This window comes from Adelges cooleyi, unplaced genomic scaffold (assembly GCF_023614345.1).
Source record: "Adelges cooleyi isolate 19-005CV unplaced genomic scaffold, UGA_ACOO_1.1 ACOO_flye_CR_arks_rails_tigmint_CR_PRNA_11, whole genome shotgun sequence".
NCBI classification, from domain to species: domain Eukaryota; kingdom Metazoa; phylum Arthropoda; class Insecta; order Hemiptera; family Adelgidae; genus Adelges; species Adelges cooleyi.
In genome coordinates, this window is record NW_026095763.1 from 558,914 (window position 1) to 629,515 (window position 70,602).

General features: G+C 31.5%; 3 protein-coding genes and 1 long non-coding RNA gene across 4 annotated transcripts; 3 read left to right on the forward strand and 1 right to left on the reverse strand.

Moving 5' to 3' along the window:
* Positions 1-16,385: 16,385 nt before the first annotated feature.
* LOC126847627 (uncharacterized) lies at positions 16,386-17,092 on the forward strand. The gene is made up of 2 exons (XM_050587934.1): positions 16,386-16,589; positions 16,667-17,092. The coding sequence occupies exons 1-2, from the start codon at positions 16,422-16,424 to the stop codon at positions 17,090-17,092; spliced, it is 594 nt and encodes a 197-aa protein (XP_050443891.1). The 5' UTR covers positions 16,386-16,421.
* A 3,033-nt stretch (positions 17,093-20,125) lies between these two features.
* Positions 20,126-21,137, reverse strand: LOC126847608 (RISC-loading complex subunit TARBP2-like). Its single transcript, XM_050587914.1, has one exon. The coding sequence runs from the start codon at positions 21,135-21,137 to the stop codon at positions 20,160-20,162; it is 978 nt and encodes a 325-aa protein (XP_050443871.1). The 3' UTR covers positions 20,126-20,159.
* Positions 21,138-22,520: 1,383 nt separating this feature from the next.
* LOC126847629 (uncharacterized) lies at positions 22,521-23,640 on the forward strand. Its single transcript, XR_007687112.1, has 3 exons — positions 22,521-22,676; positions 23,075-23,294; positions 23,360-23,640. It is a non-coding gene; the product is annotated as an uncharacterized LOC126847629 (long non-coding RNA).
* A 15,881-nt stretch (positions 23,641-39,521) lies between these two features.
* On the forward strand, positions 39,522-41,101 carry LOC126847609 (cytosol aminopeptidase-like). Its single transcript, XM_050587915.1, has 4 exons — positions 39,522-39,722; positions 39,808-40,071; positions 40,138-40,566; positions 40,625-41,101. The coding sequence occupies exons 1-4, from the start codon at positions 39,522-39,524 to the stop codon at positions 41,099-41,101; spliced, it is 1,371 nt and encodes a 456-aa protein (XP_050443872.1).
* The last annotated feature ends 29,501 nt before the right edge of the window (positions 41,102-70,602 follow it).

Here is a 70,602-nt window from a genome sequence, read left to right on the forward strand (position 1 = left end):
ATCATAACTAATATTCATATCTTTTTCATTCTTACCTAAAGCAAAGTGTTCAATATTATTCGCCGCTAGATGCGAACATGATACACTTTGACATAATCCATTATCATTATAATTATTTTTTTCAATTTTTCCTGCTAAGGGGAATTCAACTTTATCCTCACTTAATCTATTCCTACTGGCTATATTCCCATCAACTACATTTTCATTAATTATACTCCCATTGACTATACACTCATCAATTATTTGCTCCCCATTAACCATTAAAATACTCTTGGTATCTGTTTCACCTAACATATTTTCCCCAATTGCATTGCTATCCATTTTCAAGCTTTCTTCACATAATACTTTATTATTCCCAACTATACCTAATTCTTTTTCATTTTCTAAAATATCATTTTTCCCATTTTGCTTACCATTGCTACTTAAAACATCATCATCATCATCATTTATCAAAAGAACATTATTACCCATATCTATCACCGTGTGATTTTCAGTAAGGAATTTTTCCCCCAAAATACCATCTTCCTGCATTATACAATTGTTACCTACTAAATTAAACTCTGTATATATTTCCTTATTATTAATTATTATCGGAATAACTATAGTACCATACGTTGGTATAATTTTTTCATGAATTCCCTTAAGATAAACCCTTTTTAATTCGTTAACCATAATATCATCTTTTACCGTGCTAATTTTTAAAATATTAATCTGAGAGCCAGTATCGACTAGCAACTGAAAATTATCGTTTTTGCTAGCGTTACTATTACAAAAAATATGCTTATTTATCATTGTCGTTCGGGTGATTCTGAAACAGTCTGAGATTCCACGGCTATTTGCCTCACGATGCGCGTCCCGTGATTCGCGGTCGGTTCCTGAAAATTTTCTGCTTTAATCGCGGCGCTCCCCATATTTGCACGTTTCGCGTCATTTTCCCTTTTATAGCAAACAGACTCCCCGTGCCCGATTTTGCCACAATAATTACAGATAACGGGACCCGCATTATTCGAATTAAAATTTCCCGTTTGATAATTAGTATTTTGCCTATTTTGCTGAGGTGGAGGTCTATTATTATTACTGCCATTGTTAGTGTTTAATCTACAATTATAGGATAAATGACCTATTTGATTGCAAATCCTACAACGCCTATTATCTTCATTAGGATGATTACCATTAAAATTGTTACCCCGATTATTATTATTGTTGCCATTATTCCTTGGTGACTGAAAACCCCTATTCCCGTTGTTATTTTGACCCGTATTAAAATTATTCCCTGCGTTTTGCGATTTAAACATATCCTGTACCCCTCTATAAGTGATCAAGTCCTTTTCGGCTAGGACTGCGGTTTGCATAGCACTATCAAGTGTAAGAGGATTTTTAGTTTTAACTTCAAATTTAAGTTGTTCATTTAACCCATTAATATAACTAACCAGAGCCTGTGTTTTTACATTTTCATTTATAATTTTCGCGTCTTCCTTTGATTTTCCTGCAGCTAAAGCGTTACATAATTTTTGATAAACTTCATCTACCCGTTCATTATAACTATTAACTGTTTCATTTTTGTTCATTCTTATTATATTTAATTGAATTTGTAAATTAGCCGCTGCAAAAGGTGTTTCAAACGCGTCAAGCAATGATTTTTTCAACTCCTCCCATGATGCTAAAGTTTTATATTTAGTACAATTAAATACACGGCCCGTAAGCTTGGTGCTTATAACCATTTTTAACAAAAGCGGTATTTGATCGGCATTAACTGAATTAATTATTGCCTCACATGCATTTAAAAATTGATAAATATCCGTTTCACCGGAGTATTTAGGAGTTAAATGTAACGCGTCCGTTAAACTTAAAGTGGGAGTTAAAGACATCGTTGCTTGATTAGTTTTTACTTCTGGTGTATTAGCCGTAGCTGTTGTGTTAGTTTCTTTTGCCCTAGATTTTGTTTTCCTAACCGTTTGTAGTTCAACATGCACTACACCTAGTGTACTCCTAGTTAATCGCCTATCTGCTTCCCTAAGTGTTATGTTCAAAAGGTCTATCGGGTCGGTTTCAGATTCCTGATCAATAATAATAGAACTACTGTTACTGTCGTCTAAATTAATTAAATCAATTTCATTAGATTCTAACGTAACCTCAGATAAATCTAATTCTTTCTTAACGTGAGAAGTGTCTAACTGCTTATTATTACTCATACAATCAACTTAATTAACTTATTTATATCCTTATATTATAGATTACTCACAATAGAGCGTTCATTTTTGAGTCGTCTGGTCGTGTCAAAGAGCGTTGAAGAGCAAGAAGGCTGGAATTTCTTCAATTGGTCTTCGGTGTGATGTTGCAATCAGTCCCGCCTTTGACAATCGTACCGCATCTGCGCCAGTGTAAAGTTCTCGCAAGTTCGTGGCCTTTGAGTACTTGTACACAAAAGGTTGAAGATGGTTTTGAAGGTTTAAAAATGAAAAGAAACTCTCAAAGACAAAAATAAAGTAAGTATTTGTAATTTCAACATGTAAAAGTTCAGTGTACAAAACAGTAATCGTGGGTGTTATGTTGCAGGTATCAAATACACAGCCAAGAACACTTCTGAAGGTGCTGTGGTGAAACGGCTGGTATTTACGCAAAATGTCCATCCGGTTCGAGTGGAAGGAGTCCTTCGAATCCCCGCCTCGGTGACCTTTTCTCAGTTGTGCAAGCGTTAATCCGGGTTGTTGGTGAATGGCCAAGCTGTCTTCTGCTAAGTGCTGAACATTGTCGGATAGATACAATTTATGTGTTTGTTTGTGCGTTTTTACAATCTTTCAGTTGTACAAAGTATATGATTTGCATAAATAAATTGGCTTTTACAATTTATAATTTGGATTTTACAATTTATGACGTTGTTTACATTTTGGTTATATACAAAGTATAGAATAACTCCTTTAGGTCGTATACATATTAATATTCAAGGAGAAATCGGTCATGACGTAAACATGGCTGGACTTAGTAACTCATTACAGTAACATACATTAACCGATATTATAAATTGTAGGCCTAATTATTTTAATTTGTATCTCATACAAATTAAAATAACTTTCAGACCGGCGAGTTACTTGCAATCAATATATTTGTGTGTATTATAAGATTGACAGAATATTTCCGTCTGAATGTAAAAATAAAGTACTGTAACGTTGTATAGTGTATGTTTTTTTGACCTGAACTGAACCCCATACAAATCTGAAAAATGTGCTGAAAAAAATAAAATGTCATTCCTTTTTTTATTTGGATAAATATATGTTTATTTGTATACATACTTAACATCAGTTCGCTGTTTTAAACTTATCATTGAATACAAAAATTGATGACAAGTATAATTACAAATTAAGAATGTGTTTCGGGCTTTTTGTGGTGCAAACTCTTTTATTAACTTCATTCCAATTTATACACTGCAGTATCTTATTTTCAATGGTCATTAAAGCCAACGATGGACATTGTTTTCTGGTACCTTTTTTACTATCTACAAAATTGAAAATTTCAGCTAAAACAATTTCTGTAGTCTGTAGACCTATGACCTTCCCCGCCCCAAAATATTCCATTCCCACTATGCCCTGACCCCACTGTACTGTTTTTTTACCTTTTAGTTAGGTATTTTAGTCATCTTAAAAAAAAAAAACAAAAATGTCAATGGAAATCCATCATTGTTTTAATAGTTAGTATTATATAGTAATTAGTAAGTAATAATAAGTGAATCCAAATAGTGTAAATAAAAAGTAGCTGTTTATTTTTTAGTTTTATAAAATACTTTAAAAATGAATATTCTATTATTTAGATTTTAGAGTTTGTTCATAATGATTATTTCTCGTGATTATTAAATAACGAATTTTCTCCTTTTGGATACGGAATTAATATCATAAAAAAAAATGCTATAAAACGTGCCGCCCAGGGCAGCTACCCACTCAGTCTAATGGGAAATACGCCTCTGCTGTAAATGTGTTTTCTGTTTACCTAAACAAAAATTATATCGCACAGCCGTTATCCATCTCCGGCTATGTAAAATAATGTCAAGAATTATATTATTGTGTTTTCGAATTTCTTAAAACGGTCGACGTCGTCACGTTAGCCTTGAAATTTAACAGACACACACCACTGCCACGGTCAAGCACTATACATAATATACATTATAGTAGTAGATCGGGGGCATAAAATACCGTCTGTGTGGCTACGTGTGTCAAATACAAACGTTTTTTTTTAATATTTATTTTTTACAGGACGACCGGTGCAGAATATGGGATGATCCATTTGTCACTAAAATTCTTTTCAAATAAATTACACTATTATAGTTAGTGTTCATTTAAAACATTTTTGTTTTTAGTGTCATTTATGTTTTTCACAGCGCTATCAAAAGCGTATTGCAAAAGTATTAATTTTTACAATTTAAACAGATATAAAATTTGATAATATTTTTGACTGGTCGAGAACAAGTTTTGAATAATTACTTTTTAAGTTTAAGAGTTCATAATTTAGGACAGGAGGCGGGAAATAATACTACAGTCTTATCTTTTCAACTTATATTACTTTAAAAGTAATTATTTATAACTGGTCATCGTTACCAGTCAACATTTTTAGTAAATCGTTATTAATTTTAAATGGTATTTAAATATTTACTTTATCTACTATTATTAAGTTTTAAAAGTTAATGAAACTCTGGAATTTACCCAAAAAAAGATAAAATTTCGAATTTTTTAAAATAACAATTAAAATGTCTTCTAAAGGAAACCCACAAAATTGTAATGATTTTCAGCACCTTACATAAAATGTATGAATATCCCTAAAAGAAGAAATGAAAGATTCTTAGGTGAAAATTTCTTTACAAGCAAAATGTGGTTCTTACTTTTTGCTCAGCAACAGTAGGTATCGTTACAGATATATTTGATGATCCCATTCGAGGACCGAGGACCTTGTTATAATTTAAAATTAAGTCAAAACAGGTATAGGATCGATAGAACAGTAGATGCTCTTTTTGTTTAAATAAAAAACTGAAAATAACAGCATTTATAAAACATAATTATTATTATCAATTATAATTAAATATATATTATTCAATATAATTCTGTGTATACAATTTGTTATGTTAATTATTACTATATTTGTTTTGCATTTTTATTCATACTTACCATATGTATAGGTTTTTAATATGTGTATTCACTTTAATAAAAGAAAATAGATATCTAAAAAGTTAATTTATATTTAATTTAAATAACATTATTAACATTTTTATGTTACAACTTATAATTATAAGTATTATGTTTTGTAAGAAACTATACATTACTAGGGTGGCCAGATTAAAAATTTTGGAATACGGGACAAAAAAAAACATTAGGAAGGATGCTTTTTTTATGATAATTAACAATAAATTACCCATCTATAGATTGTTTTATTTAAAAAATTGTTGTACAGTAAACGAAATAAAACAAGTAATCTGTAGTAACTAGTAACGATTAACTATTCTTGGTAACATTTGTTGTTAATATTTAAATGATTAAAATAAAATAATAATTCTTTTTTTAATATTATTAAAAATTAAGGACTATAACTTATAAATGACTAATGACATATTAAAAAAATAAAAAGGAACTTGTTACTGAACAAATTGGGTACTTTTAGAGCAGGAAGCTTCATGATCTTTTGGCAAATATTTTTGTAAAGAATGAATTTGTTTGATAGATGCTGGATTTTGTACCAAAAGATCATGAAACTCCGAGCAATTTGTTGTAAAAAAATGTTTGACGACTAGAATGGCTGTAACAGTCGATCGTCCATTCGACTCTTCTCATCCGTCCATAAATTATTCATGTTGGAAAATATGCGTTCGATCCAGGAATACATTTTAAAAGTTCAACAATAATTTTTAAATTAGGAAAATTGCCTTCTGTGGTTTTAAAAATATATGCCCATTTTTCATCTAGTATATTTATAGATTTAATTTTTTCATTTTTCTGTAAAATATTTTTAAGTATGGTAAACTCCTCAAATAATCCTGCTTCGTTTAAAGGTTGATTTGGAATTCTCTACATCGTAATTAAATCTTCTGTTTTAAGTGATAAACTAATGCATGAAGTTGCAAACGATATTATTTATACCACAGCCTAAGATAATATGGTTAGTGGTTTATATTTTTTTGTATATTATTTCGGATTGTTATCACTTATCAATCTACTATAGTCTATACGCGTTTACACTTTACACACTTTTTCGTCGCAGACACACACACACTGCACATGCAATAACGATTATTTGAATTTCGCTAATAAAACGGGATATAACGTATATCCTAATAATAATATATCATATACGGGATATATTTTTTAATTACGGGACATTTAAGCGTCCCGAAAGCATTTGTTGGGACAACGGGACAGCCTTTTGAAATACGGAACTTTTCCGTATAATACGGGACGTCTGGCCACCCTATACATTACCCAATAAAAACTGGGTTTAAACTTAAATAACTAAATCACAATACTTATTATTCGTTATATTTTCTTCCAGTCACAAAAAATAAGTTTTTAAACTAGACTAGTAGTTTTATGTAAAATTACAAAAGGTTTTGCAATAAAAATAACAAAATATTAAAAGTAGGTAAAAAAACCTAACATACTAAAAATAAATAACAAAAAAACATAAAATAAACATACTTCTTCAACATAATAAAATTAACTTCACTTTTATTTTTTTAAATATTCACAAGCCTTCATATAAGTAACAAAAAGTCATTAAAGTATAGTACAGTTATGTTGAACATCTATTGTATTTTATAAGGAAAAACTGCAATATTAACCACTCTTATATTGCATTCAACTAATGAAAAACCAAATGAAGCGTTGTTTTTTTTGCAAGTACATTGAGATTGTAAAATTGCATTCCTCATTAGCTCATTTCGTGTTGCTGTAATTTTTCATTTTCAATTTCCAATCTTCTTTATTGATAATCTTATCTATCTTGTCTAATTTTCTATTTTTTAATTCAAGAAAATGGTATACAGATGCTGTGTTTGGAAATGTCCAAATAAAAGAGTTACTGGAAGTGGTATTCACTTTTTTTCGTAAGTGTACCTTGTTGATTGTAAACTAAAATTATTGTGTATCGTTGAAATATATTATGCCTAGCTCAAATGGCTTAATTTGTTTTTTTATTTTAAACATTTCCAAAAGATGAAAAAAAAGTTGATTGTTGTTTAAAGGCTATTAAACTTAACATTATTCCAACAAAATATCCTCGTATATGTAGTGAACATTTTACAAATGATGACTATAAAACTGCAGTTGTTAATAGAAATAATAATTTGCTAAAGATGATTGCTATTCCAAGTGTTTTTAATTTAATATCATCTGACAATCCAAACACACCCAAGAACGCTGTTGTTACTGGTATTGTCAGGCCTACTGAAGTACCGGTTTTCTTAGAAGATCCAATTACATCCAAACATGGGTTATTTGACAATATGTCAATACCTAGTGATGTGTCAAGTACTGCATGTTACTACACCCAAGTGACTCCAGAGAAATGCAACCTTTAGTCCAGACCAGTATACTGACAATAATCCTTGACGGCCATCATATGTTATTCCAAAAAAGGAAAGACCTAATAATAAAAAACCAGTACAGTGGGGTCGGGGCATAGCGGGAACGGAGCATAGTTGGGTCGGGGAGGTCACAGGTTTACAGGAATTTTTAAATCTGAAAGTGATAAAATCACTTTCGAAAAAACGAATTATTATAAATAAAAGTGATAAAATTGAATAAAATCACTGTACTGTTTTTTTATTTTTACAGTGGATATTACCAAAACTTTCAACATTAAATACTTATTTTCAAACTGAAAAAGTGGTTTTACTGAATTTGGATGAAAAAATTAGATTAACTTTTAGAGAACTACTACTTAATTATATGAAAAGGGATTATGTACACCAAACAAGATTAGAAAATATTTCTCCTATTCCTACTCAAGAGGATCAATTTTTACCTCTGGACAAAATTTATTTAGGAGTTGCTGTGATGAAGTATCTGACTACTCAGTCTATAATTAAACGTCCTGATTAATTGTTACAATATAGAGAGAGATGTCTTGAATTTATAAAAGTGGCTTGTCTTGAAATACAAAAAAAAATGGTTTTGGGAATGAAATTCTACCTCTTATCAAATTAATTCTTCTTATCACAGCAATAACCTTCGAGAACCGTGAAGGAAAACCGAGCATTACTGCACTACCTTGGATATCAAAAGATTTTGATGATCAAAAATTAGATGACGAATGAAGGTCATTACTGTTAATCAATTTTCCAGAAGAGTATGTGAAAGACAATGATCCTGATATATTCTGTACTTATTTATATCGCCTAGAAAGTGGTCAGTTTCGTACACTTGCTCTTTACGTGATGTCATTACCTCATTCAAATGCACAATGTGAACGCATTTTTAGTAAAATAAATCGCATTAAAACAAAAGCAAGAAACAGACTGTTATGCGAAACTGTAAGTGCCACAGTAATGACAGGTGAATGTATTACAGATATTAGAGTTAATGAAACCTGTATAGATTTTTGTCCTTCCAAAAACATGAAGGATAGAATGGTCTCTCAAAACTTGTATTTAGATTCTGTAACGTACCTACTGTCTGGTTAAGTGCAGTGGTCGTCGATAAGGCTAAGGACGTGGATCCCTGGCACGGGAAACGGTTGGCTAAGCCGTGTGCTACACGTAATAACCTTAAAGTCCCTTTTAAAACTTAATATATCGCCCGAAGGCCTTAAACGGGCGGTCACGCTAATAAGGTAGTCGACTCTCAAGTGCAAGCTACAAGGTGTTTATTAAAATTACTAAGTACAATAAAGTTATAGTACGTGCATAAAATAAATATATAAATATTTACACTCTGACCTGAGTCCGGATGATTGTGGTATGTCGGGGCAGAGCGGAGTTGAGGTGCACACACAGATGATGGCGTACGGCAGTAGGCGGGTGCGCGAATTAGAACACAAGGACGTTGCGAAATGTGTTAGCACGGATGGTAGTTATCAACTGGTGTAACAATGGGATGACGCGCTAGCCGTCATCTCTGTGTGTCAACACTGCTCTCCCCCCTAAACGGGTTAATTAGTGTCTGTGTACGTGTGTATCCTATTTTCAATGGTCGTTAAAGCCAACGATGGACATTGTTTTCTGGTACCTTTTTTACTATCTACAAAATTGAAAATTTCAGTTAAAACAATTTCTGTAGTCTGTAGACCTATGACCTTCCCCGCCCCAAAATATTCCATTCCCACTATGCCCTGACCCCACTGTACTGTTTTTTTTTATCTTTTAGTTAGGTATTTAGTCATCTTAAAAAAAAACCAATAATGTCAATGGAAATCCATCATTGTTTTAATAGTTAGTATTATATAGTAATTAGTAAGTAATAATAAGTAAATCCAAATAGTGTGTAAAGTCTATGGCCTTTGAAGACTTTGAACACAAAGGTTGAAGATGGAATTTGGATATTTTAAAATAAAAGAATACTTTCAATAACAAAGATATGGTAAGCTATGTATTTTCACAAGCATAAATTCAATACACAAACAGTAAAACGAGTGTCTTGTTGCAGGTATGTTGAGCATAACACAGCCAGAACACTTCTGATCTTTGCACTGCAAATCGGCTAGTATTTACGCAAATTTGCCATCCTTAACGTAATATCTTAACGGTATTAGGTTATTGTTGTACAAATTAGTTGTTTTTATAGATATTAGAAATTACGAGCAAAAGTATAGGGACATCAATGGTATGCGCGAAAGTATAGAAAAGGCATGCGCGACAAAAGCGGCTAGATTAACAAAAACTTGTTTTCACTTTAATAGTATAATGACCCATTCAATATACGAAATGAATAGGTACTATGAGGACTTGCATCACTTACTTTTTGTTAGGGAAAAAAGGGCGCTACTGAATATCGTAGGTAAGATAAAAAGATTTATGTTCGGTAACCTTAACGAAGACGACTTAGTCGAGATAAACAATCATATTAACAATAACACGCAGCGGGTAAAGTCGGTGTTGAAATTACAAAAAAAACAAACAATAATTCTACAATCGAGTCTAAAAAACTTTAGGACTTTAGCAGAAAAATTAAACAATAATTCAATTCAATTAAGTAATGTAATCACGGAAGTACAGGGGGAACAGGACAAAATAAAAAATAAATTAGATGATTTTGTACTTTCGGAAAATGTATTAGAATATTTAGTTAACTTAAATAGTATCATTAATGAATTTAATTTAGAGTCAAGAGACTTAATTTCGGCAATTTCAACAGCGCGACTCGGGCAAATACACTTTAATGTAGTAAATACCAGCGTTCTGATAGAACAATTACGAGACATCGAGAAGGAGTTACCAGAAAACGAACAATTACCCATACCCCTTAGACCCCGATTCAGCATTTTAGATTTTATTAGTCTAACAGATTTGTCAGTTGCCTTCACTGACAACAATTTAATTTACAATATTGAAATACCCATTTGCCAAAAACAGCTATTCCAAATGTTTCATGTAATTCCATTCCCCTCTACCTTAGCAGAAAATCAGGTAACATTTATTCAGCCTACAGTTGAATAATTGGCAATAGGTTTAGATAGGGAAATCTTCATCCCGATGACGGAAAGCTCCTATCATCAATGCAATAACTTAGGAGAGGTATATGTCTGCTTGTACCCACAACAGTTTCCGCGTAGGCCTATTCAAACATGCGAGACGCAACTTTTCCTAGCCAAAACTCGAATCCCTTCAATATGCGATATCAAACATAATTTCAATGTGATGCCAATTTTCAATAAATTACGGAGTAGGAACACGCTTGGCTGTATCTAGCCCCTAACCCAATCGTCGTGACGATCACATGTAACCCGTATACATATACTACGGAATTAATAGGGTCCGGGTTACTGAAAATAAAGGAAAACTGTGAAGTACATACACCGCATAACATTTTAAGAGCCATTATGATTCACGGGGGGAGATATGTACACACAGATTTTATTCCTACCCTAAACGCGCTAAACAATACATTAGAAGTTTCAGAGAAGCTGAACCGTATAAAAAATAACACAGTAAAGAAACCTATATCTCTAATTCCTATCGCGGACAATCTCAATGATTTAACAAAGACCTCAAAATCACTAGACGACCGTATATCACAGATAGATGCAACAGAGAATTTTGATAACTTTCATACCACCATTACGGAGCATAAGTACGCGTTTTATGTTCTGGGGGCGATAATAGGTTATATTATAATACATTGTACAATACAATACATCCGCCGAAAATTTTTGGAATTTTGTCTCAATGGGGAGGGTGTTAGAGAGCAGCGTACATATTATGCGTATGGGTAGTTAATTATGCTGACAGCCCATTATAAAGCACCCTAAAAATATAGCCCCATTACAACACTAATAAATCATAAAGTAAAACTAATTTAAGTAACTTAGAGTTAAGGTAATCTTAAGTCTAAGTCTTAGGTCTACATCTTAGGTCTTAAAATTATTGCAGCGATGGGCATCGTAGATTTATACTTCAAGGGTACTTTGCTGCGAATTGAAGAGGCTTCCATCACGCAGTTTTTCCGCGAAATCGGAGCGATCTTTGCCCACTGCGCGAGCTCCGATTTTAGCGATGACCGGCGACAAACTCGTGGAGTAGGGAGACAGTTCGCGGTCATTCATGGACAGAATGCGGGTAATGAGTTTGGCCGGTTCCGTACATAGCTAGAGCCATAGCAGACCTAGAAGTCCCAGCCATAGGACCTCTGGCCAGAACCACAACCAGCCCAGCAGCCAACGACCCTACAGACATGACCACGACAGCCGCCACTTTCGTCGTCATCATCATCATCGACCCCGTCAGCCAGAGGGACACGCCGCACAGTGGTAAAAATAGCTAATCTAGGTGGACATTAAGAAAAAATTTCATGTCAACATATCGATGAATGGACTTTGTATTTTTATCAAAGCTGGTTGACGAGATAAAAACTGCATTGAAAATTCGATTTGATGTATTAACGCTTTTTCAAACACTTCACTCTTTCCAACGCTACAAGCGGTTATCTGTTCTTATAAAATTTAGACTGTGTAATTTATTGTTTTGCCGGCTTTCAAATTTAAAAATTTCAATTATTTCCTTTTGGGTGTACTTAATAAAGGTAAGTGCAACATATTTAGCCAATAACCAGATTTTGAAAGGTATTAAGTTATCCGGTAGATTAATGACGCTTTAACTTATCATAAAACTCAACTTTTGAAATGATGTAACTTTTTTTCTTTGTGTTTCATTGCCTCCCGTGTGACATGGCTTTAAAGTATAACATCTACAGAGTATGTTAAACTTATAATCATACCCATCCAGACCCATAGGCAGCGGCATATTCAGAAATTTGGGGTGGAAGAAGTTGAAAAAGTGTAACAAATTATAATTTAAATAAAAGCGTTCATTCAGTGTTTTCTATTTTTAGTGTTTATTACAAATCAAAATGTATTTAATTGTTATGAAAAAAGCTTTCGAAATTCCAAAATGCACTAAAATTATGTTTGGAGATAAGAGTTATATTTTGACCTGTAGTGGTGATCGCCGACCGATCATTAATTTATCTAAATAGCCTACGATACGAGGTATAATATTTGTATTACCTAAAAATGATTTCATTCGATAACAATAATAGTAGAACATCTGGGTCAGTTATTATTTGTAATTTTTTTAATTTTCGTATTTTTTGTACATATTTTATATTTATAATAATATTTGAAAATATAGAAACAATTTTCGGGGGGAGGGGGGATTAAAAACCCTAACCCCCTCTCCCAGATAAGCCACTATCCATAAGGTTAAGATATTGAATTTTGTTCAGAAAAATGTCCATCTTTAAAAGTGATCTTTTTGATGTGTGGGTGGCACACACTGACGAAAAAGATAGAATTTCTGAGGTCAAGCAATACATCAGCCAACAGTTAAATTTATATGACATTACTGATGAGGTCACTAAGGAATTTGTAATGAAAAAAGTAGACAGTTTTTTGATAAATGTGCGTTCACGGTGGGTTCAAAGTCGATGGAGCCGTCATAATTTTTTGAAAAAAAATTCTGAGTGGCTGAAGGGGAGTGTAGTGGATATTGGAACGCTTTCTGTTGGCCCTAGTAGCAGTAAAGCTCGTACCAGCAATCCTTTTGAAGATTTGGGGGAAAATCAAAAAAAGCGACGAATTCAGCATTTGTTGGACAATTATTCCCATGAAGAGCTTTCATATGCTGCACGCCTCAACTTGTACGCTTCTGGAAAGCGAGATGTTTCGGCTTTGGTAAAAGAAGTAACAGAAAATTCCCCAGGTATTGCTACTGCTCTAAAAAAAGCATACAAAACTCCAATTTCTTCGCCAAAACGTTATTCGCCTGAAGAAGCACTTGCACTTTTTATTCAGGGACGTTTCACCAAATTTTCATATACAACTATGCAAACTGGAGCCAACAATCGATCAGCCCCGATTTATCCCTCCTACCCCTTAGTTTTGGAGGCAAAGAAGTTATGTTATCCAGCCGATGAGTCAATAATCATAACAGAAACATCAGCACAAGTCACTTTACAGGGCCTTCTAGACCATACCAGTCAACGGTTGGCTTTGTATTTGGAAGAAGTTCTGAAGAGCAATGTTGTTTCTACTGACTTAACATTATACTGCGAATGGGGGTGCGATGGTAGTTCCGGTCATTCCAACTATAAGCAACGATATGTGGATGGTGGACAACTACAATCAAACTCTGATGATGGCGAAGACGAGAACTTAGAAGAGCAAGGCCCAAACAAAAGTTTCAACTTTACCGATTCAGCTCTCTATTAGATTTCCCTAATGCCTTTGCAGCTAAAAACAAATGGTGACAATAAGATAATTTGGCACAACAAAAAATCGTCGTCTCCTCGGTTTTGTAGGCCAATAAAAATTGTCTTTGAAAAAGAGACTACTCTACAGACAAAAAGGGAAATTACGAACATTGAATCGCAAATAGAAAGTTTACAGCCAACAATGATATATGTAGATGGGAAAAACTCAACTCATATAATTAAAATTCACTATGACCATGGTTGACGGCAAGACTATTAGTGCGTACACTGGAAAATCGGTTCAAACCTGCAGCATATGTGGCGCTACCCCGAAGTTAATGAATGATCTTCCATCAATATATAGTCGTCCAAAGGCAGTGGTGTTCCCATAGGGTATACTCCATATACGCCGTATACTCTCGAGATTTTTTTTATAAATCATGGGTATACTGCGTATACTCTCAAGTCTCAATTCATTTGTGAAAAAAAATAGTTATTGTTTTTTGTAGTGGGCTTATGTCTTTATAGAAAACCGAATAATATATATTTTTATTTTTGGTACGGAAATTGTTTTCGGCCGGTAAAAACTAAAAACTGTGCACTAGGACGACGTTCGTCAGTGTTATCTTTACGACGTTGTTATACTGAATACTCAGAATAGTAGTTGTACTAAAATAATCATGTCTATAAATGTATTATATTTATAAAGATAGTAAGTAAAATGTTGTGCACCAGGCCTATTTTTTCATAAAATTATTATTATTTTGGAAAATAACGTCAATCCTGTAAACCCAATTTTACTAAATTGTCATTATCACTATTATGATCGACCTATAATAGGCCGTCACAAGCGATAATAATATTACAATTTCATACTTTTTACAGTTTGACAGTTATATTATATAGAATGCATTCTCATTGAGATTATTTTTATAGTATTATATTCCCAGACGGGCTAGACTAGACCTCGTTAGTTACACTTCGGTTGGTGTTCGGGTATTTCTAATGAAAATTTGTTTCGTTAATCGTTCTTTTTTTTAGTAATACAAATTAAAATGAGTTCGAAACGTGGTAGTATCGATAGATTTTTTACGACCGGTCCAGGGAAAAAAAATAAAAGTGACGCTCATGTAATTGCTGATGCTGGTCTATCCTCGATAACATCCAATAAGGATAATATCGATTGTGCTAAAATGTGGCCTACATTATGGACGAACGAACAAGTGGCAGAATTTCAGGAAAAAAATCCATGGTTAGATTGCCAAAACGGGAAATTAGGATGTAGTACTTGTATTAAAGGAAAAAAAAGTATTCAATTTCAAAAATCGAATGCTGATGGTAAAATTCGAATCTCGTCCGAATGGGTAGATTTTGGTATAATAGCTGCTGGAAGTAATAGAAAAAATCAACTGGCGTCTTTGAGGAGTAAAATTAAACAACACTCAGAAAGTAAATCTCACGTGTTAGCAGAACAAATTACGGAGAAAAGCTCTAAAAAAATGTTGGATAATATGTTTGAACATATATCCGAAAAGGAAATGGATTCAAATATGCGAATTTTTGAAACGGTGTATTGTATGGCAAAGAACCATCGCCCCTTCTTGCAATTTGAAGAACTTGTACAACTTCAGCAAATCAATGGATTGGACATGGGGTCATCCTTGCATAGCCGGACAATTGCTACGCGAATGGTAAATGTTATAGCAAAGGAAATGTGGAAACGACTCATGCCTTATACAGTCAGACTCGAAATTCACCATTTTGGTGGACGAAGCGACTACGTTAAGCACCAAGTACACTTTAATTGTTTATATTTTGTCATATTTTAATACAGATGATCCCATAGTAGCATTCTTAGATCTGATTGAGCTGAATGGACAAGACGCTGAAACTATTGAAAAAACCTTATGGTTAGGTTTAAAACGTGTAGGAATATCAAGGTCGTTTGCGTTCAAGAATTGGATTGCGTTTGCAAGCGATGGTGCAAGTGTGATGATGGGTAGAAAAGCTGGAGTCGCTGCAAAATTGTGTGAAAAGATGCCGCAACTATTCGTATGGCATTGTTTATGCCATCGCCTTGAACTATCAGTACACGACGTCTTAAAAAACTGCACTGGTGTTTCCCGTTTCCAGAGTTTCATGGACAAACTCTACACGTATTACCACCAAAGTCCCAAAAACTCGAGGGGATTAGATCATGCTTGTGTGGAAGTGGGCATTGAAATGAAAAAAATAGGTCGTATCTTAAATGTCCGCTGGTCTGCTAGTAGCTTCCAAACAGTAAAGGCTATATGGAACAACTATCCTGGTATTCATACGCACGTCTCTGAAATTCGTGATTCTACAGCTAATGGGATAAAAAAAAAATTGGAATCTTCTTCCTTCCTTTATGAACTTTGACTCTTCTACGATGTCCTTTCTGAACTTGGAATGTTATCTCGCATACTTCAATCTAGGAAAACAACTTTAATGCAAGCTCAATCGGAGATGTGCAGAACAATTAGGATTCTAGAAAGCTTGAAGGCTAATCCTGGTGAAAAAGAAATGGAAGTAGCTAAAGCTATTCAAAAATCAGTTCATAAAGGTGTCAAAATTACAATAACAAATTCTGGAGGGATAAACAGGCTTCAGTTTTTGCAGAACTTAGTTGACAACATGCGTCAACGTTTGTTCAAAGACCATGAAAATAGTACAATGTTAGAAGACCTAAAGGTAAAGGAAATTTCTAAGTATAATTGCATTTACTATAATAGGCCATTGTTTAAATGAAATTTTCTTTTATTGTGTAGGTGATCGACGAAGTATTTAAAACGGAAACCGACGACGCCAGAGGAGAAGATGAAGTCAAAAGAGTGGCATGTAGATTTGGTTTATCTGAGTTTGAAAGTGTTATAGATTTTCGTACACGTAATGCTTATTCTAGTCTGATAAAAACGCTGAACATACTCCCCACAACAACAGCTGATTGCGAACGAGGGTTTTCCGATATGAACCTCACGATAACTGATTTAAGAACTCGTTTAACAATTGAAAATGTGTCAGATTTGATGTTCATCTTCATAAATGGCCCTCCTATTGCAGATTTCAATCCACGACCATATGTGAAGGTTTGGCTTCGAGAGCATCGATCGGCAGTCTCTGCATTACGTGGTAAAAGAAGTGAGGAAATAAATAGACCAGCAAGGCAGAGAGTTCCAAAAACAATTTTTTATTAATATATTTAAATAAATAATTATATTTAATGTATTCATTTTGTAAATAAATTTTAAAAATGAAAATAAATATTCGTTTTTTATCATTAACACTCCTCTCTTATATACCAAGGTTATAGTTTGGAACTTAATATAGTCAATAACATATGGAAGACTTTTTTTAGCATCTTAACTTTTTCAATGTAATTGTTAAAATGTATTGTGCCGAGTATACCCTCAACAAATTTGATGGGAATATCACTGTCCAAAGGATACAACACAGTACGACTTCGGAATTTCTTCACTTCACGCCTACATTCGCTGCCTCGAGATGTTTTTGAGTATTGCTTATCGGCTACAAGTACTCAAATGGCGAATTTACAAAAAACATTCAATCGATTTGGAAATGTTCGAGAAAACCAAAAGTGATGTACAAAGACAGTTGCGGGAAAAAACCGGATTGCTTGTCGATGTTGTGAAACAAGGCTTTGGAATAACTAACGATGGGAACACAGCAGCTCGTTTTTTTGAATATTATACTCTTGTCGCAGCGATAACAGGAATTAACGAAGAATTGCTGAAAAGGTTCAGTATTATTCTTCAGGCTATCTCTAGTGGATTCACTATCAATGTTGAGCGTTTTTCAGCTTACACAAAAAAGACGGCTGAACTATATGTGTCTGTTTATAAATGGTACGCAATGCCAGCAAGTGTGCATAAATTATTAATTCACGCACATGAAATAATAGATTCGTGTTCCATGGCAATTGGAATGATGTCCGAAGAAGCCCTCGAAGCCAGAAATAAGGATTTGAGAAGATTCAGATGAGAGCATACCAGAAAAATCATCCGAAAAAGTACGATGGAAGACTTATTCCACACCCTTCTATATTCATCGGACCCATACATATCAACATTGGCAAATGATAGTGCAAATTTCAATTACCAAGATAAATGTTTCCCGGATGAATTATTAGATCTACTATCAGAGCCATTTGGCTCTGATAGTAGATCTAATGACTATTCCGAGTCCCTAGAAATGGAACATTAAAGTAGGAAGTTGGTAACAAAAATTTTGATTTTATTCTTCTTCTATTTTTATTCATCGTCTTATTTTCTTCCTTTCATTTTGGATTTTAAATTAACAGATATATACATTTTCTTTTTAACAAAATATTTAATACATTTTGTAAATAAAAAAATATTTTTTGTTTATTTTATAATATTCTATATTATTCTACATTTATGTAGAACATATGTTAATTTTTTAAAATAAACAAAATATTCTTTTTGTATGATTTTTGTCGTTTAACCATTACCACATAATAATAAAGATTATACACAAGTAACGATAAGTATCTTAAGAAGATACTGACAAACTTTCAAGTGATTTCAACTATTGTGTAGAAGTTATGGGCAATGTCCACCTAGATTAGCTATTTTTACCACTGTGCGCCGCCGTCAGGCCACGTCCATCCCGACCAGAGGCCGCCACCCTCCACCGTCGTCCCCACCAGCCAGCACAGTACACGCTGATCCACCAGGAGCAGGAGCGGCCCAATCACCGGCACAGCGTACGTGACAGTATGGGACGGTTCCGGCCCCAACCCGAAGCCCACGGATCCGGACGGTCATTGTCCCGTCTACCACCGGCTCTGACGCCGTCCGCCCCAACCACGCCTGTCCAGCAACCCACGTTGGCCCAGATGTCACCTGCGCCGATGACTGCCGTCCAGCACCAACCATTGGCCCAGACGTCACCTACGGCACCCACTCGCCGCGGCACGGGATTGGTCACGCCAACCACGCCCGGCCAGCAGCCACCGTCAGCCCAGCCATCGTCTGCACCGAGGTCATGGAGGTCACGCCGGCCATCAACTTATTCCAGGAGGCTGCCCCGATAGTACTCCCTGTCAGACTGGGGGGGGGGAGTATGACGCGGTCGCATCGCGACTCCGGTGGTGGGCGAGTGCTATCACACTCGCCACCGCCGGATGGCGCCCGCGCCCGCTTCCCCTTCCAATCGTCCGACAGGCCGCGCTCGCCGGACGGTCACCGGCTGCAGCCGCCGCCGCCGCCGAACTACACTTCCATTGGGATCACCAAACGGAGCTTGTATTTTATATATCACTGTATTTATATTTCACGAATAATATAATCATCCGTGATACTTTACTCTCGTGTTACTCTTATATAATTCAACTACCCCAAATCGCTCATCACGAACAACAACACGGTTTTGCCAGGCGTACCGTTTAGGCTCAACATTTGTAGGACAAAGATGTATGGGTACAAATGAGTACATGAATAAACATTCATCATTAGTAGCGGAAACACTTCTTTTTTGCTTGTAACTACTTCGTCCTCCACTTCCATCGCATCCCCATTTGCTAAAAAGGATGAAGTGTTCTAATCCTTCGTCTATTAGATGCTTATGAACAGGCTGCTGAACTTGACACAGTCTTTGTGCTGTCAAGTTTAAAATAGCCTGCAAAGACAAATCAGCTCTTGACTCGGTAATGGTCATCTTGTCTTCTGGTACGCAACAGGCTTTCTTGGTACTAGTGATTAAGTAGTATGGTGGATACAACTTATGGCCTGCTTCTTTCGCTGTTTTTCTGACTTTCGTAAGATGCTCTAGACATCTTACAGTCAACAAATTTAGCTAGAGCTTCTTCGGGTGATAGTAATCGCATGTTACTTAAAGTGGAACTGCTTGTGGGATGTATATTTGATGTAGAGGGGGTCGGAAGATTTGAATTAAAATTTTTTAAAACCTGTGACGCAGTTCTATTTCCTGAAGCATATAGAGAGAGTTGCGAAGCAAAAATGAGTTTTTCTTGCCCTGCCTCCAACAAACTTTTGACCTTCCTTTTTTTAGTTTTGTCACTTAAATCGGCAAAATTTTTTTGGGGACGACCGTCATATTTAACACGAGGAGGTTGTATTACCTGATGTTCAACAGTAAATTTAAAGTTTGGTCCTTTGAGCCATTCAGAATATTTGGCTCTGAATATGTCACGTTTTCGTTGACTATTTTCTGCCATCTTTGGCTAATAGAGGAAAAATACCTATGCCGAGTATGCGATAACTAGCTATACAAAATACACATGTTGGTAAGCAAGTCTTTTGCAGCGTCTTTTTCTGCTAAAGAACAACTATAGTTTAGTTGTAAACCAGTGACCGATGGATAGACACTTATGATAGATAAAATACAACAATAACCAGATTCCGTATCTACTATTGTTTTACTTAACGACATTTCGCATTCTTCGACAACTTTATTTAAAACATCAAGGGGATTGTCTAAATTTAATTCGCCATCAGAGTTGTATTGCTGAACGAGTTGATCCAGAGTCTCAGTGTTAGGGAATTTGGTTTGCTTGAAGAGTAAATGATAGTTTGATACTATTTCATCCATACATGCGTTTTTTTTCACCTTCATAAATTCTGGATTAGCGTTATTGCCAAATATGTGAGTATTTTTAGGTATAGTGAAAAATTTTTCATCCATAGTTAATAGTCTTGCCATCATTTGCTGGGCAGCCAAATGTTTGGCTTGTTGTTTAGTTTTGTGGATTGCTTCCTCGCATAGACTACTGATTCGGCAATTGATAGTAAACATTTTTGCATGATCTTTCCCTTCTTCACGTATTTCTTCATATATAGGCAAATTTATTTGTAGTTTGCAACAGATACCATTTAGTTGTCCAACGAAATTTTCCTTAATGGTTTTTTCAAAAGGGGACACAACATTTTTAATATTTAACTCTTTAAATTCGTTTACTAATAAATCCGGTTGATCGGCAATTAGTTTTTCAAATAGTTTTCCAGCTGTTGCTTGTCTGGCTTCTTTTTTTGAACTACCTTCTCCTAATACTTCGTAGCCATCTAATTCCAATCTATAGACAAATTTATAGGGCAATTGTCTTAAGCCATTGTACACAAGATCGTATCGAGGCCATAGTTTTCGCTTAACTGCATATTCTTGAATAAAGGTCACTGGTGATTGATTTACAGAGTTGATATAATCAGTTTCTTCTTGTAGGTCAAACCTCACATCTTCCATTTTCTATAAGTATAACTTTATTATTTAACGTTTTCAAGCCCTGGAAAATAATAGTTCTTTATTATTAAAAATAAAAAATAAGGTTTTTATTTATTTATAACTAAAAGTTACCTGTTCCAAATATTGACACTATTGTCATTTAGGGTTATTTAAAATTGTATTGTTGATTATTTTTAACATTTTTTTAATGTTAGGCAAAATTAAAAAAACAAAAGCTAATTAAACATAATATTTATATTTTAAATAATGTGTATTCTATTATAAAGAGTTTTTAAGTTACAACAATGTCTTAGTTATAATTAAATTTATTAATTAAGATAACTGGCAAATTGTAAATTAAGTGTAAAAATGTTCTTAGAAAGCAAAAATATTAATAATTATAAATCCATGTTTAAAAAAAAAAAATGTTTAAATAAGTGAAGAAAATTCTAGACTGGGTTATTCTTTATTGTGTTGCATGTTAATACAACAATAATGACATAATATGCTTATTGATTGAATCAAATAAATAAGTGTTGACAATGGGTTAAAGGGAAATAAATGATATTTAACGTAGGTACCTACATGGAATTTACAGAATGTGAAATGAATGTAGTTTTTTTGAGGGTGTATCCTGTTTTTTTTGCTTTCCCATAACAACTAATATATGGTAAATACCTACAGGCTATAAATTATATTTAAATATCAAACTAGGATGACAATAAAATATGTACTCACTTAACAAAGTATCGGTCGTTCCTTTATGTAATTCAATAAGAACCTAACAGGTAATTTGAAGTCCGTTTTTAATGGTTATTTAACTAATTTGCAAGACCAACAAGGCGTTTGTGCGTCGCTACCGCAGGATACTACTCGCCCCAGAGTCCAGGTGTTGTCTGTTTGCACGCAAAAATCGATGCAGCTGCAATGGCTACATGACCGCGCATTGCTTTGGAGCTAAACACAAATGGCTGCTAGGGGTGAATTTCATGGAATAAATAAACAACGGCTGGGGGGGGACTGTTTTTTCCCCTGTGATAACAAAAGCGTCAGTGGCGCGTTACCCCGTTGAGAATTGAGTGAATCGTGGCATAATAAACAGGTATGTCAGCAATTTGTGATAGCCGAAAAATGGCCGACGGTATTTTTCGTCGACCTTGTATTCCTTACAGAGAGAATCCCGGCAGCCATTTCGTGGAGATCACAAGTTACCGACATACCTCTTGGTTTTGCCTGCCCTTACGGTAACAGACCAATACATTTTATTGTTATTGTTTAATGTCTATTATTAGTTATTACGAATAAACCCCGAGAATTAGTTACCTCGAATAATAGTAAATTGTTATTATTATTACTTATTAGTTTATTATTATTTTATTTATTTTTATTATATTTTCAGGCCAGAGAAAAAACGCATTATTGGATATTTACAACGTTAAAATAAGTATAACATGAGTACAAATTGTATTTGATTTTTTGGAGGCATAACAATTCGAGAAATGCTGTTTAAGGAGAAAAAGTTTTATGGACGAATAAACGCTTCTACATATTTAGTGACTGGTAAAGTACATAATTGCTAATTAGATTGACGTTATGACACAACCCAACAAATAATTCGATTTTGGGATTATTCAATTTTGTCTTAAAAACTTGTGTTTTGCGTAGTTTTTTATTCAAGTTAAACATTTTTTTTTTATTCTTATGACATTATTTGTGGTAAAATAGCTAAATATTTTTTGGACAAAAAATCAAATAGATAATGAGTTTTTACCTATTTGCTTTGCATAATATCAATTTTACTGAAATATAACATATTTATAACAAATCTAGTTTAGACAAAAGAGAATGCTTGAGAATACTAAATATACTTATTATGGCAGTCATTGGGTTTAAACTGGGCCAAACGATATCTTGAAATTTTACAATTTACATTTTACAATTATTTTATTTTTACTCAGGCGCTGAGGGAAAGGTAGAAGAAATTGACGGGTCAAAATTTGGAAGACGGAAGTATAATAGTGGACATCACGTTGATGGTCAATGGGTATTCTGCGGTGTTGAACGGGAAACCAATTGTTGTTTTTAGTGCCCGTCGATTGAGGAGATAAATCCACTTTTATTTTCATTATAAAAGAATGGATTATTCCGGGCACCACCATCATAAGCGATTGCTGGAAAGTAGGTAGTCTCAGTAAATTCGTCTTAAGTTATTTAAGTAAAATAATATAATAATTACATTTTAGAGTTACGACTGCTTAGAAGATGAAGGTTATCAACACCGAACAGTTAATCATTCTGTGACATTTAAAGACCCTGAAACTGGTGCTCACATCAATAAGCGAGGGATGCACAAAGTCAGCAGTAACTGTTGTAGGTAATATACGAGTAAAGCAAGCTTGGGGTATATGCGGCGTGGTGGTTTTCCATTGTCTTCCGTACCAGTCTAGTTATTATTATTTATAGTCCAATATCTTGTATACTTTTCAAGAGTTTTAATATGTTTTAAGAAATATAAAAAAATATATTGAAGTTTTCAGATAAACACATTTCACAACGGCTAACAGGCAAACATTATATTTTTTTATTAAATATTATTATCAATATTTAAACTTAAGTTACACTGATTAACTTTCTATGAATAGTTAAACAAAGTCCCATTTATGAACTTAAACTTAACATTTGTGTGGACACGTTTTACGTTAAAGATCAAACAGGGGTTTTTTCGTACGTATCCGCCAATTTAGCTTATATGTCCATTCTTATTGTTTGAAAATGGCTGGTTTGTTCATACGATGGCGCACAGGTCTGATTCTTTCATACTTGTTAATTACAATTTCAAAAAAGGCTGATACTGCGAAAAGAAAAATTGAAATTTCTCAATAATGGTTGTAGCTATAGGCACTAGAGTGGGCTCATTTAATGTATTTTGTTTTGCCTAATATATTGTTACGGCATATACAGCCGTTTGTCTGTTAGCCGTCAATATTATTTTACTGGTATTATACATTCTGTTATATGAGTAAATATAGTATGTGTTTAAATTATTAAATAGAAAAATACTATGTATTGATGGGCTTTTATATTAATCTTATGTATTTATTATCATACATTTTTAGTTTGAAGTTATATTGTTTCGACAGGGCAATTTTTATTTAAACAACACATAATAGTTTTCTATTCATGATTTATTTTTTAATTTCAAGAATCAAATAATTATTTATTTAAATTTTACATTATGTCGTACATGTATACACATTTTTTTCAATATAATTTTTATTACCCCAAATAAAAAGGTTAAACAATATTTATTTTTTTTGGTTTTACGTTAAATTTGAAATGGTTTGCAATTGTTATATTCTGGATGTCTGTTGATCATTTAGATAGAATAAAAAACATGTGTTTATTTTACTGAAATTGTTATAAATTGAAAAAAATATTTAATAATGTCTAAACTTAGTAACCTGTATAATATATGTATATTTTTTTTTTAAAAGACAAAATTTGAAAAATGTGTTGTAAAAAAAAAATAGTAAGCTATAGCTACAGCAAAATGTAGTACCTATTGTACAATGTTTAAATCGATCTATTAAGTATTAAAGATGCTCTGTAAATTGTATAGAGGACAAGTTTTCTAAAAAAATATTACTCTGATATCTAAAGTTGCTTTATTTACATAAAAAATTTAACTGAAATTGTATTTTATTTTTATATAAATTAATTCTATTCTATTATAATAATTTGTAAATTATAATATGATATTTTTTTTTTGTGTTTTTACTGCGTGCTGTTACAACTTAGACAAGACATTAGCTCTGGCACATCTCTGATAAGAGATTAGAGATAAGGGATATGTTGTATTCACCACGATAAAATTTTAAATAAAAAAAATTCAATGTAATTTAACAGATCATATTTCCTATGAATTGTTTAAAGTCAGATATTATGAAAACACTAAAATATTAGCCAGAAACTTGATATGTTTATTAGTCACCTTAGATACTAGCTTGTTCAATATCTATATTTCCACTACTACTCTAAATTTATTCGGTACTTCAACGAGACATGAAAATGCTCTTTCGTGGTTACATGGAATACTGGATCACCTTGTATACCTAATTTAGCATTTCATCGAGTACGAATTCATATTAGATGAAACACTGACTAAACCTAAGCTAATCGAAACTGAGAACATTAATATTATAATGAAAATTTGAATTTATTTTATTATGTTTTAGCCGAAGCATAACATTTATAATAACTATAACGAAATGTTCAAACAGTAAAGAAAAAACACAAAAACTAAACAGAAGACTTAAAAATACAACTTGTTTTCGACAAACAACTAAACATCATATTATGTTTTTCACTTGTATTGGTACTTGTTATGCGCCCTAATCAAACAAATTATAAAAAATGTTATAATTCTTCCAACGATAGGAATGATCAGAATTAAAAGGGTTTCTTAATGATTTTAATGGGTTACTAATGATTTTTTATTAACACGCTTATATTAGCTTCACTTGTATGTATGTTTGTATGTAACTATGTAACAAAAAGAGATAGGCAACCGAACGTACATGCGTGTATTCATTGTTGTTTACCTGAAGTTTTCAAGTAATAGAGACACGTATGTACTAGAATTAAAAAAACACGATTTTAAAGCACATTGAACTAAAAAGTGGAAAATAAAAAAAATATAGTTTAAAAAAACTAAAAAACACGCTTAAATAGTAAAATAAATTAAAAAGTAGAAAATAATTTTCAAAATAGAAATCAATTAATAAAAAATAAATAGTATTATTGTGAAAAAAGCGTGGGGCGCTTTTCAAGAACTGATGTATGTAGCACCCCACGCTTTTTTCACAATAATACTATTTATTTTTTATTAATTGATTTCTATATTGAAAATTATTTTCTACTTTTTAGTTTATTTTACTATTTAAGCGTGTTTTTTAGTTTTTTTAAACTATATTTTTTTATACAGTAGGTTATACATCTGCTAATTTTATTCACAATGTAAAGTTGCATAAAAATCTATAATCTAATAATAAATGAAAGGACTATAACATTTAAGAAATTCGTTATAGACGAATAATGACGGTATTTCTTTTTAATTTCATAATATTCTTATCGATTTTGGTTTTTTTTATACTTTATTTTATAGTAAGTAAAATTTTTGCTTCAATTATTATTATTATAAAACATTTATGGCGAGCTGCGACTTAATAAAGGCGGGCTGCATAAATGTTCAGTAAAGATTTAATGAACTAATATTTATTTAGTAGCATTTAAACATAATAGTTACTATAATTAAGATCTCTGTAGCTATAATATAAAGTGAAAATTTAGTATTTTGTTCTGATTCAGATTTTTTTAAAATTAATATTATTGTCTCTTTTATGCATTTTTTTTATACACGTTAATAAAGTAAACTGTTAGCAATTTACTCATGTTGGTTGTTCAAATTCTGTATAATAATATAAGTCATCGGTCCATCCTGAAAAATAGATTTTGCTAAATTTGTTGAAATTGATACTACTCTATTGAATAATGAAAAATAAAATTATTTTTAAATGTTTAATTAATATCATTTAATAGGATGAATTGTTGGTTAGCCATCTAAAAAAAAATCAATGTTTGGATGTATACCTTTCATGGTTTACTTATGATGTATAAATTATGAATGTATATCAATTTATCCATTATATATAAAATATGTCTGTGGATAAGTATCAAATAATATAGGTATTTGATGCACTGAATATTATTATTATTATGTGACTGTCCAGATCTAAAAACTTAAAAGTTATTTTATTTAACCGCTTATAATTCTATACTCTGACTCGAATAATCAAAAATATTTTTTCTTATTTAATACACTTCAATTCCTTTTATATTTAATATATACACAGATTGCCCTCTAGACATTTCATTCATGTTATGTACTCTTGATCTTCTAAATAACCGTCACAGGGTACACAAATATATCATTCTACCACACTTCTAGTAACTAATAGACGTCTTAAGTATCAAACAATTAACAAGTATCAGAGTACCTTTAATGCTCCATGGCACGTGTAATTTATTCTGATGGTTAAATTATAAACGTACAGTACGTCATTACCGGATACTGGCATAGCCGGTGATTTCTGAACTAATAAGGATTTTAATTCAACCAATATCTAGACATATGATGTATTACGTTTGAACTGTAACGGACCTACTTGGCTAGCTAGCTAGGCTAGACAAAGAAGCCGTCGATAAAGCTAAAATAGACGGATTCTTACAGGGAAACGGTTGACTAAGCCGCTTCTACGTCTAAGTGGCCTTAAAGTCTCCCTTATTAATTTAATACATCGCCCGAGGAGCTATAACGGGCGGTCACACTGTTAAATAATCTAACTCTAATAATTATACAATATATATACAGGTGTCATGTAAAGTTCTACCGAGCTTCAAATGAGACATTCGGGATGCTCTAAGGGTACAATAAATGGTATTAATTTTTTTTTTATTTAAAAATTATTTAAAATAGAACTTGTATCTCATTAAAAAATGGTCTTATGAAAAAAATTATTTCAGATTTGAAATCAGGAGAAAAAATCTTATTGAATTTATATGTAACACGATTTTTTTGGTATCTGGCCACATTTGCGTCCACCGAGAGTGACCACTGTGAGAATCAAAAATGTAATATATCCAAATTTGTTTTTGTATCACTTAGTTGATAAACTATAAAAACTACAAACCTTGTAATTTATCGTTTTATTATGATTATTAAAAAATATATAAGCTTATAGATATAATAACTTGATTATAACAGTTTTCTTTTTTCGTACAATATTTTTCAAAATCTATATAGTAAATTTTTTTATTTCTATTAACGGACGTTAATAGAACGTTAACATGGCGTTCTTGAACATCCCGGTCCCCGCGCCCGGGGTTCTAATATGTTCAAATCCCATTTTTCTTTAAATTATGAACCATTTTCAAATGAATGATTTATACGAATCGTGTGACTATAATTGTAACAACATGTTAACGTTTTTTTTAATAATTCTAAAATACCTCACTACTTAGTATCAAAGTAAATCATTATTAAAAAACATTTTTAATGTAACTGTAAACAATTGTTATTTATATACAATAGGTTCAGATTATTAAAACACAACTAACCCAGTAACCCATAGTCCATAATTTTGGATTACTATGGAATAAATTTAATAAAAATTTAGTAATCCCTTTGTAATCGGTTACGGATTGTAATCCATTTTTTGCCCATTTCTTGTCAAAACCATTGATCTGTTGACTCATGTTGCTCCTCGTCTATGTCATATCAATCTAACATATAGTTTGATGGAAGAATTGCCTATAATAGGGGGGATATCATGAAAGAAACGACCCTATGCAATTTATATAGTTAAAGTTCCATGGAAATCTTCACTTTCGCTCTATATCTCTTACTCGTGTTAAGCTCCCGATTCTTTTCTTTTAGCGAAATCATAACATCGTGGCTCTCATTCAGTTTATTGCCCATTTTCCTAGGTTCTCACAGCGCGCAAAAAATGTCACCGAAAAATTAACTAAAATAACGCTACATAAAAATCGGTAAAAAAACTAGCTAGCGTGTTGCTTTAACATGCTGGCTGCTACAACGACGTTAAGCGTACCATGCTAGTCTTGGTGATTCCTGATGAAGTCCTATTTAGCTACGACATTTGTCGCGAAATATTCTCAATAGCATTCTCAAAAAATTAAAATTTTTAAAAAAATCATACTTAATTAGCTTAATTTTATTCAGACTTGTTATTAATTATTACATTTTAATTTTTCAAAAGAGCGCGTACCTAGATTAAATGTAAAATAGGTACTTGGTTATAGAATACAATTATCAGTTGGGCGTACTTTCATATACAACTATCATTTGAGTAAGCCTAGTTAATAAAAAGGAAAATCAAATTCTCAGAACTTCGATACCTAATATTATTTTTTGTAATAAGAAAAAAGTTAGCCAAGTTTATACTACTTATTAAATATAGATGCAAATTGTATGCGCCTTGCTAGAATTTCTGTTTTTTTTTTTAAATATTTTAAAAATATGCTTAAGCGAGTCAGTATGAATAATAATGTCCTTCACTTTTCGTTTTTTTTTATTTCTAACACCCTCCCCTCCTCCTTCCCAAACCCTAAAAAATCAGACTTAGTGCCTTTCTCAAGTCCGTAGGCGCTTATTGGTGCAGCCCTACGTTCCGGCTAGTCACCCCATCATATCTCCGATACATCTGTACATCTTATAAATTATAATAAAGATCCCCATTTGCGAGGTCAAGTACGTGCCCATTTCGCCAGCGTGAGTGGCTGTACTTACTTGAGTCCAGCCCTCACCTATACCTAGTGAAATTGTTATCGTTTACGTGGAATAAAGACAACCGTGATACCGAACATTGTGTTATTACATTCACGATACGGCGAAGCATCCGCCACCCGTATCATAAGTAATGAAATAAGATTTCCGAAAACCACTTGTACATTAATCAATAACAACTTTTGTAGGTACATAAAAAAAGAAAATCGCAATCCATGTAGGTATAGATAATGCAATATTTGCAATATAAAACTACAATTTATGACTGTGTCTACAATGTCAAATGTCTGGTACTCCAACAAGTATTCGTGTTGAATTTACCGTGCAGCAGTTGTTGTCGTATAAAAACTCTATCAAATTCAGACAACTTTGGCCCTTGTACTGAGTTTAACGTTTTTCGTGCTAATAATTCCGTAGCAATAACTTAAATTGTAATCTAAAATTTAAGCGCTGTCTAATTGTCTTAGACAATATGCATTTTATAAAAATATTTTCTTTCATAACTTGGTTATTCTTCATTCTGGCAATAATTACTGGTAATATATTTATACAATAATTACTTATAAAATAAATTTGGTTTTTTTTACATTTAATTTGATTACAATATTATGCTGTGTCAATACAGGCATTGGCATTGTATCCGGTTTAAAAAATATTGATTTTTTTTGCCGCCCAAGACGGTGTAGTGTAGCATATTTCATAATAGTTTGAAATGCTCTATGTAGCATTATATTGGTATTAATATTAATATGCGATTGCAAGTGTCATCGTGGTTATGTCGAAACCTTTGGTGTCGGGTATCCTGGGCCCGTCGGTTGACACGAGCAAATCGACTAGTTAGTCAGTCGGAATTCAGTAGTACATTATAGCAGAACCTCTTATAGTTACAGAAACTCTTTAAAGTTAAGTTTTATTTTAAAACTGTAATCCGTATTCAATAGTATAAGTTTTATAATACAAATCTACAGTTTATTTTAGTCCAATAAACATATTGGTTATTCTTTTTTTTTCAAAAACACCTTCTTTTTGTCCGGCCTTTCCATTTACACCAACGGTATTCTATGCCTATGATTTAGTTTGTACATTTACTTAGTCTTAAGATGATCTCAACTCCATTTTCTCATTAGACAGTGAGAAGTAATACCTGAGAGATTATAACTGTAGTGGACTATGACTGTGGTTACAAAAATTATTACCGATTTATTACTAATGTTTTAATAACTATTAAAATATGAATGTAAATATGGAAACTACTCGTAGATTTTTACAGTAAAATAAAACTATGCATTGTAATACTATTATTGTGACAATTTTAAAAAAAGGGTATCGATTAAAAAATATGTTAAACAGCAGGAGCATATTTCGAGAACGTAAGAATTTCGTCGAGGAAATTCGTGAAAATTAAGTAGATAATGAAATACAATTAAAGAACCTAATATGGTCGACATCACAACATGGTTTAATATATATTTTAACCATACACGCTGTCTCACGCTTTTACATGTATATGATAATTTGTTTAATAATAATTTTAACTTTTTTGTAGCTGTAAAATGTGAACAGGACTCTGCCACGTTAGCTGATAATTTAATTGTATACCAAGTACCTACCTACCTAAAATATTTCATGTAGAATATTGATCAGAGATATTATAATATAATTAATTTAAATGTATTTTCCGGGCATATTTTTCAAAAATTGCATACGCGAGTTTTATTAATGTCAATTATGTGTTGATTTTTTAGTACATAGATTCATAAAAAATAAATTTCATTTACTTTATAGTAAGTAAGGGGAACCAGTAACTTACTACCTTTTAAAATATGGTTAACACATTTGTTTAAACATGATTTATTTATACTTAAATTTAAACGCAAGCAAGCGACTGACTTGAAAATTAAGTTACATGATGGCGACAATACAAAGCAAACCGTATTTTGCCAATAGTCAGCAATCTCATTAGGTCACACCAATGCTCTCTGTGTGGTCAGAGATCAATAGAAATTAAATAGCAAATACTGATAACGTAAGTGTAGAAATGTGGTACCTAATCTTAAAAATAAGTAAGAAAGACGCGCTAAATTGATGGATTGCAAAAAAAATCATGTAAATGAGACGCATAAATAATTTATTATGGTGGCAAAAAGAATATAACTTTAGACATTCTAAAATGGCGTTACAGTTGGCATAAGAGTATTTAGATTATGATAAATATATATTATGTGGAGATTCGGGATTCAAAAGACACATTCTTTGGATAATGGATAGACTGATCTATGAGTGAAAATAACTGTAATGTGAGGAATGTTTTTTATAATCATTCAAAAATAACCTGTTAATATAATTCAGTAGAGTAGATTTTAGAAAATCAATCGTGTAATCCTTTACCCGCTTCTAAAAAAAAATTGTAATATTTTGAGTTTTTTTAAAATAAAAGAATGTATTTACAATTATTGTAAATTTTGTTTTTGAAATGGTATGACGAGTGGAGAAAAATAGTAAAAGCTAATGATAAAATAATGAATAGTGTTTTCTAAACATACATTTTAATTATTTCTGCTATTTTGTGACTTTATGTGTATGTTATTATACTTAATAACAATATTATTTACTCTTGCGCAGCTTCAAGTACTGAAAGAGAGACTGTTCTAGCTGCTAACCAAAGTGTAGCCGCTGATACTCCAAGTATGTACCTACCTAAAATATATATATTATGCATATTATATAATAGAGTTACTTTTAAAATTAAGCGGAATTTATATCAAATTTAAATAGAATAATTGTAGATAGGCATATTCTAAACATAACAAGCCTAGGCTTAAAGGAGTGAAATATTTATACTTTTTGTATATAATATTTGTTTATGTGTACGTATGTAGATGTATTAAATATTAATTTCAAAGTAATCAAAAAAGTAATAAAAATACCTACATATGAACTATATACATAACTCGTGCCTTTCCATGTTTAATATTATGCTTAATAAATTAGTAATGGCATATGTTTAATATATTACTTTTTCGTAGCTACAAATATTGAAACGGAGACTAGTCAGACGGTTGCTACTCCATGTATGTACTAACCCAAAATATATACTTTATAAATATACCTACTAACAAAATTATGTAGATTATTAATCAAATATTATTACATATAATTTTATTACTTTTATTTGTTGAGCAAGTTTATCCGAAACTGCTTACTCATATTTAATAAAATGTGTCGTTTTGATTTTTTAACCGTATCATATAAACTAATAATAGTTGAGAATAAAGATGATAGCAACGAGGATTTTGCCATGAGTTAGAGATCTCATTACCACAGATCTTTGTGTGGTCAGGGATCAATTGGAGTTTATACCAAATTTAGATAGAATAATTGTAGATAGGTAGGCATTTTCAAACATACCTACATAATATTAACTATATACATGTCTCGTGCCTTTTCATGTACAATATTATGCTTAATATTAATATAATAAATGACATATGCTTCATATATTACTTTTGCGTAGCTACAAATACTGAAACGGATACTAGTCAAGCCGCTGCTACTCCATGTATGTACCTACCTAAAGTATATATATATTATGCATATTATATAATATACTTACTTTTAAAATTAAGCAGATTTTTAATCGATATTATTACATATAATTTAAATACTTTTATTTGTTGCGCAAATTAATCCAAAACTGCTTACGCATATTTAATAAATGTCGTTTTAACTTTTTAAAGGCATTATATAAACTAATAATAGTTGAGAATAAAGAGGATAGTAACGAGGATTTTTCCACGAGTCAGAGATCTCATTACCACAGATTTTTGTGTGGTCAGGGATCAATTGGATTTATATCAAATTTAGATAAAATAACTGTAGATAGGTGGTAGGGATTTGCATAGGTATGCTACCGCATGACTAATTTTCATTTATGTTATCAATAGTTTCTTGTTGTATTTCCCGTTCTCTCCGTTCTATTTGGATTTCTTTTGGTCCTCTTTTTAACAAATGTATCACTGGTTTGCAGGGTTTGCTTAATTTCCATCCACCTTCCCGGTTGAAATATGATGTGCATTTTTCTATTTTTATGGCTTCTCTCACCATGCGTTTTGCATACTGGGATTCTCCGGACAAAATCTTAATTTCATCAATGTTGATGTTGTGGCCTTTTTGACCTATTTATTCTGCTACGGCTGACTTCTTGGTTCTATTATGATCCACATCTTTTTCATGTTCCTTAGCCAGTACTTCAATAGGTCGTCCTGTTTGACCAATATATGAATGACCACAATAGCACTGCAGTTTTGTATACGCCTGAATAATGTAATCTTGGAAGTTCATCTTTTAGACTCCGCAAAAATTCTTCCAATTTCTTCACTGTTGAGAAAACTGTCCTAAGTCCTAACACTATATTTGCTTGCTACCCGTGCTTTGTGTTCAGTCAGTCCACGTATAAATGGAATAACTACTGTGCTTTCAATCTCTTCTTCCTCCTGGCGAACTCGCATTGAGCTATGTTGCTATATGCTAGTCAAGATATTCAAATGGGAGTAACCGCAAGGCGCGTAAATAGTGTAAATTTTAATACATCTATTTGTTGAGAATGTTTTGGATAAATATCCAAAACTGCATAAGCATATTTTATAAATGTGATTTTTGTTAATCGCATGATCTAAATAGTCGAGAATAAGGATAATGGTAATGAGGATTTTGCCAAGAGTTAAGAAACGTTTTACCACGGATTATTGTGCGGTCAGAGATCAATAGAAAATAAAAAATTAAATACTGTTTACATAAGTGTAGAAATATATTGTGGAATTTTTAGAATGAGCAATAAAAGTTGTAGTTTAAAGGATATTAGTATTGAAGGATTGCAAGCAATATAAAGAATATCAGTCACATGTATTACGGGATAAAGAGGAAATAACTTTCGAGAGATTCAAAATTGCGATACAGGTAAGCATAAGAGGATTCAGATTATAAGGAAAATATATTTTGTAAAGATCTGAGATGAAAAATGCATATTCTGCAGATTATGGCGCGACTTATTTTCTTGTGTAATATGCTTTTTAGTACAATATAAAGTCAAATAATTTAATATAGTAATACTCTTTTGTAGCTAGAAAATGCCATCCGAGAGCTGATCCGAGCGAGACTCTTGAAAGTGTGTATCTACTTACAATATATAAGGGGTTAACCATAGTGGCTAAAGCCACATTAATCTTAATTAGAGGAAAAAAAACTTTAATAACAACTGTTACATGATCATTGTGTTTGTATTTGAAGCTTGTATTGTGCTGCCATCTAGTGGTAGTTGTTATGAGTTACGGCTTAACTCACTTTAATAAATTGACTTATTAAAATGTGCTTACAATACTTAACTTAAACATAATTTTTATTCCAGGTAATGTAGGAAATTTTCATGGTAATAATATATATATTTTTTTAATATACATTTTATATATAGTTTTTTTTCCCTCTTTTATTATTTATATTACACAATCTTTACAATTTGTATGTAGAATAAGTGTAAATTATAAAGTAGACATAATATAATTTTACTCGATGGCTTGATTGGAGAAAACACCCAGTGGTGGTACTCCGACGTATCCATTTTATATTAATAACAAAATTTAGAAATTATTTTTATAATTAAATAACACATGTACCTACCTAATAAATAAATTAAAAAATTGTTCTAATTGTGTATAGGTGTACTTAAAGTTACATAAAAATTTCTATTATAGAAGTGTTCCATATAGCTAAACGTTGGTGATAAAATATTATAATATCATTATTACACATCAATTTTTCAATAATTTTATTTTTTATTTCCAATTTTTATGCTATAAAATATAAGTATGCTTACTCGTCTGTTGACATACATAAATTTGTAGTAGGTACTTGCAATGTTTAAAAATCAGCGTTTTTTAATTAAAAACATAATACTTATATAATGTATTATAATATCGTTATATATTTACTATAAAAAATGTATATTTAAAAAATCATACATTTAATCTATAAATTATAACACTTCTGCTTATTTCTAGGCTGTAAAATATTGTAAAAATCGTAAGTATCATTTTTACTACCAACTTATAGATGATGAATATATTTACATATTTAAGTACGATTTCAATTTGACCTAGACTGAAGAATTTGTTGGTTATCATTAAATTTTGTGATTTGTCAAGTGAAAATATTAATAAAAAATATTAGTTATTATATGCTTATTATTAGAAAATATTAATAAGGCTAAATTACTATATATTAGGTGCCCTATGTAGTTTTGTGACTAAAAACATTATAATATTTATACTTGTAGACAAATTTACTTAAAATATATATTATTATTATATTAATGATTTATTTTTATAGATCATTCCATGTCTAAACTACAAATACCAGCTCCTATCAGCTTTCATGATATATATCCAAATTTGTTTTTGTATAATTTAGTTATTAAATTATAAAATCTACAAACCATGTAATTCATCGTTTTAATATGATTATTAAAAAATATCTAAGCTATACTTGATTATAACAGTTTTCTTTTTTCGTACAATATTTTGCAAAATCTATATAATTTCTTTTTTTATTCCATTAGCTTCATAGCTGTTATTCTAATACTTAAATTAGAAGTGTGCGATTATTCAAGTTTTTAAAATTTGTGAAAAATTATTCAAAACAGTTAATTAATTGTCTATAGGAGTTTTGTCCGTTATCACAATCTTCCTCCATTTCTTTCGATCCTGAACTAATTCCATCCATTCCTGTAGGCTGTACTCCCAATTTATCAAGGTCTTCTTCGGTAACATGCAGCCATCTTTTCTTGGGCCACCATCGAGGTCTTTTTCCCATTGATATCCAATTTAGGACTGCTCTACTTATATCATCCTCACTTCTCACAAGTAATCTATGATGAATAATAAATAATTTATCAATCTAAAATTGCCGGATTACAAAATCTATTATTTAAGCGGTCAGTTTAGCTATTTTGTTACAAATATTCTGTGAATAAAAACGGGAATACTGGATAAAAGCAGATTAAAAGTAATCCTAGTATTTAAACACTCATGACTTTTTTGGCGTAAAGATTAGACTTTTATTTTACAATTGCTGTAGGAACTTGACGTTCTTGAACACCCTAGTCGACGGGCCCGGGGTTCTCATTTGTTTAAATCCAATTTTTCTTAAAATAAGAAGTCTTTAAATTATGAACCATTTTCAAATGAATGATTTATACAAATCATGTACCTATAATTATAACAACATGTTAATGTTTTTTTAAATTACTCTAAAATACCTCACCACTTAGTATTAAAGTAAATCATTATTTAAAAACATTTTTAATATAACTCTAAAAAATTGTTATTTATATACAATAGTTTTTAGTTATTGGAATACAACTAATCCAGTAACCCATATACCATAATTTTGGATAACTATGGAATAAATTTAATAAAAATTCTTAAATAAAAATTTAATAATCTCTTTGTAATCGGTTACGGATTGTAATCCATTTTGCCCATTTCTTGTCAAAACCATTGATCTGTTGATTCATGTTGCTCCTCGTCTATGTCATATCAATCTAACATATAGTTTGATGGAAGAATTGCCTATAATAGGGGGGATATTATGAAAGAAACGACCCTATGCAATTTATATAGTTAAAGTTCCATGGAAATCTTCACTTTCGCTCTATATCTCTTACTCGTGTTAAGCTCCCGACTCTTTTCTTTTAGCGAAATCATAACATCGTGGCTCTCATTCAGTTTATTGCCCATTTCCCTAGGTTCTCACAGCGCGCAAAAGATGTCATCGAAAAATTAACTAAAATAACGCTACATAAAAATCGGTAAAAAAACTAGCTAGCTGTGCGTGTTGCTTTAACATGCTGGCTGCTTCAACGCGGCTCACTAATATGGCCAATTTGTTTACAACGACCGTTTTGTTCCAGTGTCGTGTTTTTAAAATTGTGATTTTTGTTTTATTGACATTTTCATGTCTTAGCTCTGGCACATATCCGAAAAAAGTTTTTCAGCCGAGTCTGCAACCACGAAAGAACATTTTCATGTCTCGTTGAAGTACCGAATAAATTTAGAGTAGTGGTGGAATTATAGATAATGATATAGTATATTAACGAGCGGTAACAAGCTAGTATAATAAAACGTCAAGTTTCTGGCTAAAATTGTAGTGTTTATTATCTGGCTTAAAACAACTCATAGAGAAAATGTTTTAAATTTATTATTTAGTTCTAATTTGAACGTTGAACATACAACATATCTCTTATCTCCTATATCTTACTCCTATCACTAACCCCCTATCCTCTACCCCTATATCCCACCCCTATCTCATATCAGATAACAGCGTAACATGTTTTTGGTAACACTTTATTTTCGTTATGCTTTTTTCGGTTATTTTCCACAGCTAATTCCCACCCTAACCTCATTCCCACCCCCACTTCATCTTCATCCCAATTTATTTTTTGGTAACGCATTTTTCGTTACAATATTTGCGTAACAATATTTTCGTTATAATATTTTCGGTTATGTGCCAGAGCTAAGACATGAAAATGTCAAAAAAGAAATGGGATTGAAGATGAGGTTGGGGGTGGGAATGGGAATGGGGTGGAATTAGCTGTGGCAAATAACCGAAAAAAAAAAGTTTTTCAGCCGAGTCTGTAACCACGAAAGAGCATTTTCATGTCTCGTTGAAGTACCGAATAAATATAGATAAGTTGTGGAATTATAATAAAAAAAAAAAATTACATGGAGCTTCCAGTTACAGCATAAGCCAAGGAGATTAAAAAATTATGTACAATCATGTTTCTGGCTAAAATTGTAGTGTTTATTATCTGGCCAAAAGTAACTTAATATAGTTTAATATATAGAAAATTAAACTATTTTGAATTTAATATTTAGTTCTAATTTAAACGTTGAACGTACAACATATCTCTTATCTCTTATCTTCTATATCTTACCCCTATCCCCTACTCCTATCTCTTATCTCTTATCTTCTATATCTTACCACTATCCCCTACCCACTATCTCCCGTCCCTATAACTTACCCCTTACCCCTACCCCTATCTCATATCAGATAACAGCGTAACACTTTTTTCGTTATGCTTTTTTCGTTACGCTTTTTTCGGTTATGCACCACAGCTAATTCCACCACATTCCCATTCCCACCCCCAACTTCATCTTCATCCCCATTTATTTTTTCGTTACGCTTTTTTGATAACGCTTTTTTCGGTTATGTGCCAGAGCTAAGACATGAAAATGTCAAAAAGACGTAACGAAAAAATAAATGGGGATGAATAAGTTGGGGGTGGGAATGGAAATAGGGTGGAATTAGCTGTGGTGCATAACCGAAAAAAGCGTAACAAAAAAAACATAACGAAAAAAGTGTTTCTTTTAAAACATTTCTAAAAAGTTTTTTAGTCGAGTCTCCAACCCATTATAATTAAAAAAAAAAAATTACATGGAGCTTCCAGTTACAGCATAAGCCAAGGAGATTAAAAATTATGTACAATCATGTTTCTGGCTAAAATTGTAGTGTTTATTATCTGGCCAAAAGTAACTTAACATAGTTTAATATATAGAGAATTAAACTATTTTGAATTTATTATTTAATTCTACTTTGAACGTTGAACGTACAACATACGTGTCGTGTTTTTAAATTGTTTTGTGTTTTTTGTTTTATTATATCTTGCTCGTGCGTGCTATGTCATTTTTTAGGACAGTTATGTCGAGAACAGCCGCCGTGCGGGCGACGAAAAGCCGGATAAGAAACTCCTGGCTACACCACATCGCACGGCGGTGGTGGTCTGCGCAATTTCCAGCGGACGACGAAGCTCAACAGTGCAAAGACGGAATTGTAGTACCTTACGTCAAGCAATGTAATTGCTACGAATTAACGTGTACCGGTACGACAAATCTATTAACAACCGCCTAATCTTGTAATTCTTTTACGAACCGCATGCATTTTCGTTGGTCGCAGGGGATGGTTTGAATGAATCGATGGACGGGGCGATTATGCAAGCCCTTAATGCGTGTCCGGAAGAATCGAAGATATCAGAAAAAGGCATCATATTGCTAGACTCGTGTGAGGGTAAGTTGGCGTTGACACCACTGAAATCATCGTTACCAATAGCGGACGACGAGCACAAGGGCTACAACACTTACTTCAACCGCGAACGCATCCGAGAGTCTGTGGCCGAGGGCATTAAAGCGCTAGTAAACGAACAAATAAAATCCATATATGTGAGAACAGTCCTACCGATATCGCCAACGTGTCTGTAATTAATGACGATGATTTCAGATCGGCAGCTACGAAGATGACCGGACGGCAGCTGAAGCGGCTTATTTGACTGCTTGGCAGGGTCCTAAGTGTGACGAATGCTGGGAGGGGTTATGCGTCCGTAACCACAGTGCCACAGCCTGCCAGACCGAGTGGAATCGAGGCAAGGTGGCTGCCGAAGCACAAAACCTTGCACGGTGGGTCGGAGACATGCAGATGGACTTCATGAAGCCCGTTCATTTCGCTCAGCTGGCAATGGACAGGCTGTGCTGTTGTGACGTTAAGGTGCACTAGTCTTAAAGTTTTAAAAAACAATGGTTTCAATAACGTCTATTGTACGCGTCGATATAGGTGAGCGTACGAGACGAACGATGGATGGAATCGAAAAAAATGACCGGAATTCTCGAAGCGGCATCGACAACGTGCGTGCCTCCGCTGTTAGTAGAGTTGACGTACTACGGCAAAGGCAACCAGGGCGAACGGCCAATCGTAATGGTCGGCAGAGGGAGCTGCCTTGAAGAGTGTTGCAGGCGTGGCGAGCCGCCCAAAATACTGTGCAATGACATGGGAAGCGCAGCGGCTATCCTGGGCACTTTTCGGGGGGTCGCTCAAATGCATTTGCCGGTCGACTTGGTCGCCTACATTGTTTTATACGGGTACAACCCGAGGGCAGCTAAACAAGACGCCGTCGTACGCAACGCCAACTCCAAGTACACCATGTTCGCGACCACCAGGAACGAAGGCAGCATGGTCATGTCAGACGCTGTCTATTACTCCCGAGTAAGTCGACCTTACCCTTGCGTTTCCCTCGTACGGTTCTTTATTCCTTTTTTTGTAGAAAGACACTCCCGGTCGTTTGTTGACGATCGACACGCAGCCCACCGACAAGCGGGACAGCTTCAACAAAGTGTTCAACACGTTTGTAACACACCATCCGGATTTCTGGCGAGAAATAAGAGTGGCCGGCCTGATGACCGGCGACCGGTTGTGGCAGCTGATGACCCACGATTCCTTTCTAGAAGAGCTCTCGATGTTAAATCAGATAGATTTGACTAACAGGAGCGAGCTACACAAGTACCAAGGTTCTGGTTACAACCATGCTTACCTTACACAGTTTGTGCCATGCTGCGACACTATTGTGGGGCACTTACAGATAAACGACAGAACAAAGAACACGTCGGACGGTCTTATTCTGCCGTACTTGCGAGAAGAGCTGAAAACCGGAAGACCAACGAGAACCATAATCCAGCTTTTGTATCAACTGGCATGTCCCCATGAAGAAATTGCTCCGATCCCCTGTTGTGACCAAAAATGAAATATTTACGCGTATTCTTATATTCCGTACATCCATAATCTAGACGTACTAGTTTTAGCTATTCCACTAAATTATAAAAATAAATACCTAATTCCAAACATATTTGTTTTGTCTTTATATTTCTTTGCTTTGTATTTCGTCTATATAATATATTATATAGTTTGGTATAATATTTCAATTTATTTTGGGAATCCTTTTAAACTGAAGACGTCTGATGTTTTTATTATATTATTGGTTGAATGCCGATGATTAAGGGTTCGGAAATACTGAATTTATTTCATTTCAAATAATAAATAAAATAGAATTAGGCATACAACTAATTTTGAGTCTCATAATAATCCTATTGATTCAAATCTGTAACTTTTTCAAAATCAATTATCGAACGATTTGAATAGCTTTCTGAACTTGCAAACTTGATTTCATTTCTTTTAAAACATTTCTAAAAAGTTTTTTAGTCGAGTCTCCAACCCATTATAATTAAAAAAAAAAAATTACATGGAGCTTCCAGTTACAGCATAAGCCAAGGAGATTAAAAATTTATGTACAATCATGTTTCTGGCTAAAATTGTAGTGTTTATTATCTGGCCAAAAGTAACTTAATATAGTGTAATATATAGAAAATTAAACTATTTTGAATTTATTATTTAGTTCTAATTTGAACGTTGAACGTACAACATATCTCTTTTCTCTTATCTTCTATATCTTACCCCTATCCCCTACCAACTATTTCCCGTCCCTATAACTCACCCCTATCCCCTACCCCTATCTCATATCTCATATCAGATAACAGCGTAACACTTTTTGTCATTTTCATGTCTTAGCTCTGGCACATAACCGAAAAAAGCGTTACCATAAAAGCGTTACCAAAAGAGCGTTACCAAAAGAGCGTAACGAAAAAAGCGAAAGGGTTGAAGATGAGGTGGGTATGGGAAAGGGGTGGAATTAGCTATGGCAAATAACCGAAAAAAAGCGTTATCAAAAGAGCGTTTCCACACAAAGATGGGTTGGAGGTGGAAATAAGGGTAGGATATAAGGGGTGGGGGTGGGATAGGGTTAGGGTTGAGGACAGGAGATAGGGGTGGGTGATAGGGGTAAGATATAGGAGATAAGAGATATGATGTACTTTTAACGTTCAAATTAAAACTAAATAATAAATTCAAAACAGTTTAATTCTCTATATATTAAACTATGTTAAGTTACTTTTGGCCAGATAATAAACACTACAATTTTAGCCAGAAACATGATTAATTTTTTAATCTCCTTGGTCTTATGCTGTAACTGGAAGCTCCATGTAATTTTTTTTTTTAATTATAATTCCACAACTAATCTTTATTTATTCGGTACTTCAACGAGACATGCAAATGCTCTTTCGTGGTTGCAGACTCGGCTGAAAAACTTTTTCGTTACGCTTTTTTGATAACGCTTTATTCGGCTATGTGCCAGAGCTAAGACATGTAAATGTCAAATACAAAATACTGATGAATTCATAACTCAATTGTACAGATCTACAACTTTCACTTCAATCGACAAAGGTTTAACTTTTGACATTAATTCAGTTAAATTGTATGATGAAATACTAACTTTCCAAAGACGGTTCAGTGCTACAGAAGTAAATCACCAATTTGTTTTAGAATTATATTTACAAAAACAGTTAGTTGAAATGTTTCCCAATAGTTTTATCGCTTTCAAAACACTCCTAAGTCCTAACACTTCCTGCGACAGCTGCCACAGTGAAGAGAAGCTTACCAAAATTGAAAGTGGGTCTTGCGATGATTTTAATCGAGAAAGAATTGGGAAATAATTTGATCGTGGACAAATTTATCAATAATTTCGCATCCGCAAAAGCACGATTAGTTCATTTATAATATTATGTGCTTAATTGCTTTTTTTTTATTGTAACTATTTTAAAATTGTGTTTAACGTACTAATGAGGTCTACTAGTCTATAAATGTATTTATGGATACTAAATATCTAACAATTGTAAACTATTTATAAATAAATATAATGAACACAGTCCTTATTTATTTTGTTTTTTTTGTGTAAACAAATATTAGATATAAAAAAATATTTCGTTTATAAACAAGTTAACCTGGGCCTTCACAGACATAAAAATTATATACCTAGATATTTATATTATACTTGTCTGAACTAATATTACACATAATTTATTATAACTGCTGGTTTATTTATGTAATAGGCCACCCAACCGTGGGGCTCTTGCGTGGGTTCAGTTTGCACCGCCTTCAAGCCGGTCCTGCTTGGGACGTTGAGTGTCAACGCAAATAATGTTGACAAATAGTCATGACATTTGATTAAACAAAAAAATGGCATTAATAGAAACGTTGATCAACATTTTGAACGCAGTGTTCTTCAGTTAAAGTTTTTCATCGTTATAGTGGTACCGTGTTTTGTTTTTTTTAGACGACAATGCATTCACATACCATGATTTCTATACTATTTTGGGTTGCTGTACTTTGTACTACATGCGTTGTGTCAGATCATATGGACGCATTACAAAAATCGGAATTAGCTAATAAATTAAACACGTTGGTGCGTCATCCGGGATGGCGATTAATGGACAACGTTCAAATCATAACAACTAAAAACAATAGCAGACAAATCGAAGATCCCATGTCCGAAATTCTCGAAGCTATATCGTCGAACCGGGATCCGGTGGACGAATCCAACGTGCTGGTAAGATACAAGGAGATCTGGACTGTACTGATGTGTAAGTACGGCACGATTGTTTTTGAGTGGAAGATTCAAATAAACCGTTTGATTAGGGTGTGCCGAAGCGAAAAAAAAACTGGCTCCAGCAATTGGTTTCAAAGGTATTACGATTGTTTTCAGTCGCTGCTGACCAAACTCGACATCATGTCACCGAGGTTTAAATGCATGACGGACACGTTGGACTTTGTTTACTCGCTAGGTCCGCATTCGAGGACAAGTAAACATGGTGTAATGATTGCTACGCAAAAATTGAGCGAGTACACTCTGACTTTACAGCAGAGAACGTTGTCGAAGTTGTCCCAACGAGGTATCAACGTGGACGCGGTCGATCTCGAATTACAAATCATAACCGACTATATCAATATGTTATTGAGAAGCAACGTGCATTGGTATACCTACCAGAATTGCAACGTTCCCACACACAGAGAATGGACTACGCAGAGTTTAAACGAAGATTTTGAGCACAAAAAGAACAACCAGCTGATACCGCAGGAAACGACTATGTTGCAGTATATAGAAAACGAAATTGATTCTTATGTCGGTGGTATCTTGGTCAGTTGGTTCTACAATTTGGGATTCATATACAACGTGGCGGGAAACGTTACAATAAGGATTAATTAAAATATTGTTAGCGTAGAAATACCTATTTACAGCTTAGACTAATTAATATAATATTGTGTCTTCTTCTTCTTTATCTTTATCTTCGCCTTACACTCCCAAAAACATGAGGTCGGCCACCTTAGTTCTACACCTCCATAGCACTCGGTCTTCTACATCTCGTTCAAACACCCCAGCTATCATCGTATCACTCTCTTCTTTCGTCTTTTCTTTGGTCTTTCTCTTTTTCCCTCTACATTCATCTTCATAACACCTTTCACTGTCTCTGCCTTAATTAATATAATATTGTGTACATCCAATTTATGTAGATATTTTTGTTTAATAAACAATTATCTGTTACATAGCTTAATATTAAACAAAATATGTCAACGTGTAGTTGCATTCAAAGCACATATTTTTTTTAACAAAAAATAAAACCATTAGTGAAGGTAGTAATTGTTAACAAAAAAAACTAAAACTCTAAAGTCTTTACATAAATAATGGAAAAAAACTACTACCTACTGGTACATTGTACCTACACTGTAGCTACAACTGCATAGTTAATGAAGCGAGATAGCTACTTAGCCCAAGAAGATAGGCTCTGAACCGTTGTATCTTATAAATTTACTTTCTACAAAATGCTGTCTTACGATCAATACTTGACCGGTATCAATTGACGAGATACCTAATTTGTATTTATATACATTGAATATTGTGATCAAAAATGTATAATAATGATTAATGTAAAATATTTATTTCATAGCAAACATTGAAATTTAAACAGTAAGATAAATATGCAGAAAACATAACAGATGATAGGTCTGAACTTAACAGATGGAATTAATTATATACTAAAACTAAACACGTTTTTTCTTTACCAAATCGTGGCCAATATGTAAATTAATACAAATTCTTTATAAAATTGATCTATCATCAATTTTTGTTGATGATAAGCCGATAATACTCACTTCCCCTGGAAGCAAGAGTTGTCCAAACCGAACTAAATATGTCGTAGACTAAAAAAAACCTATAATAATTGTTAAACTTTTACTATTGAACATTTTTAAAGTTGTGACAAAAATGTTTAAAAAATTACATGAACGAACCGATTCACCAATGAATCTTGATAAATACTAACTACATGAAAGTTCGTGAAGTTAGAGTATAAAGTAATATAAAGGATGAATAAATATATTACATTTATAAGATCCTATCTGATGACAGATGATTAACATGGCTTAAATATACTAGGCAATTCCATATCTCCACTATATTATATTATCAGTTCACAAAATGACACCGTAATGGTACAACATTGTTTATTTTTTTGATAAATATATACATAATACATAAAATAAATAAATTTGATTGGCCGACCCTTATCCTGCTATTTTACTTTCATCATCGAGCATTTCAATGGAGAGCGGGTAGAATTGCACTAACCTAGTGTGTACTATCTGTCTTGATATTTAAAATATTTTGAAACAATTAAAAAACACTTATTTTGTACTCCCTCTAAATAACGTTATAAATGTACCGCATCATACTTAAGGCGTTGAGTATAAATCAAGAGTTCGACGCCAAAATTGTTGGTAAATATTCTTGGCATGTGTTTAAAAAACAAAAAAAAATAATAATAATTCCTAATGGAAATTGTATTTAAACACAGTATTCTTTAGTTATTCATCGATTAGTGCTACCGTGTTTCGTTTTTTCTTGTTTCTAGACGCTACAAAAATGCATTTACAAACGTTAATTTCAATAATAGTTTGGATTTCTCTATTTTGTTCTACGCGCCTTGTGTCGGCCGATATGAGCGAATCACAAAAATTGGAATTAGCTAATAAACTAAACACGTTGGTGCGCAATACGGGATGGCGTTTCATGGACAACGTTAAGATCATAATAAGATATCCAAACACTCTTAGACAAATGGCGGATCCCATGCCGGAAATTCTCGAAGCCATATCGTCGAACCGGGATCCAGTGGACGAGTCCAACGTGCTGGTAAGATACAAGGAGATCTGGACCGTGTTGATGTGTAAGTACGCCGTTGTCATTACCGAGTACAAGATCCACATAAACAGTTTGACTCGGGTTTGCCGAAAAGAAAAGAAAACGTTTACGAGGTATTACGATTGTTTCCGTTTGCTGCTGACCAAACTGGACGAAATGGCGCCGAGGATTAAATCCATGAAAGACGCTTTAGATTTAATTTACTCGCTATGTCCTCAATCGAACCGAAACGGCGAAAAGCTTGGTGTAATGATCGCTGCAGAAAAATTGACCGATTACACTTCAGCTCTGCTACAGAGAACGATGTCGAATTTGTCCAAACGAGGTGTCAACGGGGACGCGATCGATCACGAGATACTCATCATAACCGAATACATGAATATGATACTGAGGAATAACATACAATGGTTTATGCGTTATTATTGTGTCGTTTCGACGCACAAAGAATGGACTGCGCAGAGTTTAAACGAAGAATTCATGCACAAAAAGATCAACCAGCTGATACCGAAGGAAACGACTATGGTGCAATATGTAGCAAACAAAATTGATTGCTACGCCGATGGTGCCGAAGACAGTTGGTTCAAAAATTTGGGATTTGCATACGACGCCGGGAATAACGTTACAATCGGGATTAATTAAAATAATATCGTTAACAACGAAATACCGATTTGCAGTGTAGATTAATCGACATAATATTTGTGATTTATCTAGATATTTTTTTGTATTAAAAAAATATGTATTAAATAACTTGATATAAAATAAAATGTATCAACGTGGTATTTTATTTAAGCAAACACGAAATATAATGAACAATTTCTTACGATTTTTGGAAATATTAAAACAAATTAACAGCTTGATACATAGCAGGCATATTTTGGCATTTACAAAATTGGTTGGTTTTTTAGAGCCTTTTTTGATTTAAAAATTTGGCTTTTCTATGTTCTAAGGTACACATTTTTTAAGCTTAATCCCATCACTTTTTATTTTGGGAAATATAAATTTGGTTTAAATGAGATCACCTTGTACAAATTACCAATTAAGCCCTATGTGACATTGTGATTACTTTAAAAAGACTACCTTGTATCACCCTGAATTTCTAACCTGCTTTTGAGCTTATGTACCTACGCGTCTATTACGAAGTTATTAAAAAGACTAATTTCATTTCACATGTATAGCTTGTGCATTATTCTTAATTTGTATATACTACATTTTGTAAGTATAGATTAAGGAAACAAAATGTTGGCTAAACTTTCGGAGCTCATAATATAACCTATGACTTCTAAATTATTTTTAGAACTTATAAAATTAATAAAACTTAGCTTTATATTAAATTTTTTAAAAAATAGCCGAATTAGAAAGATTTACACTTCAAATTCAATGGAAAAAATATAAGTACAATTCGTACAAAAATTTTTTTAAATAAAAGCATCCAAAATAACGATCTAACGTTTTGAAAATTAAGGACCTCAAATTAGGATTTGTGACTTGATGATAAGACTTTTTAAGAATTCTAACACTTATATCATCATAAAATACTTTGCTAATTTTATACATTTTTACAGAAGCATTTCACAAAATGTTATTGGCATGTTTAAGAGGACGCCACACATACTATAACTTAAAACTTAATACTATCTTAAATCGAGGTCATAAGTCAAGGTTTGTAGATTATAGAGGTTGTTTCATACAGAAACGTTAATACGATAATTCACGTTATTTTAATATTTGCTTATAGTGCTCATTTATGCTCATTTATTTATTTATACGTGTTCATTTATTATTTGTAAGTACGGCCGTTTTTTTCTAAATAATTACCTATGTCGTTACATTTTAAAACGTTATAGATTGTGGAACACTTGTGTACACAAAAAATCATACAACTTGATTATTGAAATCGATAAAACGCTTGAAATATTTTTCAACTTATTAGTAGTAATTATTGTAATAATAATTATAGACTTGTGATCCCCACCGTCCCAAATATGGTCCATTACCACTATGTCTCGTCCCATTGTACTGACTTTTTTTGCTTTTGTTTAAAACATTTTCAAACACACATTTTGCTACATTTATATGTAAATAATTGTAATCACAAATATACGGTTTAATACGCACAAATAGTCATAAAACAAATATTAAACTAAATGTCAACATATGTAGTTCTCAGACAAGGTATACACTAAAACCATCGTACCCGTGCCATTGCCACGTTATTTTATTAAAAACTTAAAATATTATTTTATTATATGAATATTCTAAATGATAGTTAAAAAAAAATATATTAAAACATTTGTGAGCAAAAATCCTAAAATAGTATGTCTGATGCACGGGTATTGTCAACCTATAATTTATTATTACCTTAGAGTTTTAATATATCGATTATATTAACAAGTACTCACACAAATGCAAAAAACATAAAATATAAGGGAAATATTTTTATACCGTGAAAAATCTAATAAGACAAAATTATTTGATATTACACCGAATCGAACATGTTTATTTAATCACCAAATAACAGCATGTTACCGTACATCACTCGCCATGTCCAAAAATGTGGTGTTCTTTGAAAGGAAAAAAATCTGTAGACATGTTTTTATTAACTTTTATAGTATGTGATATTAGAGTAGTTATAAGACCTATTTTTAGTCCAAACTTAAGCTCATAAACGCTAAAAGCAAGCTTAAGAAACGAAAATGTTACCCCTCTATAGGTGAAAAAGTGGGGTGATATTTTGGTCTAACTTGTATTTGTTGTATTTGCAATTTACAAGGTTTTGAGGCCCTAGGCCCACTCTAAGCCCGATTTGTCGACGAAAACTAGTATTTTACTCAAACAGTAGTAGTTCATCCGAGGGCAGTTATAATGTCTATAGTGTACAGCGAAAGCAGTGTAATGCCTGTCGTAAGAAACTATGTTACTACCAAGAGGAAGCAGAAGACCGATGAGTGGAACTCTTCCTCCTCCTCATCCTCTTCAACGGACTCATCAGTAGTTAATAAGAAGTCACGGACCAAAATCAGAAGAAGAACTTTAGTACTTGTCACATTGTCCGTTATGCTCTCGACAATCTCCTGGCTCCGAAGAGTCTGATCCAAGCGGCATTTATGACCAACCTGCTAGAGAACATTAAAAAACTCCCAGAAACGATGACCTCGACACTTCATTGGAACAACTAAAATTTTGACGAAACTTCCATTGACACATAACTATTAACCGAAAAAAGATGGTTGAAACAAATGTTTACTGAAACAAGCCATAATCATGGATAATAGTGTCTTTGGCACAGATGTCTCTCCTGGAATAAAAAAAATTATTGGAACAAAAGGTTCCGAATTTGTTTTTAGAACTATTAATCGCCGTTATGCCGCCCAAACGGTTCGCCGGAATTCAATACGTTCATAGGATCCTATCTGATGACATAATATGATTTTTAATATAATATAATTATATTGTTAAAAGCCAATTTTATCCTCTCTCTTAATAATGTTATAGACGTAACGTCATCATGCTTAGTAATATTTGTGTGTAAATTAAAAGTTTGATGCCAATATCGTTGGCAAATAGTCTTGGCATGTGTTTAAATAATACATAGCAAATAATTACATTCATAGACATATTAATTAAACTTTTGGGCATAATATAAAAGGTTTTAATCGAAAAGTGCTGCTGTGTTTTGTTTTTGTGACGCTACAAAAATGTATTCGCATACTTTGATTTCAACATTAGTTTTGATTGCTTTACTTTGTTCTACAATCGTTGTATCGGACGATATGAGTGAATCAGAAAACTGGAATTGGCTAATAAATTAAACACGTTGGGACGTCATCGGGGATGGCGGTTAATGTACAACGTTCAAATCATTAAAGGTAAGAACAATGTCAGACAAATAGCGGATCCCATATCCGAAATTCTCGAAGCCATATCGTTGAACCGGGATCCGGTGGACGAATCCAACGTTCTGGCAAGATACAAGGAGATCTGGACCGTGCTGATGTGTAAGTACGCCATGATTGTTCTTGAGTGTAAGATTAACATAACAAATTTGATTCAGGCGTGCTGAGGCGGAAAGAAAACTGGGTCCGGCAGATCGTTTCAAGGATATTACGATTGTTTTCAGTCAGTGCTGACCAAACTCTACATTATGTCGTCGAGGTTTACTTATATGACGGACGCTTTGGACTTTCTGTACACGCTAGGTCCACATCCGAGAGGTAAACATGGTGTAGTGATCGCCACCCAAAAACTTAGCGAGAACACTCTGAATTTAAGGCAGAGAACTTTGACGAAATTGTCTCAACGCGATATCGACGTGAACGCGGTCGATCACGAAATACAAATCATAACCGACTATATCAATATGTTAATAAGGACTAACATACATTGGTATACCAACCGGAATTGCAATATTTCCGCATACAGAGAATTGACTCCGTGGGGTTCAAACGAAGAATTCATGCACAAAAAGATCAACCGACTGATACCGCAGGAAATGACTATGGTGCAATATGTAGAAAACGAAATCGATGCTTATGTCGATGGCTTCTGGGTCAATTGGTTCGAAAATTTGGGATTCGCATATGACGTGGCGGGAAACATTAAAATAACATAACAATATTGTGTTTATCCTAATAGTGTAGTTATTTTTTGTTTAAAATAATTATCTACTACATAACTTGATATCAAACGAAATGTGTCGATGTGGTATTTTTTTTACAATCCTACACATGTAATGCACGTATATTAAATACTGTCACACGATTTGGAAATTATTAATTAAGATTAACAGCTTGATACACAACTGGTGTTTGTAATTTAAACTAAAAATTGCAGCGATTTGCAAAGCTGCTTTTGATTGTTTTACCAACTTGACTTTACACGCATTTTAAGCTTAAATCCCATTCCCTATTTTATCTTTCGAAATATTTTGTTTGATCGATATTGAAGTCAACTTCAAGTACAGTATTAGTCAGTACAGAAGAAGTTAGAATATTTGGGTCAAAGAAATTATTAAATCTGAATGTTAATTTATCACAAAGTATCGACAAATTCGTATGGAAGTTTTTGATCGGATAAAATCCTTCTTTTCTTATTCTGATACTGCACTAATGACAATATTATTCAAATAAAATATTAAACCCGAAAAATATGTTTAATAGGTAATAATAATATCTAATCACATTCAGATTTAAAAATTCATTTGGTCCAACTTGACGAGTATGGTATGCGTATAACGATACACATATGTTTATAAAAATTGCATTTTTTTTAAGACTTACAAATAGTATCATTTATCGTTTTTTGTATGTGTGGATTTTGTAAGACCCCATCATTACTTTTTATTTTTCTTGAACAAAATATTTCAATACCTATTTTACTGTACCTTTAACCCGTTCCCCCGAACAACTTCATAAATGTTTTAAAATCCTTACATATGTGCATTGATTACAGATACAGATACTGACTATTAAGTATTATACTTAATAGTTTACTGATAGTTTACAGTAACTACATTACTGATTACTCTACTTTACTAAATGGAGTAATAGTTTTTAAAAAACACACAGAAAAAACTAATAGCTGTAAAATGTCAACGAATTATTTTCAATTTCCGTTCCCCTTAAGTATCGTAAATTTATCTTTTGAACTTTTCGTGTTTGTTCATTTTATATAAACCGTTTTGGTGCCACATTGTTTTTTGTCGGCTGTACCTAATGTTTTCATTTTTTCAAATGTTTTTTATCTGGCTGATATAATAATATAATATGCTAGGTATTATCTGGTATTGGCTGTATCATTTTTCATGTTTGTTAATTTATTTGAATGCTAACGCCTTACTCTCTCCCAATAAGCCATTCGATATTTATCTTTGTAAAGTAGGTTTTGGTGAATTTGTCATCAGCGGACGACTTATAGTGTGATATCGTTTGTATTTTTTTTTAGATAAATTCAAATAGTTGTACATAATGTTAGAATGTATGCGACTGTTATCAGTACTATTGACGTGTGGTGTGCATAAATTGTTTGTAAAAACAAGGCGCATAATATTAAATAGGTTGGTACATATTATTCCAAATGAATAAACAATAAAAAAAATTAAAAAAATTACTTTTCCATATTCCATAATTCGCCGTACACGTAAATAATATAATAAAAAATGTTGAAGACAGTATCCATACTATTTTATCGTTTTTAGTTTTAAGTTTAATCTATTCTGCCGAAAAACTTTTAAAAACTTGTAGTGCATGTACTTACCTACATTTTTAAATATTTCCGCTTTTTGTTTGGTTAGTGATAACACCTCTGAGTAGATTTAATCTATTCTGTGATAACACTATCACACAACAATTTAATCTATTTTATTCTGCGACGACTGACGCCAAAAGTCAAAACATTATTTTATCATTTAAAAAATTGTATTTCGTATTCTTAGTTCCTGTACAAAATCAAAGTCTACTTATTAAGATTGTTCATTAAAATAAAATTAATAGTTATTAATTATTACGATTCATCCTAGACTATTTCCTAAGTGTTGATCATTAAGTCCCACCTACATCTGTTATTTATATTTGTAAACAATTATCTGGATTTTCTACATTATGAAAATAATAATTATATAATAAGTGCGTCGTCGAAATTGTGAAAATTATATTTTATGGTAAGCATGTTTAACTGTCCAAGTAGTGAATAAAATTTACTACACATACTGACATTACTTAATATACTATTATGATGCATTAGCAGGTTACTTGGGGTAAATAAATACCCCAACATAAGAAATATGGTTTTGTTAGTTTGGCTGACGATAGGTAGTGTTGACATTGATTTAGGTACATTCTATTTATCTGTCGTTATTACATGCTGTTATGTTGTTTTTCCATTCTATTATTTAGTACATTTGATATCTCTGTTGGAAGTTTGCGTTAATGGGTACAGAAAATTATTACTTGCGCTATCAAAACATCGAAATAATGACAATTTTATTTAGAGTCAGCGTAGCAGAAAAACAAAAAAAATATGCACTAATTGTACAAAATTAATATGCAGAGATCAAGGTAGAAGTATCGGGGCGGTGTGGCGCAGTGGACACCTCAGCTGCTGCATGGCACTCGAGGTTAAACTGTGGCCGTTGCTGCTTGAACTCGGATGGGTGACCACCCGGATTTTTAGCGGCGACCCACATCATCAACCCCCGATATGCATGGCAGAAATGCCATGCACCCTCCGGTGACCGAACTGGCATAAAGTTAGCTATAGCCCTCCCGGTCAAATACGTCATTCGAATATATATATATATTTAAGGTAGAAGTATACTCGGGTTTTTTTAATTAAATATAAAAATAAAAATGAAACTATATTTAGTATGAGAAAAACATAATATATAAAAATGAAGTTGTTTTTATATAAATGATTAACCATCAATTGATGAAAATACAGATTAAATATATTCTTGGTCAATTTTTACCGCACGCGACGCAATAGGTACTTTGAACTTACCCACCTACTGAAATAAATTCTGTAAACCTCAATTGAGAATTGAACGAATGTTTCTCACGAAGATTTTGTGATCTATTGTATATGGTGCACTTACTATTATATTTTGGCTTTTTAAATACTTTTGAACAGTCAGTTTATTAGTTTTTATGTAGCTCAACATAAATTTTGAATCAAGTATCAAAATGTCAATATTCTTGTCTAAATCTGAAAATATAATCTAATCTGGACATCTAATGTGTATTTGCTGTAAGTTTTAAATTGTTTGGTTTCAGGTTCACCATGCAAACGTTTTTAGATTGTAAAGAAAATATTGTTGAAGAAAAACTCTGTCCCCTTTTATTTCCAATTAAACGGTATCAAATTCAATATGATTTTATGACCAATCTTTATACGGCGATTAAAAATAAAAAACATGAAATTTTCGATAGTCCTACTGACAATGTGAGTAAAATTCATAATTAAGTGTAGTTTTTAATCTTTTTTTAAATTTTAATAATTTGAGTTTAACAGACTAATAAATACTTATAATTTAATAAAACAGTAAAATCATTGTTAATTAAAATTTTTATATTGCTTTCAGGTTAAGAGATTAAGTTTCATAATATTTTGTGCAGTGCGTCGGCTATATGGCGTTGAAGAAAGAGAATTGGGGTAGCTAAAGATATTTTCTCATGTTGGAAAATAATCTATTCTTCGGTAATAATAGGTGAGTATTTCTTGGCGTCGAAAAATCTTTTACAACATTTTATTATTATGATTGATACTTCTAATAGAACAATATTTCAATTGCAAAATTCCTAGTAGATTACATTTTAATAGATTTTAAAAGATTTAAAATCTTTATGGCTATCGTAAAGCCTAACAAAACCATTATTAATGTATTTAATGTGCATAAATCTCAATTGCAAAGAGTAACACAACATACGTATTTTAATTAATTCATAGACAATAACATTTAATACTAATTTATCTATTTATTAATTTCTGACTAACAGTAAATGGATTTGATTCAATACTTGAAAATATGTACCAACAGTATTTGATGGTATCATTTGTATTTTTTCTCTATCATATGGTAATGAACAACTTGGGTACCAACGTTATGAAAAAAATAAAATCATAGATAGGCATTCAGAGGAAAAAATTCCTATCCAGAAAAGTAAATTCAATGTTTATTTTAATATTTTTATTGAAGATGATTTATTTATTTTTTATTATTACAATATATGATTAGGTGTCTAGAAAATTTAAAACAACCAACAAGTGGATGAAGTATTCAAAAACTAGAAGAAATTTGTTTTTGTCGTCTGATATTAAATTAACAACAGTATTGACGTTCAATATCGGTGTCATTGGTAATAATAATACTAAATATTTAGAAATACGACTTTATAACTAATAAATATGAATTTGTCGAAAAATTTTGGTTCTAATTGTCCGGGTATCAATGTATCATGTCAAGAGCGTTATGAGAAAATCGGGAGTTGTCCATGAAAGCTGTGAATCAATCGATTAGTTGATCTGTGCGTCATCAACAGGACTACAGCTGCCTTGATTCCAAGTCATCGTTAACAGAGAGATAACGTTAAAAATGGTTATTTTATGTAGCTCTAAACATTACTACAAAATGTTTACGGTTAGGTTAGGTAAATTTAAACCGTATAGTGATTAGCTGAACTGAACGTAGGATTCCCAAAAGTTTTAGATCAATTTTCTGAATTTTTCAATTGTATCTTTGGACTTGAAGTAGTCTTTGTAGGAAGCAACCAACAAAATTTACTTAATCCATCAATCAATGCAAAACGTATTTGTATGATGTAACGGAAGTGTCTAATGTGAACATGATAGGTATTTAGAGATTTCCTTATTGCGTGAGTCTGTTCATAACAACCAATTTTTTTTAGCATATTCATGAGAGAGTATGCTCTTTTCTTCAAATTTCAGTTAAATTTGTTAAGTAACAAATCGGTTAAAGGTTTACCAATCAAAGAAAAGCATTTTATACTATTTTTCTGAAATATCTAGTGAGGCCAAGAAAAATTTTAAATGTTCATTGACTTGACTTGTGATAATCTATTCAGAAACGTAAAACATTGTCTTTTTTCTGAACTAAGACTATTGGGCTTGCATAATTGGAACATTTTAGGCTTAATGATGTCTTCTCGTAACCATTTTTCTATTTATTCATCAACTTTAAGTGTTTCTGCTTGACATAAGCGTCGTGGTCTCCGATAAACTAACTCTTTGGTAGTTACCAATCACATATTATGATGACTTCATCGGGCACAATATGAACATTATTAGTGTATGACTATCCATCAGCTCACCAGAAACTACAACTTTTGTATAGAACCTGACTTCTCTTTGCCCATCCAGCAATGTTACATTCTTTTGAGTTATATTTCCAGACAATATGGACACAAAAGCATTCGGATCAACATTTACATCACTGTCTGTATCAATTAAGGTATCTGTTTGTACGCTGTGTAGACTAACTAGTTTCTTTATGGACTCGAATAATTGATTCACTTGTGCTTTAATATTGTGAAATGTCAGATTTTTGTTTTGTTTTTTATAAGTGTTTTAATTTTTGTTTGTAATAATATATCAAAATTAATTTTGAAGAGTTGGTCTTCTGGTTCTTGTTCTTAATTAAAATTTCATCATTCCACGACACGCAACACTTACACTAATTTAAATTGTTCTAAATATTACGTATTTGGTATCGTTATAATGTGTCATATGTTTTGATTTTTCATGTACCAGTATCAATATCTTTGTAAACTTGATGTTTAAACTAAACCGATTTTTTTTTTAAAACTTTTGAACATTTAAATGAATCTTTTTGCAACGTAGGAGGTATCATGTATCCAAGAGTTTGACATAATGCGTTATTTACACATTAACGTTTTATGCAACTTTTTCATGTAATGTAATTGAAATAATAAATAATTTCCTGTTTAACCCGATGTACTTAAGCTGAACACGTACATTGTGCCTACTGTTCAAAACAATTATTTAAATTTTTTGGTTTGTCAATTAAAAAAAAAAATCAATAAATACAAATTTATTTTTATACATATTATTATGACAATATTATTGTGAATCTTGTGTGTACAAACAAATTTATTTTGCACCTATATTTGGTTAGAAAAATATATCATATTATATAATTATTTAATATTTTCTAAAATATTTGCCTGTTGTTTGAAAACAACATTATTCTCATTACAATCATTATTCTTATAAAAAATATTAAATAGTGCTTAGGTATATTAATACCTACGTGTATATATATATTTGCTGGTTTTGTTGTTTAGTATCTTAAATACTAGCCACTTAACATCATTGCTTCTTATTTACATTTGTACATAGGAGGCATGTTAGTTTATATAAATTATAAAGATTTAATACTGAGACTATAGTACTTACATTAATATAATATTGTATAGTTAGTAGTAGTTTTTCGATTAGGTATATTGTTCCGTTTTAAATGATAACAAAGATAGATATTAAGAAAATGTAACCTTTTTTAAAGTGTATAAGTGCGTTTGTTAGCTGCTTTTAAATTTTAAATACGTACCTACCTATTAATGTTCAACAGTTTCGACCTCAAAATTAGTTTTGAAGCTTTTATGCTGTTTATTAAAGTTTCAAATTAAAAACTGTCTCAAGGTTTAACATTTCACTGTTGGTACCTACATAGAATTTTATAAGAAGTTTGTTATTTAGGTACTTGAGCATATTTTGAGTAATAAAAAATAGACAGGTGCAATTTGGAATTTATAGTAGTATATTAATTTTTTTTAACGAAAGGTACAATTATAATAGTGTATAGGTCGATTATATATAATATAGATTAAAGATTACGATTTTTTGACAAACCTTCGCCATTTAGGTTGATTGATTCTAACATATTTTATTACTCTTAGCAAACTTTATGTCCTAACAGAAACGCTGTGTGGTGGCCTTTGTGCGCGAATGTCTGTAAACGCATAATACGACCGGTAGATAGCGAGACACATACCGAAACAGAGTGTGCTAATACATATAATAGTTTATACCTATAGTAAGTTATAAATAAAACATTATTGTCAAGCTGAATGATCTAAAAAATGGCCAAATGAAAAACCTAATTTATATAAATTCTGCATGTTTAATTAGATTGTGACATAACTTAATGAGTAGCCTACTCATTAGGTTAATTAATTTTTAAGGTCTAATTAATTCGTGAACTATAAGTGTTATGTATTTGAACAAAACTGTCTAAAAAGAATAATTTATTGTCACTTAAATTCTGTCCGAAAAACAATTAAAACATATTTTTATGATGTTTTGAAAACATTTTGGGGGGTGTCCAATTTTTTTTTGTACTGCTCTTTCACTCTCAATTTAAGCACCCCCTCCCCTTCCTAATTCGATGCTGATCACTAAAAACTTAACTATGTTAGTAAATATGTATAATATAATATTTTGTATGATTATAAATTATTTTTACTCACAATATTTGATTACAAATTTGTTTATATTCTATGTATTTTTCTTTTTATAACAAAACTAAATTAAATTCAATTATAAAATCAAACATTTTTTTTTTAATTCAGTTTTTGCAGTACATTGTCGGTCTCTGCGATTTGTCTATGTATTGTGGTTTCATTATAAGGAAAAATGTAATTATTTGTTGTATATTTAATACAAATTTGTCATGTGTAATAATTTTTTATTAGCCAGGGGGTGTCCAGCACAGTAAACACCCCTTCCCCGACTCCCCCTCTTTTCTATGTTATTTTTCCAACACTTAAACCCAAATCTCCAACTCCAAAGCCTTACTTTCAGTTATATTGTTCTAGGCCCGATTGAACAATCTGTTTTCATATAATCTGTGATAGTACGTTCAAAGATCTATTCTTAGTATTCATAAACGTAGCTATTGTCATAGAAATATCAATAAAATTAATAATATTTACAACAACTATCATTCGATAATCTTTTTCGATGTTTATAAAATGTCTATTTTCAATCATATAACTTTATGTAATTTGTAACAGTAATTTGTTCAATGAAATATTTTTTTTATCTAAAAAAGTTTTAAACACAATCATTATTGTATTAAACCATCAACAATTTTATTTTAGCTGTACCTACAGTTAGTTATAAAAAATGATTCCTTTTTTGATATTATAATACTTCTTGATGAAGGAACAGGCTCGGAGACGATTTTTGTCTTTCCTTCGATAAGGGCGTAGATAATATTATAACCACCTACCTTTTAACACTTCTCTTTTTCTCTGTGTCGATAACAGTAGCTGTGGATTTTTTCAGTGGTATATACTGTATGTGAAGTAGAAGAATATAAAAATTGAACGGAAAAGGTCTGCAAAAAGGAAACAACTTATGCGTACCTATTGCAGTGTGTATGTGGCAAAACGTTGGAGCTCAGAATTGTCTCAGAACGCTGGTTGAGACTATTAGGCCCGGCTTATTGCACCGGCCTGATCCTCGGACTAATATTGTTTTTAATATATAAGAAAGAGCTGTGGAGTAACATTCCAATCGCTCTACAATTTACGGGTATTGAAAAAAGTCTTGGATATTTATATGTTTTACGCCTTACTCTCAAATGGCATATCTATATGAATCCTGTAGTACACAATTTATTTTCTAAAGCACCCCCTTGTGCGCACATTGAACCGTTTGAAACCGAACATAAGGCACACACATGTATTTATTATACTATATCTTATGCTCAGGCGATTTTTATTCCGCCGTTTGAGCGTAAATAACACGGCAAGTAGGTTTATTTTTTCCCTGGCCGACGGTGAAGGGGTTACGCACGGGCGATCATGAGGGATGCTGTATTTATGTATTATACCGGCGCCAGGCAGCGGTCTGTCCTGCGGTCGAGTACAGCTCATTACCCGCATAGTGTGGCGATGATACACGGTCTATAAGCGGATACAACATATATTATAATACACATTACACGTCTTGTGTGTGTATGTAATATTGTGTATTATATTATATTATACTGTAATCTCCGTTATTGTGCGCAACGCGTGCCGACCGTATTTCTTCTCCTCCATTAGACCTAACAACCTTAAGCCACGCGACGCGACGGTTCCACCCGTTCTGTGTGCACGATAATAATTTTTTTCTATTACTCGTATTATCATTTTGGTGATTTATGGGATGACCCCCCTTCTGTAGCCAAACCTTTGACGACATTTACGCCGGTCGCCGCCGCCGCCGTTGCCGTCCAAAAGCCGTCACGAGTAAGTCTGACACCCGCGAGTAAGTATATTGTTTTGAGCGGACGGCGTTGGATTTCCGCTTGGCGAGAATCGCGCACATGATTTATGGTCACGCCGACTTTTGTCCGTTTCATCATATTAATATTTTACCGTAACGCTTCGCACTATATATAGGTATGCTAAAATGTAAACTATACAGGGTGATTCATCTGATGTATTTTATTTTGTTCTCAGTTGTTAATTAGAGACCTTTTAGAGTGCGAAATGGGACGTTCAAAAATATAAATATGGTCCAAATTGAAAAATGGCTGACTTACGGTCAAAAATATGTTTTTTGTTAACCAAAAAAATGTTCTTATCAAAAATAACTACTTTTCTAGGAAAACATTTTCGGTAAAACCCGTAATTTGTAAATTAAGTCCTTTAGCTATTTTTAAGTTTGTTGTTTTTTATTTTGATGCATATAGTAACCGTGTAATGCGTAGTAACGTTCCTAACCTAACCAATCGCACCTATGACTCATAGGCTATAAAAAATTTCACTTCTTCAATCTTAAAAATAGAGATCAACCCCTCCCCTAAATAAAAAATTAAGTTAATGCAATTGGGTATGCCTTTGTAACAAATTATTTTTCTACCAAAATTTCATCACACTTCTTCTCTTGAAGAGGGGTAACATTTTAGTATTTTAACCGGGTTTTTAGGATTTGTGATCTATAGTTTGTACTAAAAATTGGTATAATATATACCCTATTACGAACTGCGAAATAATGTAAAAATACGACGACAGTTTTTTATCCTATCAAAGAACACCGGATTTTTGAACTTAAACTTAAATTTATAATTATATACATCCATGATTAATATACTTAACAAGTTTACACTACTTTTATAATTTATGGCCTAATTGTTGATTCAATTCAAAAAATATTTTGTTATTATGCTGATAAACCATTTATGGAATCAGTAGAAATAATATATTTATGAAATGAATTTACATTTTTATTGAATATAACATTATTTTTCGTTAAGCCTCTGATGTGAAACCCAAATTTCAATAACACTTGCCTCATAGCCTAAGAGTCATAGGTGAGATTGGAGGTTTTTTTTACTGTTTATACCGTTTATCAGTTGTTTTATAAACCGAATTTTTATGTTATTTTTTTTATATGTTTGAACAAACAAGCAACCAAGGTAGAACTCTACTTTACTTAAGATATAGCGAATTCTTGTTTTGTTTTGTTCTGATTTCATACTTAATATTACAGTTGGTATTTATAATCAATATAAATTACACATGTAATATTTAGTAGTATGACTAAATTCCGACACTAAATAATTATTAGTTTACTAATTATTAATGGTTTTATAATTAGTATTACAATTTTATACATTTTATAAATCACTCAGGCACACTATATTTTGTCACTTTGTGTAATACCTATTTTAGAAACGTGTCGGGATGTATAATTATTAATTACACCGTTATTGACAAAAAGTGACATATTAACTGATGCTTTCTTCAAGAGAACTATATTATCATGCACCATAATAGAGAAAGAAAAATCCATAACTACCGTACACATTATATTAATTTAGGCGTTCATATACAGTATGGTCACGGCATTTGAACAGTCGAGACCACTATTTCCCTGAAGATGGACTCTGCAAAGAATCTGAAACGTCAGCATAAAACATGTGACGTGGATATATCCGAAAATTACTCAATTAATATTTAACATGTTAGAAAACATTTTAGAGCAACAAAGAAAATAAAAATTAAGTTTAATACAAATGTATTCCACTATAAAAAAAAATATAATTTTGTAATTAATAATTATTGTCTATTGATATTCGAACAATTCCCATCACTTATATAGTTGTATTCAATAATGGGCAAAATATACAAATTACAATTGATTTTAAAATACAACTGGTAGTTGTGATATTTTTAATTTGGAAATACTTGTTTTAGTTTTTATTTTATAAGTAGTATAGTAATAATTATTTTCAATTTTTACAAAGGAATGTGAATAGTTTTATTTTAATTGAAGGTAAAATGTTATCTGCTTGTATTGAGGCAGTATAAACAAATGAAAATATGAGCTATTTTTTGTGACTAATTTTGTTTTGATGCTTGTGTTTGAATGCCTTGTGGAACGTTATAATTTATAATTATAACTTATTACAAGGAGTTTTTGTAAAATCATTTATCGTGTAAATTGTAGTCCAATATTGTTTTTTTTTTTTATCAAAACCAAGCTCTTTTTCACAGCGCCTGTTGTAGTGTACACAGATGTTAAGTTCCTATAGGTATCACTTACTTTGAATATTATAAGAATCTTCTTATTTTACAAAAACAATTTGTATGGTTTTATTATTTATTTTTTTATCGAAAACCAGGTGTTTATCTTAACATGTTTGGTTTTGCAGTTGTTTTTGTATTTTAATGATTGACCTATTTTATAATATTTTACAATATTTTCTAGCAATTTGTATGGTTTTAAATTGCATGATTATTTTTCAACATGAAACAATTTTACTAGCAAATTTAACATGTCGTTTCTTACTCGATTTTTATCGACTGCTGCGATGTAAATAAATCACAATACCTCAAAATACAAGATTGTACACTTATTACTTTTTATGATTTAAGAACATAATTTACATAATTTTGACTCTAAAAAAGTAAAAAAACCAGTACAGTGGGGACGGAGCATAGTTGTGTCGGGGCATAGTGCGTACGGGGGGGGGGGGGGGGGGTCACAGGTTTATAGGAATTTTTAAATCTGAAAGTGATAAAATCACTTTCGAAAAAACGCATCGATGCAAACCGGTAGTTAGTATTTTCAAGCCAGTACAGTCCAAACCAAGCACAGTGTAACCAGCAAAGTTAGAAAGTATTAAATTAAGGTTCTGTATTTACAAATGATCATCAAAGCGTTTATTTGAAAGTGATTTTATTCAATTTTATCACTTTTATTTATAATAATTCCTGTAGACCTGTGACCTCTCCGTTTCCTCTTTGCTTTGATTCAATTATGCTTATACTCTACTGTACTAGTCCTCTCGGATAAAATCACTTTCAAATTAACGCTTTGATGCTCATTTGTAAATACAGAACCTTAATTTAATACTTTCTTACTTTGCTGGTTACACTGAAATATACTGAATTGTGTGCATCAGTTAATATGTCACTTTTTGTCAATAACGGTGTAATTAATAATTATACCTCCTGTCACGTTACTAAAATAGGTATTACACAAAGTGACAAAATATAGTGTACCTGAGTGTTTTATAAAATGTATAAAATTGTAATACTAATTATAAAACCATTAATAATTGTATTTTTCAACTATTCTGTACAACTATAGTGTTTTCCCGAAATTGTAAAAAGTGTCCTATAATATTATTTTAGTTATTTTAAAGAAATATCCGTTTTTAATTAATTATATAAAAACCTTTGTGATATCCTTCTATTCTTTAAAAAACAAAAATCGTACTACGTTTTAAAAGAAAAATTGTATTAAATTGATTTTTAATAGCTTAAATTCTAAATAAAATTGATGTTAACATACAAATCAAAACTTAAGGAATTAAATTCCTTATTTATCAAATTAGTGCATGGGAAAATTTGTTGAAATTTTTATTTGTTTTATTGTGTACATTCGTTCGTTATCCAATTTTTAAAATTTTAATTTCACCTAATTTATTCAGTTATAAGATTTAAACTGCGCTCTCACGATTTGTGTAACAATTAATTTTTTTACATTAATCTTGCAGTAACGGGCAGACATCAGTGTCTACTTTTTTTGTTAAAAATTGTACCGTTGTATTTGTCTGTATTGACCTACGTATATTAGATATTAAAGTTTTTATTGGTTTAAGTAAAGCACTTTTTTATGAATTAATTAAAAACCAGAAAAAATACAAAACAAATGCATAATCATAATAAACACGGATTTTTAATTACAAGTGATTTTAAACCCTTCAAGATTTTCGGTGCCAATATGATAATATGATCAAAATGTGTACAACAAGTTGCGGGAATAAAGATGGTACCTCGTAGAGATCGGGTTTTAACACAAATGTATACAATTTGTTTACGAAGAAGGCTTTGTAAATAGTGTATTTACATTTAATTTTCGAACATTTAGCCAGTCATTAACATATATTTTATTTGGCTAGATCGGTCCGGGCTGGGTAGAATCGGACAAAAAATATTTTTAGTACTAACATTCTTCAACGTCGACTTAAGTAGGAATTACAATCTAATTCAAAATTTATATAATTTTATAACTATTTGAATAAACGAATCTTTGAAATGATGTATTCTAATTTAAATTATAGCCCTATTGGATATCTGGTATTTTTAATAACATATTTTATATTTATTGTGTTCAAGCATTTAGATTCCCTTATAATATTATATGACAGTATAAGTTCATACAAAAAACTTTTTTATCCAAAACAACAGAATACAATTTATAAAATGTGTTACATTTATGCCAACAGTTATTATTTATTTGTTTACATTTCAACATACATTGTGAAAAATACTGAATTTTATGAAAACATATCGTTGGTTTTCGTACAACACAGGTATTTTAACTAAAATTCAAAATGCATGTTATAATATGAATGATAAAAAACAAGGACATTGCGGCCAGGGCATTTACAAGGGGGGGGGGATATTATACCAAAATCCCTTCATTTACTTTAAGTTGAAATATTATATAAATCGTTAGACTGTAGAGACAAGAGCGGATGCTTGGTGAGGAGGGCTATTAGTTGAACCCAAACTTTTCCCTTACCTACTTGAATTGTGTGCATTAAAAGTGTATTTTTATAGACAATAATTTTTTTTTTTTTAATATAAAATATTAGAATATGTATTATTTTCTTTATAATGTAAACTCTATTTAGGTATTTTGTCCTTAAGTGTTAAAATGTCTTTAATAGGAATTGTAGCCAATTGTAGAGTAATCGTTATGATTTTTTTTTTTTACTTTTTAGAGCCAAATTTTTGCAAATTATGTTCATAAGTCGTTAAAAATTATAAGTATACGATCTTTAGAGGTATTGTGATATATTTACATCGCAACAGTCGTTGTAATAAACAACATATTAACTTTGCTAACAACATGTTTTCATAATAACCGCGCATTTTATAACAATACAAATTGTGGGATTAAACACATAAGAGCCCCCCTTTTATGCGAGATACATTTTTAAGAGATAGTCTTTGCGTCTAAAACTGAAAAGTAATTGTGTCGGAATTTAGTCATACTACTAAATATTACATGTGTAATTTATATTGATTATAAATAACAACTATAATATTAAGTCTGAAATCAGAACAAAAACAAAACAAGGATTTGCTTTATCTTAAGTAAAGTAGAGTTCTACCTTGGTTGCTTGTTTGTTCAAACATATAAAAAAAATAACATAAAATTCGGTTTATAAAACAACTGAAAAAATGTATAAACAGTAAAAAAAAACCTCCAATCGCACCTATGACTCATAGGCTATGAGGCAAGTGTTATTGAAATTTGGGTTTCACATCAGAGACTTAACGAAAAATAATGTTATACTCAATAAAAATGTAAATTCATTTCATAAATATATTATTTCTACTGATTCCATAAATGGTTTATCAGTATAATAACAAAATATTTTTTGAATTGAATCAACAATTAGGCCGTAAATTATAAAAGTGGTGTACACTTGATAAGTATATTAATCATGGATGTACAAAATTATAAATTTAAAGTTTAAGTTCAAAAATCCGGTGTTCTTTGATAGGAAAAAAATCTGTCGTCGTATTTTTACATTATTTCGCAGTTCGTAATAGGGTATACAGGGTGATCCAACTAACGTAAGACACTCATTTTCTCGGAAAATATGAATATTTTGAAAAAAGATTTTTTCCTATTCTTTTAGGTATAAGTTTTACTATATTTTTCAATGCTTCGAAAATTTTTATTTTCATCCCTTATACGATAAAAAGGGTCTAAGTTCACGTTTTCAAATGGCAACATATGTTTTTAATTCCATAAATTTGTAGGCAAAAAATTTTAAAATATGTTATCGTTTGAATTATTAATTTTTATCCATCTAGTCGTTAGCTATGACTTTGTAAAGATATTACATTTTCTCTTAAATATTGTTATATTTCTTTGGTATTCCAAAGACCGGGAGCCAATAAAATACTTATTTATGATCGCATTGTCCGATAGATGAGTACACAGATAACCAAACACAATAAAATGTTTTGTGATATTTTGTTTGACCAGCGTTTCATATTTATAGATTACCGACTTTTCTAACACACCGTCATGACAGGTAGGTTGACAGACCTATATTGACAGCAGCTAACGAATGGCTATTTAACCACAACAATCAAAAACCGTGGTACAAGTAGGTTGATAACTGCTGCTATGATGATAATACAAAATATTATTATCATTAGTTATCATATTTTTCTACTATCTATGTTCTACATTCAACAAGTAACAGCACAGTACAACAGATCATTATTATGCTATTTGAAAATTATAATTTTTAGTTTTTATAGGTAGTAAACAATAGCTTTAAAATTTGGCTTACAATCTCATAAGTGCATACATTGAATGGACAAGCGTCGCGAAGCGTTACTATTATTTGTTTAGTTATGTTCAATTTATTCAAAATATGTTCTGTGCTCAAATAATTGTTTTAAACAATTTACACTAAATAAGGAATTTTGGATTTAATTTGCTTACTATTTTAATTCTACAGTAAATATTTAAAATGTTGCTTATTTTACATTTATAACTAACTTTTTTTTATTATATAAACAACTTTATTAATAAAAAATAATGCAATAAAGTGGACTGTGTTTAAATGATTAAGATGTCTAAAGACTAGATGTTTGTAAACAGTGTTTTAGGAACCTACAACAAAATCACAGTTAAGTTTGAAATTGTATTAATTATCGACTTAACTTAAGCCGGTAGTTCCAAACTGTGATTCAAAGTACTTTTACTTTTTTTTCTGTTTTCCCCATCCTGTTGGCAAAAAAGATTTGATTTTTCTGTAACGGTAAATTTTTCAACATCATTGATATTTCATTTTTTTTTAAGTCAAGTTATTTCTTATTAAGATCCCGTTAATAAAAATATGGATCAATAGTTTGTGACTCAATTACACAAAATCACACAGTGATACTCAAACTTCAGAAATAAAGTTAGGGTTTGTGTCACGCAAACATTAAATTATCAGAACTTGTCTTTTTTATTTTATTAATAACTATTAAATTAAATAGTTTATATGTTTCTAATCTTTTTATTAGTACTTACTAATTATTATTATAACTTATAAGGTGTATAATGTTATAATAATAGTGATTCTAAAGCCTTTATAATAAAATATGTCTGTTTCAAAAATTTCAAATTGAAAAGTTAATTCTTTTACAGTTGAATCTGCTTATTTTGATTTTATGTATAATCAGTATTTTCTTATTTTTATTATTTTCTTCACTATTTAGTATCTAGAAAATTAAAAGCTTAATAGATTTTAGTTGTTTAAAAAGAAAACCATTATTTGATATTTCCTTGTTTACTATACAAATTAAAGTATTGACATTATTAAACTATTATAACGGGTACGTTTTACTAAGATTATGTAAAAGTGGCAATATTAAATCAAAAATAGCCTTAGCTAAATTGTAGTATCTAAATTTAACAATTATTCTGTAATAAAACACATTTTTAAGGATTTAAATTTTATGGAATTTGTACGCGACAAGTTTGTCTGATTTTATACACATACATACATGTATACTATATTTATGTATGAATACAAATAATTATAAAATCAATTATACTAACTTATAATGCATAGTTGTTAAAAATAAAATTTGTTTACCTTTAATGATGCAAATAATGGTTAAAAGAATATTTGCTGTAATGCGTATGCGACAATTTTCCTACTTTAAAGAGTTAAAAAACAATTTTTATTAATTTTTACTGTGTAGTTTACAAAATTTGAACATTGATAACACATAGTCAAACAATTGTGTTGATAAATTTCAACGACAAATATATAGTATAGTATAACATTTAAAGAACAATAATAATCTTTTGTCTGATAATATAAGTATTTAACTAATAAAATATTCATAAACTAATTATTAATACAACAATAAATTTAAAAATTACAAATGTTACTATTTTGAAAATATTCAATCAAAAATATTAAACAAAAACAATATCTATACATTTGAAATTGTTCAACTTCTATAATACTGATTTAAATTTTTTTCTTTTAACAATCGTTGGTAATTAAACAAATCTAACAAAATCAAAATTCAATAAATAAAATTAACTATAAGAATTATCTTAGGCAAGTTCAAAAAAATAATTTACTTGATTTACTGAATTCATTAAATACAAATTAATAGAATTACTACTTTTTTAAAGAGAGAATTATTGTATATTAATAAATTTGATATAAAATTTAACTTTGATAGCCAAATACCTGTGTCAGTTATAGCTAAAACTTTATGATAAAATATCCGTAATGTATGTCAGACACACAATATATGGGTTATATCATTGTAAGAAATAACTAAACTGAAAGCAGACATTTGAACTACCTTAGATAAGTTTAATCAAATAAAAATAATATACTTACATATTATTATAAATATTGGTATAATCAAGAAGCGATTCCTTGTATGTAGTAGTATGAAATTCATACATTAATTACTGATATTTTTAAAAATAAATGAAACGGGTATATGAGTATTATCAACCCACATACACAAATACATGCATTAATAATTATTTTAAGTTAACACAACACACTTTTCATTCAAATTGCTTAGTGTTGATATTATACATTCACATGAAAAAATGTCACATTAGAAATAAATGTTTTATACTTATAATTTACACCTTGATATATAATTGTAAGGTCTTGGGTCCGATTGAGAAGACATTTCCATAGCAATTGATATGTCATACTCAAAACCAATTTTACATGATAACATTGGTTTTTAAAAGATGAAATATTTTCAGTAAAAAAGCATTCAACCTAAATTAAAAAAGCTAATTGAAATCGTACTGTATTAAATTACCCATTAAACTCTAATAAAGTTACCTATTAAATTAATGCTTTATATTTATAATTTACACCTTGATATACAATTGTAAGGTCTTCAGTCTTGGGTCCAATTGAAAAGACATTTCCATAGTAATTGGTATATTCTCAACGCCATAGATATTTCTGACATGATAACATTGATTTTTAAATGATAAAAGATTTTCGGAAAAAAGCATTCAACCTAAAATAAAAAAGCTAATTGAATTCGTATTGTATTAAATTATCTATTAAACTTTAATACACTTACCTATTAAATTAATGGTGTGTCCAAGAATGTAACGTCAAAATAAAGTCGAGAGCAAATATTATCAATTGATATATTTAAAAAATTATAAAATAACGAGTTATGACATAACTACAATAAGCATGCTATCATATTTACTATAAAGTATAATGTAAATTTACTAACATTTTTTAATTAAGTTTGCAATTTCTCATTTCACTAATGGAAAACGTGTGAACTTCGAAGTCGAAATTTGTTAGCGATGAGGTTATGTACAAATAATAAATATAATGCGATTTTGTACAAATAATAAAATATATTATGGGTACTGGTCACTCGATTATTCCGTGGTAACTGATGCATAGTTTAGATACTAGATTGTTATCCGAGATAACCAGCTAATGACTAGCTCCAGCTAGATTAGGTTAAAGTGTAAAGTCCGTTATCCGTAACAGTCTACCTTTCGTCTAATAATGTATGGTTATTTATTATATCTGATTATGATACGGAATGCGTTAACATCAAATTATTATTATATTTGATGTGATGACCGTCGTAATAAAACTACTTGTCTTTGTCGAATCGAATGAAATTATTAAGAAATATAGACAAAAATTCAAATCTTTACAAAGTCATAAACAGCGAACAAATGGATGAAAATTAAAAATTCAAACGCTAACATTTTTTTAGATTTTTTGTCTTTATATTTATGGAATTTAAAACATATGTTCCCATTTGAAAAAACGAGGTTCGTACTTATTTAACGTATAAGGGTTGAAGATAAAATTTTTCTAAATATTGAAAAATGTAGCTAAATATGTACCTAAAATTTTAGGAAAAAAAAAATTCGCAAAATATTCATACTTTCAGAGAAAATGAGTGTCTTACGTTAGTTGGATCACCCTGTATATTAGACCAATTTTTAGTACAAACTATAGATCACAAATCCTTAAAACACGGTTAAAATACTAAAATGTTACCCCTCTTCAAGAGAAGAAGTGTGATGAAATTTTGGTCGAAAAATAATTTGTTAAAGAGGCATAC

Bases quoted from the DNA above. Each gene is read 5' to 3' on its own strand.
- LOC126847627 (XM_050587934.1), top strand. From the start codon at position 16,422: ATGGAAGTAGCTAAAGCTATTCAAAAATCAGTTCATAAAGGTGTCAAA. The intron at 16,590-16,666 runs GTAAAGGAAATT...TTTATTGTGTAG, and splicing joins CAATGTTAGAAGACCTAAAG to GTGATCGACGAAGTATTTAA.
- LOC126847608 (XM_050587914.1), bottom strand. From the start codon at position 21,137: ATGGAAGATGTGAGGTTTGACCTACAAGAAGAAACTGATTATATCAAC.
- LOC126847609 (XM_050587915.1), top strand. From the start codon at position 39,522: ATGCAAGCCCTTAATGCGTGTCCGGAAGAATCGAAGATATCAGAAAAA. The intron at 39,723-39,807 runs GTAAACGAACAA...CGATGATTTCAG, and splicing joins CCGAGGGCATTAAAGCGCTA to ATCGGCAGCTACGAAGATGA. The intron at 40,072-40,137 runs GTGCACTAGTCT...GCGTCGATATAG, and splicing joins TGTGCTGTTGTGACGTTAAG to GTGAGCGTACGAGACGAACG.